This window comes from Aulonocara sp. 'chitande type north' Nkhata Bay, linkage group LG16, assembly GCF_057382095.1.
Source record: "Aulonocara sp. 'chitande type north' Nkhata Bay isolate Kocher_YH1m ecotype deep benthic linkage group LG16, A_spYH_male_GT1.1, whole genome shotgun sequence".
Classification (NCBI taxonomy): domain Eukaryota; kingdom Metazoa; phylum Chordata; class Actinopteri; order Cichliformes; family Cichlidae; genus Aulonocara; species Aulonocara sp. 'chitande type north' Nkhata Bay.
The window spans coordinates 9,784,731-9,836,840 of record NC_141359.1 but is presented as its reverse complement, the minus strand read 5'-3'; the positions used below and the strand labels follow the sequence as shown (position 1 = coordinate 9,836,840).

At 40.0% G+C, this 52,110-nt stretch overlaps 1 protein-coding gene across 1 annotated transcript; it reads right to left on the bottom strand.

The window, feature by feature from the left end:
* Nucleotides 1-5,301: 5,301 nt before the first annotated feature.
* On the bottom strand, nt 5,302-37,426 carry wars2 (tryptophanyl tRNA synthetase 2, mitochondrial). Its single transcript, XM_086266480.1, has 6 exons — nt 37,291-37,426; nt 17,933-18,193; nt 15,334-15,414; nt 13,441-13,523; nt 10,607-10,725; nt 5,302-7,347 (listed from the first exon to the last, which is right to left on the bottom strand). The coding sequence occupies exons 1-6, from the start codon at nt 37,393-37,395 to the stop codon at nt 6,899-6,901; spliced, it is 1,098 nt and encodes a 365-aa protein (XP_086122606.1). The 5' UTR covers nt 37,396-37,426; the 3' UTR covers nt 5,302-6,898.
* Nucleotides 37,427-52,110: the final 14,684 nt, after the last annotated feature.

Here is a 52,110-nt window from a genome sequence, read left to right as displayed (position 1 = left end):
TTTATCGACATTAAAGGCAGGGCCTCATGTAAATACACCAATCAGATCATTATCAGTTCAAACTTTATGGGCTTAATAATATATAAAAAATAAAAAATAAAAAAAGACCTCAGCAACACACCTATTTTAGTCTTTGATACCCAGATCCTGCAACTTCACTTTAAGTCCTAATCTGACTGTTGATCATCAGCTTTGGAACTGCAGAGGCCGAGGCGAGGCCTTCGGCCTCACGGAGACCACCACAAAATATTATTCTGATATTTTACACTTTCACAAAGTGCTTGAACCTGATTCCATCATTAAAAGTCGTTGCAGGAAAAGCTCAATTACAGCTCCATTGTGTCAGCCCGACAGCTGAGGAACCGGAACAGAGCTTCAGCAGGACAGGTGGGCTGATCTCAGAGCTGTGCGCTCAGGACACAGCAAACGGAACGAGACGATTAGCAAGTGAAATTCTTGTGCTCTGCTCAGCTCGTTGAGGGGTCGTTTTTAACAGATCTGCAGGTCAGTAAAAGAAAAACAGAGTCGCAAGAAACATACGCGTCCAGGGCTTAGAGACATTTTTTACCGGCAGGTAGAAAAGCTTTTATAGAAGACTAGCCCCACCTTTGCAACCAAATATTAAAAATTAAATATTGATACAAAAATGACGCTCAGCGTTATAATATAATACAGCGGGAAGGTGATCGGTTTCTTGGGATCAAATCCCTGTTTTAAAAAAATCGGCGGCCCTTTGTTGAGACTGTTTTGAGCTGCTGAGCTGCACGTGATCAGTCTGCAGGCCTGACGCTCAGTTCGGGGACGATCAGTTCCTGCGGGGGGAAATAATTTACACATTTTTCATCAGCTGCGGGTCGAAAAGTGTCAGGGGTGGGGAAGAGCCGCGGATGATCGCTGCCTGTGTGATCAGTCAACACAAACGCGTCTGTGGGAACCGGGCAGGCCCCAAGTCAGAGTGCCGTTCTTGAAAAAGGAGCTTTCCAGAGGTTATTGCTGTGCATCTGTCATCTTGAAATAAATACTGCGCGCACACGAGGATGGCTCGCAGGACACTGAAGAAAAACGGTGAGCACATTGCAAAAAAGAAATAGAGGTGGGTAGTTTCATTATCCTGTACAGAGATCAACGCAGCAGGTATACTAATATGTGAACTTGTGGCGGCTTAAAAGGACATTACTTGCGCTACGGTCTTTATGGTAATATGCGCGCAAAACGTTTGCGGACATATTTGAACTAATTACTTGGATAAAAGAGGAATACGGACTTCTGTGTTAGAATATTATAACAAACTGTGGCAGTCTGTGTGATTCTATATCACGGGTTCTTTTTATTTATTCTTTATGTTTTGTAAAAGAAAGAAGAAAAATGTTTGTGCGTAAAATTCTTCCAAAAGTAAACAAGTAAATATTGTGTGCGCACTGGTGTGGGGTGGGGGACGTTGAATCCCCCGTGGGAGGAAACTCGTTAAACACTAAAACCAACTGTTTGCCATTTAGATCCCAATTATAGCCCTGATGGCATCTCATTCACCCAAAAAGTGAAGCAAGCGACGGAGATCTTTTTTTTATCCTTTAGAAACTTGGAACGAGCAATTCATGCGTTTGTTTTATCTCAACTGGATTACTGCAGTTCACTATGTGTGGGTGTCAGTCAGTCCAGCTTGGCCCGGCTCCAACTTGTACAGAATGCTGCAGCTCGCCTTTTGACTCGTGTGAAGAAACACCAGCATATTACTCCGGTGCTTGCTTCCCTTCATTGGCTTCCAGTGCGTTTTAGAATTAAATTCAAAATCTTACTTTTGACTTATAAAGTGCTAATTGGCAGGCACCGGACTATTTGTCTGACCTATTGCAGCTTTATACGCCCTCTAGAGCCCTTCGATCAAGCGATCACCTGCTCCTTACCTTACATAAGTCTAGGATGGAGGAGATCGGGCATTTGCGGTTGTGGCACCGAAATTGTGGAATGATCTACCTCTCCACATCAGAAAGGCCCCAACTGTTACTCTTTTTAAATTGCATCTTAAAACATATTTTTTTATTCTGGCTTTCGAAACTGTATGAGAGTTACCAATTCTTTTATCCTAATTTTCTTTTAATTTTCGTACCTGTTGTTGTTGTTAATGCCATTGTTTAATTGTTATTTTGTACAGCACTTTGGTCAACTCCCTGTTGTTATTAAATGTGCTTTATAAATCAATAAATGAAATGAGTGGGCAGTATTAATAAATCCGTTTCCTTAAAAATTCTTTTCCCTTTTAGATTCCTTTAGTAATCGGAGTTAGGGTATACCTCGTCGACCACAGTGAGGTTTTCGATTAAATCCGGCGTGGCGCGGCGAGATCGACACGTGGAGGGTGGTGGGCGGAAACGGTCAAACGTGCAGTTAATATTCAATAACTAAAAGAAGGGTTTGACCCCGCCTGACCTCGAGGGACGAAGAGAGCAATGGAGCGTGCAATCTGACAGCAACTCTCGGATTCTGTAAGCACCTTCCGCCTGAGCTGTAAAATTCCCCCCGACTCTCTCTCTCTCTCTCTCTCTCACACACACACACACACACACACACACACACACACACACACACACACACACACACACGCGGACTTTTTTTTGCAGATTTTTTTTAATTTAATTTTTCCTTTTTTTGTCCAAAGAGTGATCATCTGCCAAAAATTGACTGCGAATTTTATTGTTTTTTCTTTATGTGAAATGTATTTGCTTATGTTGGTACATAGTCAATATTATTATATTGTTATATGTAAAATAAAGAAATACAAGCACATTTATGACTCTGTGTTACTGTACCTATATTAGAAACAATCCAGTCATTTTTGGATACTTAATAAAATATCTTTATAGAACTATTATGGGATAAATGTCGCAATTTCTGCTGCACTTTTGGCCAGACCACTCTAAAGAAATCCTTTTTTAATGTCAGCGACGCTCCTTTGCCTGGATCACGGAGGATCTAGGCATTTTACCAAAAGCCGATTTCAGTTTCTGCCCTCTAACTGAAATGTCGTTTCTGGCTTAAAATTAATTTATATCATTAATGACATAGGTTTGACAAGTTTTTGTTTTTAATAATGAAAACCGGAAATCAGTTTTTGGCACGATCCGGATGCCCTGCACAACCCCAGAGGGAATTATGTCCCGGAAACCTTCCGTTTTTAAGGCGAATATATGCAAACCATTACACTCTGGATAAGCTACATGACGAAATCACCCAGTAGTTAATTTTGGTGATTGTCTTTAGCAGAGCTAAAGACTTGAAGCTGAAGATGCTCAAGTGCGCGCGTGCGTGCGCGCGTACACACAAGTCAGGCACAAACAGCAGTATACAAGTCGGTCAGCTACAAGTCATGATATACATATATATAAAATAACATATTTTGGCATAGCTGACCAGAACCTTTCCAAATATGGATATTTTCGTACTCGGCCCTAATGCAAAATTTATACGGATTGTGAAGTAGCCTACCCTTCTGCAACAAAGACAGGACTGTGAAATTACTGAATAATTATAAAGTCAAACTGCGCATCATAATAAACCAAAGCGTTACCTTCATCTGGGTGCAGGTCATAATGGTCCAAATGTGACTTGCTGTTCCGACGTGTATCTGTGAGGACATTTAACTCACAGACATTTTAATCCACCACTTCTACCTCTCACTAGTATGTAACGTCATTTTGTCAGGGGCGGAGGGGGAGTGTAACTAATTTAAGACAATTCCAAAAATGACACAATTAGCACTAAGTGTTTAAACCTTTATTTATTTACGAGGTCTGCCTTTTTCGACCCCCAGCACCTCTAGGTCCCACAGCCTTGGCCTTTAGTGTATTTTGATAAAGATATATAGGTCATAATTAAAACTGGACACTAGTTGAAAATTTTTAAAAAGTTAAAAAATTCGGGGGCTCATTTACAGTAATGTTCAATGTAAAAAGTCCATAATCTGAATGTATCTGGTGAAGCGGAATACTTCCCCAGTGTGATGCTAATGCCGATTATATAAATTGGGGGGAGGGGGGGGGGGGGGGGGCAGCTCGGGAGGTAAAGAAGGTCATCTACTAATCACAGGCTTGGTGGATATTTGGCATACAGTCTGCATGTCAAATATTAACCCCAAGTTGCTCTTCGATGCATCCAACGGAGTATGATTGTTAGATATAAAGCACTTATGAATGGCAAAAACATAGCCTGAGTGAACGAGGCTATGTGAATAGTGAATGGAGCTGTGTGTGTTATTATAGTTTCATACCTTCATAGATAAAATACTTTAATCAGCAGCTAAATAAAATTAATAGCATCGGGACAAATTCTCTGTTCTGTTTTTAAATTTAAAAAAGTTTTTAAATAATTTGAAGCCTTTACAGAAGAGGCGGTGTAGCCACGATCAGCAGAAAGTCAAAAAAACACAATTGTAGTCGCTAGCGCGCGCACGCACATGCGTACACGCACATTTGGACTCTCACACTTTATCCTCTCTTCCAACAATTAGCCCAAAGCTCTAATAGCTCTCTATCTGCCTCTCTCAGGTACACGCTTTTAAACTTTGTTGAACAGCGCATGCGTATATCCAAATTTTCATCAAATTAGAATCAAAACGTGTAACATTAAGCCTGCATGCTAAATTAATTGCCCTCGCGTTGGGTAAAAGCGCAAGAGAAACAGTGTCACGTGTTTTATTTGGTAATTAATCACGTGTCAGCACACAACACTGAGCAACATATTTAATTTAAGAGGGGGGGGGGGCAATAATGTCCGAGGTTTAAGGTTTACCAGCTTCCTCTTTTGCTCACTGCGTGGACATCCTGTTAGGTCAACATCAGTAAAAATATCTCGTTTTTTATATTCTTCAGGTCTGTGGCTGTTTCCACGCGACACGTGGATCCCGGTCGATTTACGGTGATTTCTTCAAGAAAGAAAGAAAGAAAGAAAGAAAGGCGCATTTACTACGACTCTGTTGAAGTTTTTACCCCCCACGCATAAAACGGGTGAGCTGCTGTGTCGCCTTCACATTGAAACGCACTACTTATTACAGCGCAACTATATCACTGCCGCCGTGTCTTCTGAAACAAAAACAGGTATTTGTCACAGTGCTGCGGTCCCATAGCAGGTCGCCGGGATTTACAGCCCGCTCCTCTGTGTAAATGCAGCCTATATATTATTTATATTCCATCAGCTCCTTATGCCAACATCGGGGGGGGGGGGGCAAGCAAAAGGGAAGTAAACCATGCAGAGATGTGGTCTGTTCCCAGGTAAACACCGGGATGGAAAAACGACAGCGCAGTCCAGCTTCATAATGTGCGTGTGTGTGTTTGTGCAGGCCCTGGGGATGCCCCTGCAGAAGAACAGAAAGCTGATTACAGAGAGTAGAAAATAAAATAAAATAGTGGGTATAATGTAGGAAGAAGGAATAATAACAGCGGGAGTGAGCAGAATTGATGAAATAACCACTCGTAGACAGAAGAGAAAACAGGAAAGAGGAGAAATAAAAGCAGAGGGAGCACGGGAAAGAAAACAGAAGAAAGAAAAGAAGAGAGAGACGTGGGGCGAAAATGTTTAAAGTCACTGCTCCTACTGAAATATTCAAGGTACATCTCACACCCCTGCTGAAGTATTACGGGACTATAACGGTTCCTCCTATTGGACAGCCTCGTTAACAGTAAACTGGATAAATGCGTTTAACGGACCGCGTGTAAAACCTGAGTGACTAACTCAGTGTTTGTTTGTGTAAGCAGACACTTTATGGGAAAGTGCAGAAAAGAAATAAATGAATGAATAAAGGGACTTCAAACAAGTGTGTGTGCGTGGGGAATGTGTAATTACGTGCACGTTACATGTGGCTGCTAATCAAAAAGGAATGTTACAATAGATTCATTCATTTTGTTCAATCACATTGCATCTTGAAACACACATGCACAAACAACTGTCAATAAGACACCCAGGGCAAAAGAACAAACAACGGCTGAGCTGCAAATGTTTAAATGATACTGACAAATATATTTACATTTCAAAAATCTTTTTCACTCAGCTTTTTTCTCCCAACTAAACACAGAACTTTTCAATGTCAGGAAGCAGGACCTCTTCCACATGTTGAACCTAGAATGGATCCTTTTATTATGTCACTGTTTATTTTTTAAGTATTTAATCCTGCAGCTTTAACCTCCTAAGACCCGAACTCTTCCACGGCATGCATTTTTAATTTCTTTGATATTTGGGCATATTGGGGCCCGATGAATGTAAAAACAAAGAATTACCAGATTTATTTTTTTTACCTTATTTTTGTTTTTATGAAAAATCAGAGCCACATATGAGGATATTCGTTTAAAATTTCGATAGAACAGTAGCAGTATAATGTCCTCGTAAGTGGATATCAGGCCCTTGTAGAGCAAAATTGAGTATTTTGGTCTAAATAACCCAAAATGTGATGTCCACATATGTGGACGCCAGGTCCTAGGAGGTTAATTGTGAAAGCACACTTGGCTCACTTTTGTAAGTGAAGACGGTTTAAATGAGAAGCATTTTTCACAACTTTTAAATCTTTATTTGGACACGCTCGTAACAAGAAGATAAAATGTTCTAAAAAAAATAATAATAAGAATGACAAAAATAAAACGATGGCTTGTGAGGAAACCCATTCAGCCTGAATCAGAAGGCCAATAAACAGGCTGCGAATGATTATGTAAAACATGAGCAAAAGCAAATAAGATGCAACAACTGCATCGAAAGACGAGCTTCCACTTTGATTTCACTGAGGACATACACGGAGCAAAATAAGAAGTCACCCTTGTAAAGTCTGACCAGCATCACTCTGCTGAGTCTTTTTCCACCAGCAGCAGTAATTTACCGAGAGGCTCACAGTATAAATGTGGGGTCATTTTCTTGTCTCTCAGCAGAAGCCCACTCTCTGTCGGACCTCTGCGAGCACAGGTGCAGCAAGTTCCCGCGCCCTGCACGTTCCCTGAGCCAGCACTCGCTCCACGTAAGCCCGGTCCGACCTCAGCCTCTCGATTTCCTCTCTGATGGGCGTCAACCTCTGGATCACAGCCTCGCTTACAAGCTTCTTGTAGGCTCCAGTGTCCAATCCTCTCGCCTGAGACACAGCCTCCTGCACGCTTATCATCGCCACGGCAGCGTGAATGTTTACCAGGTTGGAAACACCAGGACGCGTCTCCGGGTCAAAGGTAACTTCAGAGGTGAAGTCTGTGACGGCTCGTCGGATCTTGAGAGCGATGTCGTCAGGAGTGTCTGTGACGGAAATGGTTGCCATCGTTTGGGGGTCTGACTTGGACATTTTGGCTGAGGCGTCGCGGAGAGATTTGACTTTTCGTGTTGAGCCTGCGGAGAGAAACGAGAGGGATCAGGAAAACCTCTCAGTGTAATAAACACTTTTATTTCTAAATGAGACGCGTAAGAGTGGAGGAATTTGGCAAAATTCAAAATTATTAGGTCAAGAAATTTAGGTTCTGATTAAATCAGAAAGCATTTGCTTTCTATTATGTTTGAGGCAACGCTGAGCATCACCGGTCCCAGAGGAAGACAAGAAGCACCAAAGTGCAAACGTCCACCAAAGCAGCTCAATCTTTGGGCAGTATTTACTTTTAAGGGAATTTATAATCTATCTACTCGTATATAGAATCTTTTTGTCATCTTTTAAACACACTTTTAATGCATTTTCTATATGCTGACAATACACATGACATTTGTAAGAATCATAATTTCGAAGTCATGAGGATTTTTCTCATTGTTTAATCAAGAAATCATTAAGTGGACCCTGGTGGATGAGAGCCAAATTTTAATGGATCGTTAGTATGACCCCTCTCTACACCCCTACAACGTTTCACAAGAATTCATTCAAAACTTTTCAACCAATCATGTTTACAGACACAATAATATGCATGCAAACACTACCAAAAAACATAACCTCCAAGGAATACGGGTAAAGGTTTGCCTGCAAAACAACAAAATATATATATTATATATAGGGAGAAAAAACACAAATACATATTTACTAAAGCCTGACTCTGATTTTTTTTCCTTTGTTTGGAAATACCGGTGAGTACCAAAAAGAATATTTTGACTTCAAAGCGCTTTAATTCCACAGCGGTTCACCAGTAAAGATCCAAACACGTGAGAAATCTATTGCTTTAAAAATAACGCCTTTTGAGATTTGTTTGTACTAAATCTACACCGAGACAAAAGGTGGATGCAGAAGCCTGAGCAGTGTCGACACATTCTCGTCTCAGGCTGTTTAACTTTAACAGCCTCTGCTAATCAAACTGCAGGTCAGCCAAACGATGAAAAACCAAGTCAAAAAAGGTCCGGAGTGCAGATTTCAGTCCAAGCTGACAGCTAAAAGCAATGTAAGCGAGCCCCAGCCTTTTGAGAGAATCTGACTTTGTTTCTTCTTTATTTTTTTAAATGGTCAAAAAGGCGTTTCAGTCAGGCCACTTTAAATATGACTTAAACGTCTAATTATTAAAATATCTGCATTTTGGGGAGATTTCAGGTGCTAGGTGTAATTTTCCATTTATTCCTCTATGTTCAGATGGCTGAAATAGGATTGCCTGACACATTTGTGTGCGCTTGTAAAAATATCCCGGTGTGAAACAGACGCATGCGAGTGTGAAGTGATCAGCAGATGACGGGAGCCGGTATTTCCTTTCATTCTTTCTTTCACTCTTAAAATCATCCCCAGCTCCAGTTCTTTGTTTGGTCCTGTACAAGCAGGCCACATGTGGGCTGTTCATCAACGCCAAGATGTCTTTATCTAAAGCAAATTAAAACACTCTGGTTCATTTCAAAGGAAAGACCACTGACTGCCAACTCTGCTATGCCAAAGACAAGAAACGAGGGTGGGGTCCACTGGTATGAGCTATATACTGCCGACTGATTACACGCAAGAGTGCATACACACTCGGGCACACACATATACTCATACACACATCTCTAAACTCATCTTGATGACATGCACTCCAAATCTACCTCCCTAATTATTATACAAGAGGAAGACAATATTTCTTTAATCAAAGCTCTAATGCACACATGACTGACTCCATCCCGTGCTTCCACCATACCGCTAATCATGAGGAATGAAAGTAGGAGGAGGGTGGGATCTTTCAAAATGTTGGCCTCGTGTATAAAAACATTTGGTTGGTACATTTTGGGAAACGTTTCAAAAGAAAATATTAATAATAACGGCGTCATATTGTATTTCAAATCTTGTCAGTTTTAATCCCCTGAACCTCGCTCTAATTTCTGATTGGCTGCCCTGCAGTTGGTGGTTTTTAGCTTTAGCTAAACAGCACGTCCCACTCCGACTTAGTTTACAAAACATGGAAAAGGCAATATATCTTTGAATGAATTTTAAAACATCAGTGTTTCCCCAACACTGCAGAAGAATGCAGGCATGAAGCAGAAGTTTAACCGGTTACTTTAAAGATGCACCAAAAACACTGGGAAAAAAAGTTTAGCTTAGCTTTGTGCTACTTTGCTCGGCGCCGCTGGGCAGCCGGTGATGAAGATACATTATGACCCAGATATTTACACGAACTACATCAGGGCTAAAATGACTTCAGTGATATAAATCTCTTTGAAGCAAAACACAAAGGGTCCATTCAAACGTTGGGACTTTGTTTAACACGAGCGGCCAGAGACGGCACACATCCTCCGAGGCTGAAAATTCCCTGGATACAGACGGACACGTGGATTTGGATTAGTTCCTGATATTTTTTTTTTTGTTGATAAAACCGAGACACTTTCTCCCAGTTTTCTCATTTCAATGTGATATCTATTTATGCAGATAAACAAAAAACAACCAAAAAAAGAAGTAAGGTCGCAATGAGGAAACCCTGTCTGTTCATGTTAATCCTCCAGGAAGATTAACCAGCCATGACCGTCTTTTAGGGAAGGCTTTAGGCCCAGAAGCATCTTATTACTGACTTTTCTTCAGCTATTTAAGTTAAGTTTCATTTTCCAGTTTTGCTCTGTATGTGATGCAAAATACACTTCCAAAGATTCCTGGCTCTAGATCAGGAACAACAAAAAAATAATTAAATAAAAAGAGAAATTGAACCAATCAATCACAAACTTTCCCGACAGAGGAGACAATAATTCAAGACAAAAAAAGGATGGAAAGGCAGAAAGAAAGCTTTACTTCTAATGCAGGAAAAAAAAAAATCTAGTTTCCAAAAACATTCACTTCACTTATAGCACTCAGCTTGTTTCAGGCAGTTAGAAGACTTTTTATAAAAAAAATATTCAAGCAGAAAACTTCATAAAGATGGAGATTTAATAAAAATCAACTAAAATCTGCAACCCTTCGCAAATAAAAAAAACTTTTTGATAAAATGCAACAAGCACATTTGAAAATATAATGACTTGGTATATACAGCATAAGGCCATCGCACAAGTGAGGCCTCACTTACACAGCTAAAGCCTAAAGAGACTAAAACAGGCGACTTTAATGTCACATGATGACATTCTCTACATAAGAAGATAAAGCTGCTGCTACCAGAGAGCTACGTGATTTTAAGAAGCTGACCGTAGAAAGCCTAAATCATGAGTGTGTACACGCCATCATGCCACGTATTCTTACTGAGCAGGGCGCAGGGTTCATGGAACAGCTCTCCGTAGCGGTTGTTGAAGATGCGAGCAAGATCCTGAGCCAGCTCCAAATGTTGGACCTGATCTTCTCCGACAGGGACGTGAGTGGACCTGAGAGAGATGATTCCACAGCAGCACATTAGAGACGTGATCCGTGCAGCACTGTGCACAGTGACAGCACAGAGTTTAAAATACAGAGCGAGACGCAAGGACAAATTGGAGACACTTGGAGTCACTGCAGGAGACTTTTTCAGCAGTGTTTGGCAACTCTGTAACTGGAGGAGGAAGCAGTTCATTAATTTTCTCTTTAGAGATGAGACTCAGTTTCTCCACAGGAAATGAGCTTTTGGATATATGGCTGCTGAACCAGAAACAGCTGAAGAGATGCCTTCTAAATGTGAATTTGGAAACGCTACGAGACAATAACCCAACCAACTTATCTCACGTGAAAACCCACTGACGCCTCATCAGCGGGCTGCACCTCACAGATCACACACAAAACTCTTTGTCTCAGACAAATTTCCACCAGAAATGTGTGACGCGGATATTTATACGAACACGTCAGAGGCAAAGAAATTAGAGATTGCATTTTTTTCCTCTTTATAATCTCTACTTTGAGGTTTTATTTGGAGATATCTGCACGTTATGTTTCTCTTTCCACCCCCGCGCAGCAGAGGTGAGATATTAAAAAATAACACATTTTCACCAGTAGCCTTCGTTGCCAGACACGCTGTCCCCGTTACTCGTGATAAATTACAGATCGCACTGTGAACACTTTGCACTGGAATTATTTTCTGCTGGAGAAATGGCCTCTGAGAGCAGGTGGCATGTGCTGTAGATTAAAAGGAAAATGGCCTCTGTAATAAAAATAAATAAAAATGAAAAAAATATGCTGTGGAATTGATTTTCTGTGTTGTGAATAATGAGGGGGGGGGGGGGGGGGAGTATAAAACTTAGAGGCAGAGATCTCAAAAATAAAACCAAAAGTATCCAAAAATGTTGCTGTTCTTTTGTACTCCGGGTAAACCTCTCTGCTAAACAGTATTTTGCAGGCTTTGTGCAGGCAGGTGATGCCAAACTAGAGCTTGCAAAAATAAATCAAATAATAAAAATATTTAAATTAGGACACTGCTCGCAATCAGTTTAAGTTAGTAGGCTCACAGTGTTTGGTATTTGTTATGTGGATTACTGGCTCTGCTCCTTTTTCATTGCAGTTACTCTTTTAATTCACGCATTTCGTTCTTTCTTATGTTAGTGGAGGCGATTTTAGCTTCCAGGTTCTTATTGAGCACACATTATGGACTGGAATGGAAAACATGGAAACTTCACTATCTTTGAATAAATGTAAAAACACCAGTGTTGTCCCAACACTGCAGAAGAACGCAAAGATGAAGCAGAAGTTTAACTGGTTACTTTAAAGATAAAAACACTGGGGAAAAGATTAGCTTAGCTTTTGCTACTTTGCTCGGCGCTGCTGGACAACCAGTGATGAAGATACATAATGACCCAGATATTTACACAAACTACATCAGGGTTTGACGCTAAAAACACAAACCTCTCTGAGGCAAAACACAAAGGGTCCGTTTAAAGTTTGGGACTTTGTTTGGGGTTTGTAAACTGCAGTGGTTCTTAAATAGCACTTTTTAATTCTACTTTCTGCATGTCTCACACGCGCATTTATGCAACAACCTTTTACTACATACAAGTGCTTTCTAGCAAACATTCACACACATTCACACTCAGATGAACGCAACGGGAGCAACTCAGCGTTCAGTATCTTGCAGTCTGGAGTAGATTGGAGCAGCCAGGCATCAAACCACCAACGTTCCGATCTGTAGATGACCTGCTCACTCCTTATATCTGGAACAAACTCCCAGAAAGCCTCAGATCAGCTGAAACACTCAGTTTATTTAAATCCAGGTTGAAGACTCACCTATTCTCAGCTGCATTTGAATAAAGCACCAAATCCACACTTTTAAGCTTACATTTCAAAACTTAAATTTAACTACTAATTTTATCTACTGTTCTGATTTTATCTGCTTTGATTTTATATACTGTTTTGTTTGTTTGTTTGTTTGTTAATTAGTTTGTTTGTTTGTTTGCTTGTTTTAATCAATTTTAAATCATGCTTTTATTTGTTTTTGTTTCTAATGTCTCTGTAAAGCACTTTGAATCACCTTGTTGTTGAATTGTGCTATACAAATAAACTTGCCTTGCCTTGCTCTACCTGCTGATCCACAGCCATCCCGATAAATTATCAGCACAATAAGTAACAATATAAAACTTAACAGTCACAAGAAACTACAACATTAAGAGGAAACTGCTGTTAAAGTAATACCTCACTGAGAGACACTGTATATTGTCAGTTATGGCCCGATACTTAAGCAAGACCTCTGTTGCAGCTCCTTTGTTTGTTTGTTTTGTCCTCCAGCTGCTAGGATAAATGCACTTCTGAGCACAGGATGGTCGCACATGTCTGCAAAAGGCTGCAAGCCATGCTTTCAGCAGGGATGTATCCCCCTTCATGGTTTCTCAGCTTCATCTTCATCAAGTAAAATAAGGAACCCTGACAGAAAGCACTGTAACAGTCAGTCTTTACAGGAAGAAGTTGTAAATGATAGGGGGAAAATTAGTTATTTAAATTTTTTAACAGAGTTTGGAATATAAAAATCAGTTATTCACAGAAGGAAGGGCTTTTGGAAGTGTTTTTCGAAAAGCTGTGAATGCTTAGGGTACACAGCCTAAGAAATATGAGTTATCTGACTGACACACACACACACACACACACACAATATAACTTGTACGCTACTTGAATGGAAATCTCACTTGTAGAGAAGAATATCAGCAGCCTGGAGGACAGGATATGTGTAGAGACCAACGCTGCCTTCGTTCTTCACTTTGCTCTTCATCTGGAGGAAAAGACAGAGGGAAGGAAGTTGAAGCAGAAAAAGAACAACGATGAGGCAGAAACACTAAAAGCAACCAGAAATAGAGCCAGACAGGAGAAAGATGGACTCAAGCTGACTTTTTTCCTTTTCCCCATAAAGAGCCATTTTCACTTTCATGACTCATCGACTGAAACAAACGAGGTACGGATGAGTTTGCACGGCATTTTCCACCATTTTTGAAATCAACTCATCTGTTGGGTAAACGAAAGGTGTTTTCTAAAGAGCAACAGAAACAAGAACAGAGAGACGTGAGCTCTGTTGATCCTCGCTCGTCGTGTATTAAAACTGCACCCAGGTGTGAAGAAAAATTATATGAATTAAAAATGCGGCAAATGCTGCAGAGAAACAAAATAAAAACGCACAGACATGATGAAACTTAAGAGAAAACAGAGGAATTAATTTAATTTGTAAGTGTTCCACTGAAGGTAAGAACTGATATGGTGGGATTCATGTTTGAAATATTACTTCAGTTACAAAATAGCTATAACATTACAAACTCCTTTTGCAGCTTTTATAATTATAACTGTGTTTTTTGTTTTTATTTATCATTATTAATTAACTGAAAATACGCCCTTGCAAATAAACCATTTTTTGCTTTAAAAGATATTGTAGATATTGTATAAATATATACAGAAGTTATATCTCCGAGTCATCGCTTTGCCAGAAACTTCCAGTTTGTATTAGTGTATGTGGGTGCCTGTATGTCCTTTACATGCTGGCTGTGCATAGCTCCTGAGTCTCTAAAATCACACTGACCAGGTTACAACTCTGGCTCTCCGTCTGTCACTGATGTGTAAAGAGCTGCAGATGTTTGTCTGTTTGACCGATAGCAGTGCTAGCACACACACCCACACACAGAGAGCAGAGAGGCCATGCAAAATCCAACCGAGAAGCCCTTTTCCTGCATTGTGCGGGGGTGTGGTTGCGTTTAATTGTGTTCAGAAGCGTAGCATGAAACTATCAGAAAATGTTTTATTATTTTCTTCTCACCGACGCTCTTCTGTCATTGTTCACAAGCTCGCCCGACCACCGCGGCACTTGCTCCTTCTCAGCCGTTCAACATTTAAATGTTTGAATGAATTGCTTTAAATTTTGACAGATGCTCGTAGTGACTTGTAAAGCATTACTGCATTTTTAACAGGCCACATTTAAATAAATCAATTCAGTTTGCACAGTAAAAGACAAAAGAGACAAGATTATGAAAACATATACCGGTAAAAATATAATGCATCATAAATATTACTCAGTCCTTAAACAACAATGACATGAATGTCTCATAGTAACAACTTTTCTCTAAAGGTTCCAATAGGCTAACTGGTTGATTGCATTTGCATTGTATTTTATTATTTTTTAATCATTCTGAATGTTTTATGAAATTTTGTTGATTGTGGATACATGCAAGCCATCTTTAACATGTAGCTGACCCATTTGCCATATACTTATATACATATACATACTAAGCAACCACAATGGGGAGGAAGAACTCCCTTTTAACAGGAAGACCATTTAAGAAGGCCCAGGCTCAGAGAAGTACAGATGGGTAGAGAAGGATACATATACAAGTATATTTACCAGCAAGTGATGCGGTTTGGTTTCAGACATAGTTTTCTTTACTCATGTCCACATGCTGGTGCTACATGAGTGAAATCTGCACCACAGTAATTCTTTTAATTATAATTGTTATTTTAAAATGAGCACTGATACAAACAACAAAAATAAAGACTTGTGCGTGATCATTTTATACACAAGTGTCTGCTGGAGAAGATCTCACCTTCCACTGTGGTAGGTGGCGGAGCCGAGGCATACTGGTGAGACAGCCGAGGATCCAGGAGAGCTCAGCATGCTCGGACACCTGCAGTGACGAGTGGGGACACATCCAAATGTCAGCATACACCTTTCAATCTATCACCAGGCTGCAATATTAATAATATTACCACTACAGATTAATATGGCTGAATCACAAATATCTACGAACTTGTTGGCTCACCAGTCGGTACCTTATAAGCTGAAGTCATGAAGAGATTTCTTTACACGAAGTCTAACAGAAACCAACACTGTTTTTTACATGTGTACAAGAGCCAACCTCCTGCTGCTGTATACATGCAAACTCCCAAGCACGTTGAACTCACTGCACCGCTTAGTCCGGTTAATTAAAGAAGAGAGCCTAACCTCAGGGAGGCACCAAAGAGATAAACAGAAGAAGTAAATTACGCAGGCAGATTAAACAAACACAGACGGATGGATAAAAAGTCATCCACGGGACAGCTGGGGTGGAGGAAAAGGAGGGTAACTCCCTGGCGCCTCTAAGTGGAAGAGAAGAATACTGCCTTTTTACACCTCTGCCTGTCACACAGGTGCACCCACTCTCACCTGTAGGCTTATACTCATTGTATCAGTTTTTTTAATGTGTTTAATAAGTGGGATACTAACAAATAAATACTGGCAGACTAAAAGCTGACCCAGCCTAAACTTCATACACCGATGCTGGATTTCTATACCTTTATCGATCATTTATTTTAATAATCCTGGCAGCAAATTAGCTACTGGGAAAAGAACTTTGTATATATGGAAAGTAGCGCCCTCTCAGAAGCTCATAACTGAAATCTTTTAATTCAAAATCTATCAAAGCTGCCGTAGGGCCAGAGGCAGGGTACACCCTGCACAGCTCGCCAGGCTAACACATACACACAGACAACCGTTCACTCTCAGTGGAGGTGGGTTGGTTATTCAATTAGAGGATTAAGGAAATGGTTTTTACATGTGGACAAATAAACCACAATGTTAATGCAGTGTAGCTGATGCATCTGGTAGCAGTAAATTAACCCGATGTGAAAAAAAAAAAGCTTCGGTGTCTAACAGCCAGTGTTTGGGGATGCAGGAAATATCCTTGTGCTTCAGCAAATTAAAGTTTATGGACACTGACTATATTGCCATCCTCTCTGCCTCTTGCAGCTTGAAAAGCATTCTGGGGAGCATGATGTCAACAGCAGACAGCAGGGACATAAAGCAGGATTTCAGGCTAGCATGTAGGGGGCCGGTATGCATTACACACTGCAGACAGACAAGAGATGGGACAGATGTCGATGACAACAAAGAGAGGGCAAGGATATGGTTTGAACAGTGCAATAAAACGCTGATATTTAAAAGGCTTAGTAAAAACACAGCCTCCATTCATGCTGTATCGTAAGAAAGCCCCGCAACGAGAGATATGCTAATGTTACGGATCATATCAGCATTAGACTGACAGTAACAGCCATGGCAGCAGCTCCTAAGGCTGCAAAGAAGGGATTTTAGAGAACAGCTAACAGTTGTCTCAACACAGTAAATCCACTTTTCTGGTCAATACTTATAAAACTCAGTGGTATTAAAAAATGAAGTCAATGAATCAGCAGATCCGCAAATCCTCCGAGTTTAGCTCGTCACCAACTCTTTGCATTTTTTCAATTAAGCCCAGTATTTTCTTTGGGCGGCCATCGTATTTTTACATGTGGAGCGGGCGTGTTCAACACGGGGGTCGCCTTGCTGCCAAGTTATGTGGCATGAAGCTAAACAAGAATAAAAATAGGACTCTGTGTTTGTGTGTGTGTGTGAGGAGTGGGTGGCAAAGAAACACAGATGGACTGAACTATCCACACATACACACACACCCACCCACCCAACTTAACTTGTGAGTAAGAAAAGAAAAATACACATGTGGTGTCAGGGGAGAAGCAAACAGCTGTTCTGATTTCTCTCTCCATCGTCAGTGTGAGCTCAAGCCTAAATTCGGGGATGATGTGCTGAAGTGCTGCAAATGTTAAGACTTGTCGTTATCCTTCTCAGTTTCTTTCACGTGGGCTAAAGAAGGACTTAACGGTGGTTTGTGTCAGTTTGTGTTTTTACAGGCTCTGTGAATTGGTTGAGCACACATTGGAGATAAGAATCAGGAGCAAGGAAATAAACATTTTGGGGTCTGTCAGCATGTAGGAAGGTAAATATGAGAGTCGACATCACGAAAATAAACCGTTTTTCTTCTTTGAAAAACCAGCAATGAGAGAAGAAGCTGCCCAGCTTTAAAAAACAACAACAAAAAAGACAAAAAAGGGCACTTCTTTTCTTAAACAAACACTGATGTGCTCTCTACTTGATAACCACATGAAATGTGAAAAATAATCTGCAGACATGAGTGTGAAATCTAAATTATATATACATGCAAAGCGCATGTTGGGTTGCATTACTTATCACATATAAATAGTACTTTCTCCACCTGTGAGTATTCATTTATAGACAGAAGTGTATATGCATCCAACACACTATGTAGGGAACTACACAGCAAATATAACACATCATATATATTTATAAACGGCATCAATCAAACATGCCCAACTCACCTGAGACTGCTGGAAGAGTATCGCTTTCTCTGGGTTGATACCGCAGGCCAACAAGCTGGCTGCCATGTCCAGTATGTTACTCTTGAGCTGCGTTGGATCCTGGGGCTGGGTGATGGAGTGCAGATCCACAATGCTGTAGAGGACTGAGGGGTACTGGTCCTGCAGGGACACCCAGTTCTCCAGAGCACCCAGGTAATTTCCCAGGTGGGGCACTCCAGTAGGCTGAATCCCTGAGAATACACGGCCACTTCTTGGAGCCTCCTGGGAAAAAGAAGAAGGAATTTGCTCGAGTTGGCTCTATAGCACTTTGGATTTGATAATGAAATAACATCACGGAAATGTAATTACAAATGATGTCATGTATAATCACATGAGCGATCAAAGATGTTCCACTGTCTTCATCACACCTCTGAACACTAGTCTCTCTTATTTTAGTTTCGCCAAATCACAACAACAGTGGCCGCAAGGTGCAAAAAACCTCAACAATCAGACGACCACCTATGAGCAAGTACTTGGTGACAATGGGAAGGAAAAACTCCCTTATCGCAGGAAGTAATCTCCGGCAGAACCAGGCTCAGGGGGAGGCTGAGACCAGTGAGGGGTGAGGGGAAGGAATAGAGCCAGAAATATCAGAAATATCATCCCTTTTTAGCACATTAACTTCTGTTCTTAAAACAGTGCCTATAACACCAATGTCTCCAGATTAGCGCAACAATGGTTGGTTGACTTTAAAAGTCAAAGCTAAGGCCAAGACAAAAAATCCTTGAAAAGGGAGAAAGTTACCACTAGAAAGAAGCCTGTAGAGACCGAAGTGTCAGTTGGCAGGTTGGGGACCATTAGCAGTCATGCTTGTATTACTAAGATGCTAACTCCATGGCTAGCACCTCTGTTCTCTCCCAAACACATCCAGCACAAAGAATGCATCACCTCATTGGCCAACAATATCACTTACAACCATCCAACCAGCTTCAAAGCCTTTCATTACCATAACAGAAAGCTGCACAAAAAGGGGGGGATAAAAAAAAAAAACAGCATAAATACATCACATATAACAACAGCAGCCCACCATAGAGTAAGGGTTTTTTCTATAATTAAAACAAGGACCTTATTTTAGAGACAGCAGCAGGGTCTCAACACTCACCAATTGAAACAGGGAGATCAGTATTTGTGGTTGTACCACTGGACTAAAACTATATTTCTCTTCCTGCAGAGTCTGACTGGGGCCAAACACCTCATTTCTCCTGGCATCAGTCGGCTTCACTGAACCTTGGCTTTCAATTAGCCTTGCTAGGCAAGAGTCTTAACCTCTGCTTGTGCCACCACACGATACAATTAGAGGGCAAGCAGAGTGGCACCTGTTATGACACATGAAACCACGCTGGCATCCAAAACTAGGGCTTTTTGACCAAAGCTGTTACACAGTAGATTAGGGCTTCAACAGAGCAGAAAGACACATGAACACAGACTGGAACTGTTTTTGTTGGTCTGGCAGAAAGACAAAATCTTTGGCGCTTTGGTAATACACATAACAGCCCACAGTGGAGACAAGGATTCAGTTCCCGGCAGAAGTGGCTTGGATGAATGCTCAAGGTAGATAAAAAGAACCACCGCATGCCTGAGGACTAGACCTTTGAGGTCTGCAGGATGACTCCGTGGCCAGAAATACCTGCCAATTGCCTGCTTTAGAAAAAAAGGAAGGTTCATGGGCTGCATTGTTACAGGTGTGTTATTACCTGTGTACCAAAATACAATGGAATGCAAATCTGGAAGTCTAGTTTTAAATAACTACATGGATCCATGAATTTAATCTACAGGACTTTACACAAGGTGATGTGTATGGCTCAAGCACCTCAATCCACCAATAGTAGGTAACTGTAAGCTAGTAACAGTACCACTGCAATATATTAGGAATGTGTGTTTAATGAACAGTCTGTGCATTAAAGTTGCTAGATGATCTCTAATTGTTTAACTGTTAATGCCTGAAGAACCTGCATTGTTTTTGTTGTAGGATCCCCCCACTATACCAACACATAGGGGTCTTATTGGATGGAAAGTGGAGGCTGTACTTCTGTGTTCAGGATAAAAATTGTCCTACAAATATGCTCTGAATATGCTGGCAAGAAGCAAAGGAAGAGATTCAGCAGCAGACAAATCAATCTTACCACAAGATCCATTTAGAAGGTGCTATAGTTTTCAGTACTGGACCGCGGATTGGATTCTCCCCACTTATTACTACCTCCGTATGCTCCAAGTTATGTCTATCCAAAACCTCTGAAAATGAAACTTGTGCTAAACTGTCAGATTTTATGTAATAACCTTGCAGTCGTTTTCAAAGAAAATATGTTAAGCTTTATATGAGATAGCACTGATGGGTTGTAAACAGCAACACCTGGACGTTTGACTGAAGAGCCCATTTTAAAACTCCCCCCAACCCCACAAAGCCCACAGGATCTCCGCGTTATCGCCTCAAAATCTGACTGGCGATCATATGTTCCCCAGCTGCACTTTTCAAGGTTATTATAACTAATCATTAAAACCTGAAGTTTTCAGAGGATATCCTCTTCAGTCACCGCTCAGAAATCAGTTATCTTGACAGCTTGCTGAACTAAATCACATTCAATCTGACTGAGGGACAGGCTCACCACAGCATCTGAGATCAGATAACAGTTGCTCTCTCACCGGCGTAGCCCAGAGGTTCTACATCTTTAAACCCTGAGGGATCGAATAACAACTGCTGGGAGGCCAGCGTTGGTCCACAAAGTCTCCATCTACTGGCCTGAGGGAGCAGCTTTCCACCCAGCGAGAGAGAGGCAGGAAGGAACTGGGTGCTTATGTCATTACCGACAGGGTAATTGCGCTGGAGTGCCATTGATGCTGAGAGCCTCTTAAGAGGTGTCAGGATTGATTTGGGTGCGGACGGGACCCAGAGTCTGGCTCATGTGTGTTCTCACCTCGAGCTGACATGCCAAACGCATGTTCCCTCCCCTTCTGCTCCGGCCCCCAGGGGAGGCCATTAGCCATGCAGACATGGTAATGGTGTCATTTGAGCCAATCGAGTGTCAAATGAGAGTCAACGCCACAGCTAACTAGCCACTGGGCAATCGTGGGCTATCGCGCTTTAAGCCACTTTGCCAGACACCTCTGTGTTACTTTTGGTCTGAGGAAAGTGTCTTTAAACACATGCCACTATAGCTCTTGGAGGAGAAAGTAACCTACGCAAGTAAGTAAATCAACTAGAGCACGATGACAGAGGTGACAGCAAACGCTGTAAAGCAATTAATGTTTGTAATGAATACTGCGCTGCAAAGCCAACAGCAATAAAATATTATCAACAAGCACACTTTTGCCACGCACGATATTAAATTCAATAACTTGTGAAATACTTGTATAGTGCTTGACCTTACATCTTTAAATGACTCCCAGTGGTATGTTAGACAATTTCCAGTAAGATAAATCAGATATATTTCTTACTCTAAACCAGATTTAAACATGTTAATAAAGACCTGAAACCATCATAAAACAGTGCTAAAGTTTGGCCATTTACAAAATGCTAGAAATCACAAGTTATTCTATTTTACAATATCACCTCTGCCACAGAGCTTATGTGTTTCATAGCATTTACCAGCATGTATTTGTCTGTAATCACAGTGGTCAGAGGGCCGGTGGCGCCAGTGTCCGGCAGCCTCGCCTCTGTCAGTGCGCCCCAGGGCAGCTGTGGCTACAACGTAGCTTGCCATCGCCAGTGTGTGAATGTGTGTGTGAATGGGTGAATGACTGAATGTAGTGTGAAGCGCTTTGGGGTCCTTAGGGACTAGAAAAGCGCTATACAAATGCAGGCCATTTGTACAGCGCTCGAAAAGTTTTGAATGAATTACGATAAAACTTTGTAGGGGTGTAGAGCGGGATCGTGTTTACAATCTTACATCCACCAAAGGCCTTCAAGGTCAGTTTAATATTTTACTGGTCTAAACTGGAAAAAGCCTTAAAACTCAGAAACTATGATTCTTACAATATGATGTCACATTTTACCCCTCCAACAAAGTCAATAGATTGATCTGAAGCTCATTCAGTTCAGTTCTATTTATACAGCGCCAAATCACAACAACAGTCACCTCAAGGCGCTTTATAGCGTAAGGTGGACCCTACAATGATACATACCCACCTCATGAGAATATGATTCTTATGATTGTAATAATAATATACATTTTGTTATGTACATTACAGTAACAGGTCTTAATCATTTAAATACACAACAATTTGAATACATGTGCAATGTGCCTTCCCTGAATAATTTTTTAATTAAATGAAACTTGTGATCAAAACCTTTTTTTTTTTACTTATTCACATATTTATTATTAAATAATTCAAGGAACTGCACTAAACACTGAAAATAGATACACGTACTATATCTACAAAGATAAAAATTATAAAAGAAAATATTTATATTCAAAATTGTGCATGTTAAAATATATTTCAACAGGGAAAATAATAAAAGCTGAAATATTCCAAAAACTAAACTAAACTAAAAAAAAAACACTTTCAGCCACCAAAGTGAAGGAACTCTGGCCAGCTGGCCTTACAACACTGCCGTCCCTGGAGTATGGCAGATGGTGTCTGGCTCACATATTGTCAATTCAAGAAAAAACAAAAATCAAAAAGAAAAATAATTGAGACAAAAGCCTGAGTAACAGCAGACGTTAATTCTTAGTTAACAAATGAAACACTTCCTTCTTGTCCAGTTGCTGTTTTATACAAGCAAACCTCTGTTGAGCAGTGTTATCTGTCTTCTTCTGTCTCCTTCTGCCTCATTCTCATAGTTGCTGGATACCTGCTGATGACACGGAGCAGACACGGAAAACGCTGGCCATTCTCGTCTCATATTTTTACACCGACAGGAGCGCGGTGCTTTCAGACCGCACCGTCGCAAAGGTGACGAAAGCTTTCTTCATCCACGTCTGCCATATGCTAAATGCATTACGCACCATGTGTGTGTGACATTAACGCCAACAGCTAGAAGGTTACATACACTAAAAAGGCCATGCTTTCACACTTGCACTACCTTTCCGGGAATGTGTGTTCATTTGTCCGCGTGTGTGGTATTATCCGTAGGGATAGCGATCATGTGCAAACAGACATATGTCCACACGTGTAGTCTATGCCTACATCAACATCAGTGAAGCTGTGAAGGTGTCTGTCCATGTGAATTTGACAGCTCACATCAAGTGGAAAGAACACTATCAGCCAGTCTATCCAAAACAGTAACATGACTTCGATCCCATCCACAAGCTGCGTTATTAAATGGAAAACAACTGTCACAGGCGCCACTTCATTCCAATCATTTGAAGACGAGGAGAAATCAGTGATTGGTTTCCCACAGTTTAATAGAAAGTCTCATTCCAGGAAAATTTCCGTCTTCTCTCCAAAGTATCCCGCAGCACTGGAACAACTGCATATTGGGAAATGACAAATATTGGATTCATCATTTGACTGAGTGCGAGCTACAATGAAATTACACCCTTAACGAGGAATGTGTAAAATGACAGATAGCAGTGGGAGCAGATGCATAAAAGTGGATACACAGACTCTGGGCTTGAATCTACAATCATATATGATTTTCCTCTGCTAGATTAAAGGCCATACATATGGATGCTTCCAACTCACATGTAGGCTGAATTGGACAAAGCGTGATCGAAAAGTTTTCACTGTGGAAAACTGTACCCACGTCTCTCCTTCATGGCTGCCTACTTAGAGAGCACTGCAACGTTGTTTTTTGTTTTGTTTTTTACATTTCCAGCTGATACTATCACACTTTGTTTGCCTTCGAAACGTAGAATAAATGTACACCTCATCTGAAGTCTCGGAGAAAAGCACCCATTCTTTTACACATCATGTCAAGCAGGGTTTTCCTAATTCTCCTTTTTACACATCCCCGGCACTCCTTTATTTAATCTAGACATTAATCATTGCAGACGCACATAAGAGTGCAAACTTCAATTTCTAAACCAATTTCCAGTAGCGAGAAATTCACGCAGACCATTTCCTTTTGTGCTACATGTGAGAATGGCCAACTGCGCAGAATTTATGCTTTTGTTACTTTTGTTCACTAAAGCTGCTACGTAATCTGAAAAAAAAGCAAGCCAAAACAGACCACAGGTTCATCATCATCATCATTATTATTATCACTACAACTGCTGCTATCAAGCATTTGTAGCTTCCAGCTAGTGTGACCCGACAGTCTCGAACTAGCTATGTTATTAATCATAGCCATGGTTTTGGTTGAGCTAAAACTTGCATAACACCTCATTTCTCTTCTCAGATCTCCTCCAGACTGCTTTTCAGAGCTCATACATCATATCAGAGCCTCAGTGTCCTGGAGTGGTCCACTGATATCTCTCTCACCGTGGAGCCGAGGAGGAGGTACGACAGTCACCGCCTTTTAACTACACCAATTTCAGCACGTCTGAAGGGAAAAAAAAGAAAAAACACCTCTGGGAGCATCGCTGCTTTCCCTGCTGTGAATTACCATCAGCTCTTTGTGGGCAAGCAAAGTGCCCCAGATCTAACCATGTCTGTGGAGCACAGAGATGGGGCCAAGAATGGAGGATTTTCGCTGCGCTCCTGCTGAGTGTCTTGCACATTGGATCCAGTGTTCTTATTCTGTCCTGGGCACTGCAGGCACCCCATTAACGCCAACATGCTGAAATACACTTTGACACAGAGCCCCTCCCCTCCTTACCCACATATCTTTCTTCATCTCTGTCTACCACTCACTTGGGGACCTGTTAAAGCAGGCGACCGACAGAGCTGCACTTCAGTCAGGTATCAAACAGGAAATAGGGCTTACTGTACTCCCACCATCCTCACCGCTTTTTTCTTGAAAGCATGTGTGTGTTTAGCCAATGTGAGGATACACTCAAATTTGAAACAAAGTCCATATGACCACAGAGAAAATGTGCACACACCATGAAAGGTGTATTAATGAATTTAACTGAAGAAAAGTAAATGAAGTGCTGGATAAAGCAGGGGACAGAAGAACAGGAAAAAATGTTAAAGGAGGAAGCAATATGATTTTTTTTTTTTTTTTTTTTTTTTTTTTTTTTTAAAATCAGACTGTCCAGGCAAAGGCATTTTTTTCCTTTTTCCCCCCATTGAGTGGGTTGCAGGGGCAGCAGAAGAGAAGGCCCAAAAGGAGCAATTGATTAAATCTGTGGTTGACGTGTGGGACAGGTGAGATTGATGAGGTTCCTCTGAGCTTCACACTGTGCAGAGAGCGGGGCTACAGGAACAGAACACTGCAGTGTGGCAGGCCAGGGCTCAGGGCCCGCTCGCGCCGTGGGGTCCCTTGGCTGATTAATGGGACTGGAGGCCCTTCAAAAACAGCACTCCCCGCAGACAGGGCTCAACAGTGCTCCAAAAATAACCAAGCAGCAGAGGCAGCTCCGGCCTCCAGTCCTAAATGTCTGCAGCTTCTGAAGAAACCAGACTTCAGTATAGCCTGGGGGGAGATCATCAAGAGGAGCGCTGCCTACTTAAGACAGGAAACTTGGATCTGGCTCATTAGAAACTAAACATTTAATGACTTTTCTAGTTTATGGGAAGTGACAAACACTGACAGCCGATAGTGTATCAATGACAGTGTCCTATTAGGTGCTGATGTTATTATACATAACACGTGTGAAAGATGGTTAATCCAAAGAAGCAGAAACTTCACACCATTTAACATTAAGGCCCATAATAAAACATCTTCCTAACACAGATTTAAAAGACTACTTTTGAATACTTTAGAAATTTTTAACAACATTCCACATCTCAGTGTTTCCCACAAACCTCCATTTGATTTCCTGGCAGCAGGGCAGGGAAGGATACATGCACAGGTGGATGCATCTTTTGCGCACCATCACACTTCCTTAAAATAATTAATAAAAGAATTAAACAGTTTTCTTTCGCAAATGTAAGTACAGATATTTTGTGACAAATAAACAACACAGAAATGATCAGCTGCCTCTTTATTGAGATGCCCAACCCACAGTTTTGGTTAGAAATTAGCTAGGATATGTGAATAGTAGGGCTGCTCAATTAATCGAATTTTAATCACGATTACGATCTGGGCTTTCAACGATCATTAAAAATGACTGAGCCGATTATTAGCCCCTCCCTAATTTATCCGCGACACCTTAAAGGCCGGTCCGTGAAAATATTGTCGGGCATAAACCGGTCCGTGGCGCAAAAAAGGTTGGAGACGCTGATTAAGAGGACCCGAGGGAAGCTCGGAAAGCTAAGCAGAAGTTATTTGGAGAGTGACTGCCGTTGGTTGAAAAGAGAGTTTAAAAAAAAAAACTTCAGTGGTGTTGCACACTATTTTATATTATTTTTTTAAAGTCATTGTTAACCCTTTAAAGCCGGTCAGAGCAGCACGCTCCGTTTTGCGTAACTATTGTTAAATCCCTGTAGAATCTGAACCGTGTAAACTAGCGCAATAATTTGTTTTGCATATGAAACCGGAGGAGTTGTACTTACATCTGATGCCATCAGCTTGTCCTCGGTCACGGCTTCCTTCCACATATAGCTTTGCAAAAATTGCATAAAAAGCGCTTGCAGGAACAAAAACATAATATTCCAGAAACACGTTTTGCCGATCCGATCAGCTGTTCGTAACACTTCCCACAGTGAAATGATGCACATGCTGTTTTCTTTGCAAATTTGCATCATAGGATTGTTTTTTGTTTTTCCTGCAGTATATAAAAATTGCTGTATCTCCAAAATAAAACTATGAAGACACTCAAAATAAATTTCCTGTGGTGGGAAACTATTTTTTGCAACTTTATTGTATTTAAAGTTTTGAGGGATAAGCCTCTTAAATTTCTCCAAGTAGAAATATATGTAAACAAAACAAAAGCGATTTTCAATTTTTTTTGTAGTTTATTGCACTTTTTTGCAATTTATGTAATTACTATGCACTTAATGCATACATATTATTAAAATATGGGCTATAACAGTTGTATTGATGTATAGCAACTTGAAATGCTCCCACAAATGGCACTACAGCATGTAAAAATATAATATAAGCTCTGGTGGACTTGGTTCTATGGTAGGTCTTAAAGGGTTAAATAAATATCGTCAAATAATCGTGATCTCAATTTCAGTGAAAATAATCGTGATTATCATTTTTGCCATAATCGAGCAGCCCTAGTGAATAGCTCTCGTTGCCTCATTGAACTTGAACCAATGGCACATAAACCAGTCCTGCAGCTGCTGCAGGTCCTGTTTAGATTCCCCTCCAGTTCACAGCACATCTGCAGAGCAGAATAGGGCTGCCACGATTAGTCGACTAGTCACAATTACGTCGACTATCAAAATCGTCGACGACTAATTTAATAGTCGACACGTCGTTTGAAGCTTTGTAAGATCACAAAAGACGCAGGAATAATAGCAGGATTTAAGAGTGTAATAACGGACTGAAACAGAAGATGGCAGCACTGCATGTACAAGGATGCCAGCTGCCGTTAAACCCCGAAGAAGAAGAAGAAGCTGTGTCCCAGAATTCATAGCGCAGCCCAGCTCAGTTTCCAACAATGGCGGCAGCTAGTAAGTTTTAATATTACGCTTATTATTCTTTCTGGGTCACAAAATAAACGTTTAACATATTTTCAGGTGAGAATGTAGCTGTGTAAACCTCAAATATCTGCTCAGTTTATCAGGACACCACATATTTTCAAAAGTGCTCCGAAGTTTTCGGAGACGTCTGTTACCCACTAGCTCGATAGCTAGCCGGGGGCAAGGTCACTAGAGCCGTGAGAACACCGGACTCCCGGCAAATCGCGTCTTTCGCTACTCAGGTTAAACATGATATATAAGTCACTTAGATAACTTAAAAATGTTATAGTTTGGCTTTTTTAGTATTTTATTTGTTCCTGAGTAAATCGGTTTGGCTGAGATTAAAGTTATAGTTTTTAAACAGCTGAATAAACATCAAGCAGACAGCTGATTATCAGAAGTGTGAGATGCTGGAGAATATACTCCGGTGTCCTGTTATATTTTAGATAGCAAGGAGTTTATTAAACTTCACCGAAACAATCTGCAAATTTCATTAAAATTTAATAAACTATCATCTTGTCTTTATTTTTAGTTAGCACAGACCGTAAACACTTAAAGCTGTAAGCTAATGATAGTTATATAAGAGCAGATGCTGCTGGTGCAATAAGCTGTACGTTTTACGTCCAATGGATTTGATTAGTCGACTAATCGCAAAAATAATCGGTGACTAGTCGACTATCAAAATAATCGTTTGTGGCAGCCCTAGAGCAGAACAACGTCTACTTCACTGAAACTCAAAAAAATGGGAAGCGTTGGGGATAGCTGATTAGCAGTAATTGAAATTAAGATTGAAGGGATGATAATTTGTGATGAAAACTAGTCATTGGGCAACTGTTCCTTCTGTTTATACAATTCAGGATCGTGGAGGGGGCGCAATTTATTAACACCAATTAACCTTAAGTGTATGTCTTTGGACTGTGGGAAGCAGCTGGGAGAATACGCAAACTCAAAATTTACTGGCTAGCCATTAAATCTGAACCCAAGAACTTCTTTCTCTGACATGATGGTGCTAACCACTGCATTGCCAACCTTCCCATCTCTTGGATGTATGTAACATCTACAGCTATATGACCAAGGGGTAACTTGGGTTAGAAACCAAATCTCCACTGCAGATAGTAATTTCAACTAGCCAAGCCTGTGGATGAGGAAATGAGCATAATATATACAAAAATCAAAAATGTATCATTTATAATACATCTTTTCTAAAAAAAAAAATAAAAATAGACGTTAATAATCATTTTATGTGTGATGATGTTGGAAAAAAAAAAGTTTCATTCAGACTGTTCACCCCATAATTAAAGAGAAAGCACACACACACACACACACACACACACACACATATACTAAATAAACTATGATCAGAGTAAGATGAAATTGAACCTGTTGTAAAGACATAAAGCACCGTTTTTCATGCAACACTGTTCACAAATCTTTCAGACTAAACAGTGGGCGCATGAACTTCATGGACCAATCAAATACTAAAAATGCAGAGCAGCTTTGCATTTGTATTTATCAAATAATGAGGTAGCATGGCAGCATCAGACAAACACACCAATGCAGTTTTTTGGAGGGGGAAGTTCAGCTCACCTTTCACTTTAAATGCTTCTAGACAGAATAAGATCGCTAACCATTCACAGCAAACTATTTAGCATCCTAATTTTAATATAATAAAGGTTATCATTCTCACAAAAGATGAATCAATCCAAAAGCAGGATCACTGACTACAACCCAGCTCAAGTTCAGCTTTGCTAGAGCCAAACCAGTTTGCCTACAAAAACGATCCCATGAGCAGCAGCTGTGCACAGCTGGGAAACTTCGTTTATATTGCAATTTTTTCACTCTTACATAAACACATTTATACCAGAGCTACTTACTTCCATGCTTTGGCTCTGTTCAAGCCATTTGAAATAGCTTCATTAAACCATTTCCTTCCCTTTCAATGTTGACAATGGATATGTTTAATTTCATTTCACTTGCTGGAAACAAATGACTGACAGGAACTCAAAAAGAAAAACAAGTAAGCGTCACAAGACAGCAAAAACCTAGCCAGCGCACACGTCATAAATTTGACAATATGTAATTAAAGTAACACTCAGGGTGAACCTCCACCTCTGAAGAGTGCAGTCATTTCCGTCTCCAAAGGCAGTGTCTCTCGATTTGAGTGCGACTCAAAAGACACAATATCAGATACTCGTTTGGTTTTAATTAAAACTGTCAGAAGCTTGGGAAAAAGTGCTGCAGACAGCACAAGCTGAAGCATGGAAGAACTAGTAAGATTTGTCAGGTACCACTGTGGGCACGTCTGTGGAGCGACTCTGTAATTCGACTTAGCTATATGAAATTATCCAAACGAATACGCTGACATATGGGATTGCTTTAAGAGACGGGTAATGTGCGCGGCATCTGAGTGAGGGCCCCGGCTGCAGAATGATTACGACAGACCTAATTACACAGGAGGGACTGCTGAGAATTAGCGGGCTTTTCTGACAGTTGAAAATAAATAGGGCAGTTAATGAACATCCTCAAAGGAGAGACTGTGTTTCCGCGCTCTCGCAGGCCCCTCCCGTGTGGTGTGGGAACAGCTCTAATGGTTTTAACTGACACTCGAGTAAGTGAACGTGGAGTCAAGGAGAACGGAGAAAAAATTAGAAGTCACTTCCTCTTTCCTGGAGCTGGGGGCTGACATGACTGATATCAACCAATAACAGGAGCACAGGCTGGGGATGCCTGGACAGGGGAGGAACATATTTACAAGTGATGTGAGGCTGGAGGTAACTCCGCTGTAGAGCAGGGGTCCCCAATCCCAGTCCACGAGGGCCGGTGTCCCTGCAGGTTTTAGATGTGTCCTTGATCCATCACAGCTGATTTAAATGGATAAACTACCTCCTCAACATGTCTTGAAGTTCTTCAGACACCTGGTAATGAACTAATCATGTGATTCAGGTGTATTGACCCAGGGTGAGAGTTAAAACCTGCAGGGACACTGGCCCTCGCGGACTGGGATTAGGGACCCCTGCTGTAGAGTTACAGTAGAAATATTTCAGTGCTATCCAAACAAATCTGCAGTTTCTCAAGTGCAAAGATACAAAGATTTATATATAAAGATTTGCTTATTTTTAACTGAGAACTGTTTTTTTTTTGTTGAGGACAAAAAAAAAAAAAGCTATCACAGTACCTCTAAAAGCTAGTGTAAGACAATATATACTGTATTAAAAATTACTTAATGCCTCTTTTTCATTTAATTTAGACACATAAAAACTTAACAGTAAATATATCGAGTTAGACAGAGCTCCACTGATGTATCAGCTATCCGATATTAACGATATTGAATTTTTAAAACAGCCTATAACAGAAAAAATGTAATTAAAAACTAAAGACACAGGACGAAAACTATTTATTGATGTTATGACTGTTGATGTTGCATAGTTCCTCCAACAGAGGGCGCCCTGCAGTGTCCCTGTGTTTGGAGCGCCACAAACACGACAACGAGCTAATCCAAGCAGAGCCCGCTGAAGCATAAACAAGTTATTTTTAAACTGTATTTTCATATCGTTTTTACGAAGGTCTCATAAATATTTATGCATAACAAAAGTTTGGGAAATTTGTTTCTTATGTCTGAAAAGAAAAGAAATAACATCGGCCAATATCTTGGATTTTTAAATCATTAAATACCTGTGATACCTCGTCTCATGTGCTTGTAATGAGTAAGACACCTGGCTAAGGAACTCACAAGATGAAATAAAAATAAATAAAGAAAATATAGATATACTTTACTTATTTCGAAAGTTCTCATAAAAAAAAGAAGTAGTGAAAAAAAACAATGATGGCATAAAAGTGGTTTAGTGTAACAGTGTTTTAAGAGTTGTAACAGTGCAAAGTTGAAATAAGTGATTATAATGAGAAAACAGATGATTCCCTGTTAGATGTGTTACGCTGTACAGACGTAGCTTGAGCCCTTTAGAAAGCTTCTCTGCTGCATGTCCAGCAAGTGGTGGCACAGTGGTTAGCACTGTTGCTGCACAGCAAGAAGGCCCTGAGTTCAATTCAGGCCGGGGTCTTTCTGTGTGGAGTTTGCATGTCCAAAGACATGCAGTTTCTGGGGATAGGTTAATTTTTTTTATTAATCCTTTATTTATCCAGGTAAAAAAATCTCATTGAGATTAAAAATCTCATTTCCAAGAGAGACATGGTATCATGGCAACAAAAGTCACATACCACATAGGTATATAACATTTAAAATTCAGACCTTCCCAAAGTGTGGGGCCGGCCCCCTAGGGGAGGCGCAGAGCCATTGCAGGGGAGGCTCGGTATGAAAAGGGGGGAAAAAACAAAACAAAAAAACAACAACAACAACAACGCTTGGACACTGCTATCACGGGCGCCCACACAAACGCAAAGCAGGAGATGAAGCATCGCTGAATATGTTTCCAAACCAACTTCATTCTAAGCCAAAGACTAGAAAATATGGTGAAGCAAATCTTCCCTACAGAATTGGTTTTCCCCTTCGTAGGGAGCAGCGCTGGGCTCTTCAAATCATGGACAAACAGGATCCCACATTCTTGATTTTTAGTTCACAAACACTTGTTGTAATAACTAAATACTTTGGAGATATTAGCTCTTTATACAGTAAAGTTATAGTGGGATACAAATAACATCAGGCTGATCCTGCCACGATTTATTCCCCCTGTCTAAATCACGGACAAACAGGATCCCACAGCCGTTTATGGTTTTAAACCCATTTTGCACAGGGAGGCATTTTTTGAAAAATGTATTGATAGCAATGTTGAATATTATTACACAGGAAAAAACAACTACATGTAAAATAATCACACCGTGACGCCTCTGCCTTTGTAAACGGAGGGACAGTAACTGCGTGTGTGTAAGCGTGTAAAAACTGAAGATAGTCAGATTAACAGTATTTTGTTTCTGCAATTCCTCTCATGTAAACAATAACGTGGCGCACAGCGTGACGTGAAAAAAGGCACATCCCTTTGACGTTGCGTGACGAACTCTGTATTCCTCGTCCACACGGAAACGCAAAAAAGGAGTTTTAAAAATCTCAGTTTTCGGTTGTAAACACCGTTTACATGTGGACGAAACAGCTGCGTTTTCAAAAATACCCGTGTAGGTGCGGACGCAGCGTAAAAGAGTTTATTTTCTTATTACCTGTAATTTATTGCAGATTACTTGTATTTGCTTAATTGTTTACTAAATGTTTGAGGTGTGAAATAAACCGCAATGGAGCAAAATATGGGTGTGTGTGGTTGGAGGATGTGTTTGTGTGTGTGGGGGGGGGGGGGGCGTGAACATTTTTCTTGTAAAACAAAGGGGGGAAAGTTTGGGAACCACTGGGTTAATTGATTAATCCAAATTGCTCATAGGTGTGAATGCGGCAGTGAATGTGAGCGCAAATGGTTGTCTGTCCCTGTGTGTTAGCCCTGCGACAGACTGGCGACCTGTCCAGGGTGTACCCCGCCTCTCGCCCTATGTCAGCTGGGATAGGCTCCAGCGCCCGCCGCGACCCTGAAAAGGAGAAGCGGATGGATGGATGGATGGATTACAGTTTGTTAAGTGACCTCCCAAAGAGTCCAATTTGCAGCCAATCACAGGGCCAGCCTTCCCGATGAGTTTATTCAGTTCAGTCATCGCACAGCTCCAATGCTGCTCTGCCAGCAGTCCGCAGCCTAGTACTGGCTGTTGCACATACTGAAGGATCTCAACTTCTTTAGAAACTGCAGCCTGCTCTCCCCCTTTTTGTACGCAGCCTCTGTGTTGCGCATCCAATTCATCACCATGCCGTCCCAGACACAGGCTGTGTAGTTTCCTCTTCCCTCTGAAGACTGGTGTGTAGGCTCCGGGCCTCCAAAGCAATGACAACAACTAGAGTTTTGATCTCAAGACTTAAAACAAAAAAAGACGTTCATCTGCATAATTCCTGAAATAATTTTGGAATTGATGCACTAATCAGCACCACAACTGCATTCTAAGACATTTTATACCTTTCAGCTGCAATGTCTCTCACCACCAAAAAAAGCTGGGAAAAACATGCGTTTCTAACCCGTTCATCCAGCCAGGACTGCAAAAAACAAAGCAAAACAAAAACACATTTTAATTTTAGGCCTTGGCAAGTTGATGTTTCCTCGCTGATATTTGCTTTCCCAAACAGGCATCAAGGAGACCAATATTTAAAAGCAAACCACAGCCGACAAACATTTCTCTCCAAATCAAAAGCATCTGACAAACGGTCGCACTTCATCTTTGTGTCAGTCCGTTGAGGCTCACTGACTTTTTACAGTGCAGAAAAACCTCTAAAAGAGCATCTTGTTTGACGCACATCACACCTCGGAGCATTGTGAGCACGCTCGTGTTTGCACTCGGCCGTCCACATTTGGAGAAAATTAAAACAAATGAAAACCAACACTTCATTTCTGATGTTATTGCTGGTAATGAAGCACCGCTGTGATGCTTTCAGAGTCCCCCCCAGCTTTCCACCCCTTCCTCCCCTCTCGTCGCACACCTTCTCCGGCCCCTCCAGAGACTTTGGCTTAACAAAATACAGACGAGATGGCAGTGAACGCAGATTCTGTGTTACAGCTCGTACATCAACCAGCAGTGGAGTTTTGAGCAGATGGGTGAAGTTTGGAGGTGCACAGTCATGCCAGAACAACTCAATATTTAGGATTGTTGTTACTCTGAAACAAACTGGTTGTTTTTACGTGTGCCAAGGGACTCATCGTTTGCCTTAACACATCATTTGCTTCGCAAGGGCAGCTGCACAATGATAAAAAGCCCTAAGCTGACTTATATTAGGCGTGTTTCTCGAATCCACTGAAGTCAAAAAGGTACACTTAAGGAGTGCTACTGAGGATGTGATGTCACATGCCAGACTAGGAAAATAAACTCCACAAAACAAACTCAAGCCAGACGAGCAAATGAAAACTACTAAAATAGTGAACAAATACAACGTGTTACATCACGGAATAAATCTTCAAACTCATGCAGAAACCAAAAACACACTAAATGACTCTTGATAAGAAAAAAGAAAATGAACTGTGACACCACTAGTTTATATAACTGAGACAACCATGTCTTGCTTGCTTAATTCAATCTCAGTTTACTTCCTCCATTTCCCAGAATCCCTTTCCAACAGGGACTGGTTTTGTTCTAGTCCAAACTACGGCCCCAGCCTCCAATATTCCTCCAGCCAAAGGAAGAATATTGGATGATTGAATTCTTGCACAGAATAAAAATAAACATAAAGTGTAATGAGGCGTTCCAGGTTCAAAACAGATCAGAACATTTTCCCAAATTGTCAGCAGTTGTCCAGATCCACAACTTAGCTTCATCCCAGCCAGTTATAGCCACACTGCACATCATTTTAATCACTTTAGATTGATTTCCAGAATTCCTGTAATTTTTCCAGAATGGGTCTAATTATGAATTTGGAAATTCTAAAAGTAGTTGAATTATCCATCCATCCATCCATTCGCTTCCGCTTATCCTTTTCGGGGTCGCGGGGGGCGCTGGAGCCTATCCCAGCTGTCATAGGGCGAGAGGCGGGGTACACCCTGGACAGGTCGCCAGTCTGTCGCAGGGCCAACACACAGGGACAGACAACCATTCACACTCACATTCACTCGCACATTCACACCTAGTGGCAATTTGGATTATCCAATTAACCTATCCCCACAAGTTGCATGTCTTTGGACGGTGGGAGGAAGCCGGAGTACCCGGAGAGAACCCACGCAAACACGGGGAGAACATGCAAACTCCACACAGAAAGACCCCGGCCTGATGGTGGAATTGAACTCAGGACCTTCTTGCTGTGCGGCAACAGTGCTAACCACCGTGCCACCGTGCTGCCCGTAGTTGAATTAATCAAACTTAAAAAAACAAAACACAACAACAACAACAATAATAATGCTAAACTTATTACGTTTCATTACATTTCAGCAATTTAAAGAACAGTTTTTTTTTAAATGTATTTATGAGGTTTCAGTGAGAATATTCATTTCCAGGATGTGGAACCTGAGTTTAATATCATCTGTCTTTATTTTCATCCAGAGTGCAACAAAAAGTACAAGTTTTTTTTCTTCTTTTGAACAAGAAGAAATCTAACAGCTGCGACTAAAGAGTGTAATTTAATCATTGCGCCAAAAGGAGTGTCAGTACTTTTCATACTTCATACTGTGTACAGTGACACAGTAGCATGTCATTAGCGTGAAAGCTCTCCGCTGTAAGTAAAGACACAGGTTGGTAAAGTAATCCACCACAAAAACATTGCTAACAACAAACCTAACCATATACTCATATCACCCTGACCCAGCTGAACGTGGATATTTTAAAAAAGCTAACAAAGGAAAGGTGGCTAAAGCTAACCAGAGCTCAGAGCCAGCCGCAAGCCAGCAGCCTCGGTATAAGCAAAAGATCAAAGTGGCTACAGGAAGATTATTGAGATGAGTGAAAAAGAGAAATGGGTTGATGTCCTGTCATCTAGTGAAGTTCTAAACATCCTAGAAGATGATGTAATTACTGACATTAGCTTTGTTACACAAGTCTGCTGCACCTTCTTTTGTTCGGTAATACATCAGGTGGGTGTAACTCATCTACAGGTAATTTTTTGTACCTTCTGTCAGTAGCTGAACACATTGTTTTCAATTGTTTAAATAAGTAAGAAATTTTTATTCCTAAACCAGATTTAAAGCCAAAGAGCTTTACATTAATATAAAACAGAATAAACAAAAATCTGACACTACATTCACTCACAGTTTACATGAAATAACCCAAATTAATTTCAAATTTGAAAACAGCCGCACTGAGGCTGATCTCAGGTCCCTTATGAGATTATTATACAGTTTTGCTGCAACAACAGCACAGGCATCAGCTCCTTATGAAATAAGCTTTGACCACAGGATGATCAGCAGTCTCTGAGAACTCCACTCTTAGAAAGATAAATTGGCCAAGCCCTGAAAAGAACCCTGTCTAAAGAAAATTCTTAATATAGGCAAACATCAAATCATAAAGTAAACACAATAAAGAATCTGGCGTTTTATTGCCAGATTTTGATACTTCTCTTTTAGTTTTTAGAAATCAGTCACATGGTTACAGGAAAAAATAATAAAAACAATGAGTCAGAGTGATGTTTAGGTTCTAATTAGCTTATGGTAGTTTACCTAATGAGAAAGTGTTTTTAATGGGAGTAAAAGAAGAAATAACAAGCACCTGACTAACGTCACAGAAATATCTGTGATGACGGAAATATGGTGATAATGTGACCCAACATAGGTTGTGTCGCCTGTTCGATACATTATGTCAGTTAGATTTGTGAATACATCCTTGTCTGCAAAACAGCACTTCATGGTGCACATGCATGAGACGGACTGGATCGAAATAGGACATATGCGAGGCTGACTAATCTGCAAATTCTCGCCCCTGCCATAATACACCTCTATTGAGTTTTTCCACCTTCCTTGTAAAGAAGAACTACACGTCAAGGTGTTGCTGCAGCACACGGAGCATGTTTAGTGTGAGTTTATTAGAAACGGACACAACACTTAGAAGCCATCTAAACTGCTTCAAAGGGTAATGCACCTGTTAATGTGCATTGGTCGTTTATTAGCTGACCTTCTTTGAGTTCTCAACACGAAATAAACACCGAAAGCATCGCTTTCAACGAAACTCTTATCAGAACAGCGTTTATTGCGTATGAATTTTTCACCCACGAAGCTCGTGAATAACTACAAAAGCTTTCTTGCAAAGCATACCTTGTTTTCCGGACGAAGTCCTGCGCAAAGCAACCTTACAGGCGAGTTTAACTTCTGAATGAATCTGGGGAAATGTTTCAAGTTATTCCGCATGGGGAGCGCCATCTTTGATTATAGCTTCCAACTACGGCGGCTGTGAAAGGACAAAAAGGACAGCGGCAATTCAGAGTCAGAGCGTTTTGAAATGTGGTGGCAGGACGGGCGGCCTACGGAGGGAGGTGGAGCCCATATGAGAGCCTAATATTTAATCAGAAGTAAACAGAGATCAGAACTGGTTTGGCAAACACTCAACACAGCCTAAGGTTTATATGCAATCCTTTGCCCTCACTGTATTATACAAAAAGTGGCACCAGCAAGAAATTAAACTTCATTTTGCACCAAGCAACGTTTTAGGATGTGTTACTTTAATTTGTATGTTGCCAAATCACAACAGTTGCCTTAAGACACTTTCTATGGTAAGGTAAGGACCCTAAAAATTAGAAAGAAACCCCAACAATCCCACACCCCCCTGTGAGCAAGCAATTGTCAACAGTGGGAAGGAAAAATGTCATTTCACCAAAAAGCAACCTCCAACAGAACCAGGTTCAGAGAGGGCAGCAATCTGCTGCAAGCATTTGTGGTAAAAGCCATAATTGTACTACTTCAGTAATAGTAAGCTTGCAGAGGTTTTATCATCAAAATATATTTATAATACCTTATTAAGTAAAAACAGCAAAAACAAAAATAATACATAGGGGCATAGAAGAAGAAACCAGCATAACATAGAAATGCTCAAATAAAGTATACTAAATTAAAACTACACTTTACCAATTACTTGAGCAAATGTACCCAACTGAGTTTAGTCACTGGTTATACTGCATCCATAGTCTGATCCTGTGATATTGGGCATTTTAAGGAAAATAAGACTCTTGTCCAGTGATACCAGTGGGGAAAGTGCATGTGCATATTTCCATTACTGAGTACTGCTTGGCCACACAACACACAACAGTGGCCAAGTTAGTAGAATCCAAAATTTTCACTATTAAATAAATGGTAACATGTTATAATATGGCCGATATCTAAGGTTGTAATTCCCCTAATTATTATTTTTTATTACTATGTACTGTTTCATTGAACCTAAAAAGGTCGGTAAAATGAAACCATTATAACAATGAAATAACTGCAATGTAACACTAATTTTTCTGTAAGCAATTTTAGGTATAGCATTAGTCATTTTAAGTAGCAGCGTATGTAAATTTAACTAGTGCACAAGTAATTTGCGTAGTGCCCAACTTCTGGGTATTTCACAGGAGACGAGACAGAAATGATACTGTTAGTCATTTCAAGTACTGCTCAAGTCATTTTAATTATGCAAAATTTCGTGGTAATTTTGTGGAAACATAAACAATATTTCCCATCTTGCATTTTATGTATAGAGTACTTCTCGGAGTGTGGGCCATGTTATGAAGTCTTTACATTATTTTTTTTTTACATTTAAAATTACACAATTAAAAGTGCACTACCTAAAATCATTTACACACTACTTAAAGATACTTGCAGTATAATTATTTCTTTGTTGGTTAACCCCTTATTCTAGTGTAGTTACCTTTAACTATGAGCAGGTAAATAAAGTTAAATTGTAACTTCAAATAAACTTCGATTTAATTGCAGGGGAGCTCTGCCCCAAGATGTAGGCTGTTTTCTAAAGTGTTACCTAAAAAAGAATAGTGAAATATGTAAGTGCAGTTCATTATGATGTTATTTCTTGCTGCCTTTTTTATGCTTTTCATTTAAATTCCAGCAGTTTTTAATTTTAAAGCATCATCTTTCCACCATCTGTTTTAAATTTATATTGGGTTTTTTTTTCTCAAAAACACTTTCATTTCTTAACACTACTTCTCATTACTAAATGTTTGTCTGACAGCCAACAAAGCAACGAAAGAGAATTTCATGTAATAAGCTGTTGGTTTGATGGGAGTAAGTCTGCATCCAGTTACTCAACATATCAGGAATCTCTTACTTATTAAAAAAAAACCTACAGTTTTGTTTCAGTCTGCCCACTTTTTTGTCTTTCCTTCCCTTAGAAAAAAAACAAATTTTGTTGTTACTATCAACCCGTTTCATTTCAGAAATAAGACTGTATCACTGAGAGGTATAACCATATCATCAGAGTTTATGCTTTTTCACTTGAGGCCAGGTTTTTGAATGAAAAAGCTAATTCGCTCTTAGCTCCAATAAAACAGAGATCTAATGGAAATTTTAAAAAAAAACACCAAACTGTACAATATATGAGAAAAGTTCATCACTGAGTCTTCCAACTGAAAACAACACAAGACCTTCCTGCCCGTGTGCACCAGCTGCCTGTGCAGAGCTACAGTATATGCATGTCTGTGCCTGTGCAGCTTATGGAAGAGAAAGATATGCAATTACACCCTTTCCCACCACCACATATACAGTAGACTATAGAAATGTGACAGACATGTGTGCTTTCCTCATTGTCTGACATCTCTATGTTAATTGGGTGCTGTTGTGTCTGCCTGCTTCTTTAACAACTGCAGGGAGCAGCTGCAGAACTCCTCTATAGCTTCCCTCATTACAAAGTGGTGATACACATACTGTAAGTGATTATTCTGCACGCTGGCTAAGGTTACATTATGTTTGCAGGGCACACTGGCTGCTCACAGTCGCTGAGACCTCTTATATCTCAAACATCTGCTCTTGATTTTTTTCCCATCCACCTTTTGCATCTGGTTGCATTTGCAGTACAAAATACAGACTATCATTCCATATTCATTATTATTTCCCGAGGCGCTGAGGCCGAGCTCTTTGGTGCATCAGATTTACGGACATGGGTCTTTGTTTTCTCTCATACCTAGGCGATGGAAGATCTTTACAGCAAACAGTGAGATGGGTTTGCATGCCTGCTGGTGTGTGTGTGTGTGTGTGTGTGTGTGTGTGTGTGTGTGTGTGTGTGTGTGTGTGTGTGTGTGTGTGTGTATTTGTGCAGAAAACTTCAGCTCCTGTTTCATGGCCACCCAGTAGAGGTCTATCCTCTCTTCCTTCTCTCTGCCTCCTCCACTTTTTTCTCTTTAAAAGGGAGTTCCTCTGTTTTTTGGGGTTTTTTTGCTTCTTTGACTCTCATAAATAAATTATCTGGGTAAAACCACATGTAACTCTAATCAGCATGGCAGAGATAAACTGACACACATTTAATGCCTGCAGAAGTCAATAATAATAAATCCTAGCAGCATAGTCTTTGAAGGCCAGATTAGCCTAATCTGGGGCCCTTGGGGGTAAGAAAAAAAATGGATCCACATTTGCTGTGTTTTAATTTTATCGTTTAGCATGTAAGTAGAAAATTGAAATAGCATAAGTCATAAAACTGGATAAAGCAACAGTGCGTGCAGACTGGACACTAAAGCTGGACTGACAGTGCATTAAGACCCTCCTCAGGTCCACTGCTGACTCAGGTAGCCAATCTGTGGTCTGCTTTGCACTTTGGACTAAATCATCAACTAATAAACTGTTGCTTTCTGTAGCACAAAGACATTGTACGTGTAATACGACGAAAACTAAATTGCATTTAATTATATGAATTACATTTCATTCAACAGTTTAAATCAGGGATGTCAAACTAGTTTTACAGCACATGCAGCCCACCGTGATCTTAACTTGGCCAGACCAGCAAATCTCTCATTTCTGTCAGTGTGAAGCAGCTTAACTACACATTTACAGTGAGAATCAGTTTTTCTACATAATAATGTTTTTATACAGCAGTAAGTGACAAGAAAAATCTGTCAGCACGACACTTGGCATCATTACCCAGACTGTCCTGTAATTATAAAACAGAAAGTTTTTGTTAACTCATCGAAAATATCTTTCTCCTTGCTACTGCAAATAAAGAAATTGCACTTGTAGACAGATAAACAATTAAATGACCCTGTTACTTTACTTAATTACTTTGTTGTGGTATGAATGGATAAAGGGGAGGTCTTTATCAGTGGGGAAAAGCTGTAAAACACATGAAATTAGTCCAAAATTTATGCCATCTACCACATTTCGCAAAGCCCCCTAGTGGGACAGATTGGAGTCTTTGCCAGACCAAAATGGCCCCCAGGCCTTATGTTTGATACCCCTGATTTAAATTAAAACAAATGGAGTTATGGAAGTAATTTTAATTTTAAAAAATTAACATCATACAAGTGAGACAAAAATATTTATGAATGTAAAATGACAATTTAAAGCCACTCTAGGTTTTTATTCAGTTGTTTACATTTTTTTTCTAGCAAATAGTTTTTGCCTGAAACGAAATGCAATGATCGGAGTGAGCTGCACTTTCAACCTATAGATAATCTCTCATTTTCTAATTTTGTTTATATTGTCTTTTTAATTATTTGTATTCATATTTAAAAAATAAAAACTGTGTGAATAGAGGCTAGAGACACATTGTGTTCCTGCAGCTAGAGTTACTGCTTCAGCCTGGTATCAGACAACCTGAATCTGTAGCATTTGTTTGACAATAACACATTTTTTGAGGCTTGAGCATTAATCACACAACCCATAAATATTAATCACTTCATACTGTGTTTAGTGTGTATGTGGCAGAGGTGGGACCAAGTCATTGTTTTGCAAGTCTCAAGTAAGTCTCAAGTCTTTATCCTCAAGTCTCAAGTCAAGTCTCAAGTAATGTCAGGCAAGTCAGAGTCGAGTCTCAAGTCACTGGTGTAAAAGTCCGAGTCAAGTCACAAGTCTGAAACTTTGAATTTTTTTATGTCCTTTCGAGTCTTTAAAAAAAAAAAACAACGAAAAAATAATGTTGCAGTTATATGCTAAATGTAAATATTAGACCATGTAATTTTAAATCTGTGTTTTTCTCAACACATACAAAATAGTGAACTTAGAAAATATACACAAATTGTGAAATTGCACCTCTTTAAAATGCAGCTCAATTAAACCTAGCTCCAATAATAATTTTCACGACAGTTCTGAGATAAGCTGCATGTTATTCTTGGATGCGGTTGTAGGACCAGCTTTAAAATCGCATGACAAAAATATCATACACATTAAAAAAAACTGTATCACCAACGTAGCCTGGACAACATTTGCTAGTTAGATGAAGTCAGCTATCTCATTGTAGCATATTTATATGCATATTTATAATTATACGGTTCTTGGAGTGAGTGCATACACTCATGAAGTTTAGTAACTTCCGGTCACTGCAACAAGCCCAGGTACAGTTTACCGACGGATGGGTACAGGACCTTGAAATGCACCGTGTAGAACGAAAGACCATCGTACATATCATAAGTTTACCAGTCTCACAAATAGTCGTCATAAATACACATTCGTTAACCGTTTATTAATAGGACCTTTGAGCTCAACGGTAATTAATTAGTAGTGGAAATAATTTCTGGTAGCATCACAGAAATGTAGCAGTGACAATAATACTGTATGCTGTAATCGTACTGGGCAATTAGTGATACAAAAAACCTGTTTTATCCTGTGAATAAAAGTATGTTTTTGTCAATGTACCATAATAACAGAAGCGAAACGCAATATTGTGTCAGGACAATTCACTATTTATGCACAATAAATAAAGGAGCATAGCGCGACAATTTCTGTTCAGCGCCAGACTTGCTTGTAACCTATATCACCAATTATGTTATGAAAATGACGCATTAACTACAACAGCAGACTAACCTGTGAGCTGGAGTGTTCTGGGACGTTATATTTGGTCTTTGAATGGCTGCAATCCAGTCGCGTCTTTGTTACTTTGGAAACATGGCTCGAACAATTTCTCTTCAACGACATAATCCGATAACAACCGATCTCTTTACCCGTCGGCTTCCCGTGGCTGTCATGCGACCGGCTATTGCAGTTAATAATACAACGGCTTCTTGACATTTTTGTGTTTCTTTTTATCGCTGTGTGACTGATTTTAATTGAAAGCCTGCGTGCGCTAGTACCGCTTGCCACGAGTTCCCAGAATCCTTTGCGGTTCTACCCGTGAATGACGTCACATTTTCAATCTCTATATAATATGCATGTTAAATTTTATATTTGGGGTAAAATATCAAGTCTTTTCAAGTAAACCGGTTCAAGTCCAATTCAAGTCCCAAGTCATTGGTGTAAAAGTCCAAGTCAAGTCACAAGTCTTAGAACATTTTTTCAAGTCAAGTCTAAAGTCATAAAATTAATGACTCGAGTCTGACTCGAGTCCAAGTCATGTGACTCGAGTCCACACCTCTGGTATGTGGTACTTACATCAAAGCAGAGGGGGAGGGGGGGGGGGGGACGTAAATCTGCAGTCTGATCTTCAGAAGGGAAGCTGTCCAGGTGACGAGTGAAGACTTTGTGCTTTCATCACAAATCATCCCAATTCATTTTTCATTCTTGCCTGGTTCTCTGCACCTCCTACTGTTGCTGGTCTTCTGCCACCTTAACTTCACATCTTAAATCTTTTTTTTTTTTTGTTAATGTTGTGCACACATCCTCTTCACTTTTTTTTATCTCACTATCCCTTCTCCTCTTGCTCCCTATCTCCCCTCACCTTCTTGAATTCTCCATCTTTTATACTCGTCTCTCGTTAAAGAAAGGCCACGCTTGTAAGGAGACTCTTTGGGATACATACGGCATCTATTCATTACTGAACATGTAAACACTCATAAATGGTACAATGTCTATCACACACACACACACTCCCTCTCAGCAGCAGCCACCCTTAGCTGAGGAGAGATGTCGGTAGGAAAGTCCAGCTGGTGGCGACACTCCACCTGTAATAATACAGCAGGGCAAGGCGTGATTGGAGGGTGGTGGGCTGCTGAGTGAGCAGCACAAGATGTGTGTGTGTGTGTGTGTGTGTGTGTGTGTGTGTGTGTGTTCCTTGGGCTCGTGAACCTGATGCTGAAAGACAGGATCTCCCCTCTGACATTATAGGTATTTAGAGTCCACAGGATGTCCACCACCCAAGTGGGTGGAAGAATGGATGGATGGATAGACAACTAGAGAAATGGAAGACAAAATGACAAACAGAAGTTGAGCAGGCTGACACTTTAGGGACAGATGACTATTGGGCAGAAATACAAACTTAGAAAAAGAAGAAGAAAAGAGCAGGCAAAGAATCAGCTACAGCACTGGCTGAACACTGGAATGATAGAATTTGGCTGGAGGGATTATAATAATAATAATAACTAAGCACAATAATAAGAAGCACAGAGAATGTGTCAGTGATTGAAATGTCGGCCTGACCGCACACAGCCTGCAGCGTCCTTCCCTCACCGGCTCCGAGTGGGAAGCCTCGGCAAGCATAATAAACATTCAGGACAAAGTATTTTGTGTAAAGCAATGTTTGCTTCCCTAAGGAGGATCTGGATTTCATTACCATTCTGTGTGACTGTGCATATGAGAAAGAGGGAGCATTTGTCAGCTCTTTGCATTTTCTTTCTCTTTCTCTATACAGTGACCCACCCTCCCCCTGGAAAAAAATGTGGACAGTAAACTATCAGCACTTTTCCATGTGGTTGATAAGATTATTTAACACAATCTTGTCACTCAAAAAAAAGTATTTATAGTAACCCTTCATAATCACTATAAAAAAGTAGTTTTGACTGTCAGACCTGATTTAATTCAGCTTGTTCGAAGGAAAAAAAACCTGTTCTGAACATTCTTGAATAACAGCACACAGTGGAGAAAGAGTCCAGGTGTCCGAAATGCTCACGTGATGTCAGTGCAAAGGAGATGCAAGGGAAGAAGCAAAGATAAGGAACTTTTCAAAACTTAAAAACTGGCAAATCCCACAGACGAAGAAAACACACACGATAAACTAGAAAGCAGAATAAAATGTTCTGATCACTCACATGCACCGAGACTGAGACTGAGATAAAAGTCTGTCTATTTACTATCTTATTTATTATCTTAAAAGCTGTACAGAGAAACCACTAAGTCACATATGAGGGAATTGTGGATCACCATCAAAATAAATGACAAAATATATGTGTTGAATAATTTTACTGTCATCCTTGTTAATTGTACAATTAGGTGTGTGTGTGTGTGTGTGTGTGTGTGTGTCAGTAGTAGGGGTGTCGAGGTCCCACAGGGAGGCAGTCTGTTTCAGCACCTTTTCTCGCTGCCTATTGTAGTGCTGACAGGACAGGAGCAGGGGGGCAGACAGGGTGAAACACAGAACTGAATGAGATCAAAGGGCGCCTCAGTAAAGTCCGCAAGTAAGACAGAGGGGAAGGCTGGCAATGATCTGAATATTATCAGAGGTATTTTTAGAGTTTTTTGTTTGTTTGTCAAAATCTAAATACCCTAAACAAGTCTTTCACTTGAGTGAATCACACCTGAAACTAATCTTGACCATTTTCATGTGTGAGTTTTAATTTGCTCTTATACCTAAGCTGATGGTAAACGTTTGCTGACATAGAGTTAGTGTTAATTACTTATTGAATTGTAAATTTTAGAGTAGGTGTTGGAGTATACATAAACTGCAATATATTGAAAGCAACACTCTGTAAACAGACAACTCTGTAAGACAGTGATGAAAAGTAAATACATTTAAAGTTCTGTGCTGTAAAGCTCAAACCTTGTGATTGCAAAGGGGCATCCAGTCAGAAGAGGCAGGGGCTGAAAACATCTAGTTTCAGACAGCAGCTCAAGCTCAGTTTGCGATAAAATATACTTAATTGTGTATCATGCAAGGTGACTCCAGTCATATCCATGGATAAAATTGTGTTGAAAAAATTGAGCATAAGGTGTCCATTAAAAAATAAAGAAAAAAAAGTTGAAGTACCTATACTTTATTTTAGTTTCTTGCTACTTCTGATTTGAGGCAAATACTACAAGTGTACTTATTATTATTATTATTATTATTATCATCATCATCATCATCATCATCATCATCATTATTATTATTATTATTATTATTATTATTATTATTTGGACATCTTTACTCCTTATTTTGCAGGAAAAATAAAATAAAATATTTGCCACATCAGGTGTTTATTTTTTGAAATTTTCAACCATGAAAAAGCAGAATTTGGTATTTATCAATCAACTGATAAATAAATAGTTGACACTGCTGAATAAAACAAATCTCCCACGAGTGCTTTTATAAATGCTTCTCAGAATTATAGCCACATTTCCCATATGGGATTTGTTTCCTCTCATATGGAAGATCTTCCTTCCATTAAAAGTGATCATAGCCAAGTCGCACAAAATAAAAGTCACAACAAAGAGCATCTGCTCGGTCTGAACAGTGACCATTTCAGGAGGCAGAACACAAATGCATTCATACTTCATGTCATTTTAGCCCTTCTTGATGTTATTATTTATTTATTGTTTTTGAGTTTCGAAGAGTCTGACTGGGCTGAGATCGTAGGAAAATATAAAAAAATGATGTAGAGTGCAGAGCAGGAACGAGTGCACGAGTGTGAGTTGGCACACAGTGTCTACTTCCATGTGTGTTTATTACCCGTTTCCAAAATAACAAAGGGATCAGGGGATGAGTGGATGCCAGTGTAGCATAAAATCAGAGCCAGATCCTACAATCCATCAGTGCTGGACTTGATCACAGAATGACTGACACCGGTACGATGAGATCTTCTCTTGATTCCACCGCAGCAGAGACCCAGTCATTAGTCAGTCTGACAGCGCTCATTTATTCCGTATGAAGTGAAAAATAATGATGGTTTCTTTGGATATGACCCCCCTCCCCATTTTTTCAAAACAGCCCACCAAGAAAATGCAACTCAGGCAGACAAAGTCAATTTAAATGACAGTTCCTTGTTTTCCCAGCAGTGTAATTCCTCAAGACTGATCCCAAAATCAGATGCCTCGGCTTTTTGTCATCTTTTCCTTCCTTCACAACATGGAGTTAAATTGCATCATTTGTCAGTGGGATGCCCCTCTGTGTGCAACCCCCCCCCCATGTCAGCCATTTAAAATACATCTCTTTGTTTGTGCAATATAACCACGTTTAAATGACGTTATTTAGGAAAGGTGTGAAACTAACAGACACAAGCATCAGCAGTTGGCTAAAAGGTTAAAGTCATACTTGGCAAAAGAAAAAAAATCCAGATATCTAAACGTGACGTTGTTAGGCAGTCATGTAGTTGTGCGCATGCATAGCCTGCTTCCCCTTGAACTGACTGATGAACAGTTGGAGTGCTGAATAAACTGTCTGCACTAATAGTAATAGCACACATGTGTACAAATATGTGTGTTTGTCTTTGTGCCTGCGTCTGTCTGGGTGTTTTCTCAGCAGCCACTAAAAACAGCCGCAACATTATGGCACCTAATTTACTCTCATTTAAACGCAGGAAAGAGCGAAGGAAAGGTCAATGGTATTTGCTCTACATACAGATGTCAAACACTCTGTACGTTGGATCAGAGAGCTGCTTCACATGAACTAATAGGTGGAAGAAATTTACAGCTCACACACTGCAGTTTGTAAAACTGGCCTTTGGGGGGAGATTGTTTATATGTGTGACACTTTACATTTTAATTCAGAGTCAGTGCAGGTTAGCAAGAGCTGAAGGTAAGTCGAAGAATTTTAGGGGGGGTGGGTAGAAATAGAGCTGCAGCACAGGACTGTCAAGTTAGCAAATATTTAGGAAAAGGAAAAAAGGTCTTAATATTGCTTTGTTTACTCAGAACACGTCGTCTGATTGTTGGGGTTTTCTCTATTGTTGTAGGGTCTTTATGATACAAAGTACCTTTAGGCATCTGGTGTCATGATTTGGCTCTGAAATGAATGATGCTCCACTTTAGCAATATTCACTATCTTTTTAAGTGTGGTCATGATCAAACCATACAAATGCACACTTCTATAAATGTCTAATCCAGATGTGTGAGATACACTAAAGTCTTTATTGGTTCAGCACTGGTGAGGCCTAACTAGCTTATCTCAGTCCAAAGGCTGGTTCAAGGTGACTCTAATAAAGTATTAAAAAGCAGTATTATTTTTATCAAATCCAAAAGCACTTCCAGTCGCTACCGTATCTCCCACAGGGTCACCACGTTTTTGAGTTATCTATTAAGTTATCTATTCTATTAAGGAATCTTTCATGTATAATGTGAAGACTGCACCGTGGCGTCTGAGTGAATCAAATCAAATCAAAACATATTTCCACCATAATACTTTAATCTGAGTTGCTGTAGAGGGCGGTTTGGTTTAACCAACTTACTTGTATAACACGGTCGGGAGAAGTGTGCCAACATGCAGTGACACACGTTAATCTGTGGCCAGTTGTTAGTGCATCTGACTACTATCTGGCAATTTGGCTAAACAAACCTGCAGGGAAACAAAATTACTGGCAGGCTGAGGAAGAATGCCTTGTTTTGCCCTGTAGGTGGGCTTTCGCTCTAGCAGGAAAGTACACTAAAACCAGATGAGGATCCAATATACAAGAGTATACAGATTAGTATTGTTCTGGAAATATATATGTGTATATATATGAATATCTGCATGAGGAAAAAAGAAAATGTGTAAGTGTAGTAACGTGAACTAAAAAGGCTATTTTTTAAAATTTGTACGATATCAAATATTCAATTAAAACATAGAAAACTGAGTGCACACTGGTATACATGATATGCACACATGTGTATTTGCATACACAAATGTAATAACCATAAATGTATTTCAGTATTTTGATGCCATAAGCAAAGGGGGCTTCAGTGTATTTACTTTTGTTACAGCTGCTTTCTTTTTATGATGAGAGGTTGCAATTAGAGATGGACCGATCCGATATTACGTATCGGTATCGGTCCGATACTGACCTAAATTACTGGATCGGATATCGGAGAAAAATAAAAAATGTAATCCGATCCATTAAATATCACGAAAGCACCTCACAAAACTTGCAACACGCTGTAACTCACCTCAGAACGTATGCATCACGTGATAGAGCAGCTATGGCATGCAGGACCTGTCGGTGGTCTGGATAGCATGTGGAGCTTCGCTAGCAACCTGGCATTTCATCTCCGACAAAGTTATCCCCGGCGACTGCCTCTCGCTCTCCGGCTGCTACTTCAATCGTGAAACTGCTTAAATCAGCTGATCGGCTTTTCTGTCGCGAGTCCGTCTCTCTTCTTTGTTTTTGGCCCACTTTGCGCCAGAAAGAGGAAACCAGCGGCTGAACAACAGCAGCACGTTTAAGCTTGATAAGCTGTTGTTAGAATTTATTTAATATTAATTTCTACACCAGGATCTTTTTCTACGTAGCTGACGGCTGGTAACTGTGCAGGGGCGGATCTAGCAAAGTTTAGCCAGGGGGGCCGATAGGGCATTAACTGGGAAAAGGGGGCACAAAGACACACTTTTCTTTCTTATTCTCATTTAAAATGTCGAGCTTTTAATAAATAATTATCTGACACCCAAAGTTTTAATTTGATGTAAAATGAATAGAAGTCAATTACTGTACATAGTGACTATTAAGTCTAATATATATACCCTAGTAAGCTATAGTACTTTTTACTTTGGGAAGGTACCATCTGTGCAGTCTGCAATTTTGTTGAAGAGAGATGTTGAATCTATTTAATATTTCTTGAAAAATAATTGATTTCTGTGCATTTTTTTTCACACTGCATCAAATTAAGGTTGATTACGTCGATTAAGCATCATGAGGTGGAGCGTGAGGGGTGGTTCCCTATTTTTTATTTATTTATTTTTGTTGTTGCTGGGAGTTGGAACCCTATTAGTTAGGTTGCTTAATATTTACGCTAAGTACTCTTTAAAATACCAGAATAGGGAGGATGGTGTAGGTTTAAGTTTATTAGATTGATCAGTATTGCTGAACTATGAAATATTTTTTTTGTATACAGGTATAACAGAATAGCTTTAGTGTAGTTGTTGTTTTAAACTTGAGTATGAACTTGCAGACTTGCAAAATGCAGCAAGATATTTTAAAAAACAGTTTTGTTGATTAAAAAACACTATATCGGATTCATATCGGTATCGGCAGATATCCAAATTTATGATATCGGTATCGGTATCGGACATAAAAAAGTGGTATCGTGCCATCTCTAGTTGCAATATGGTTATTAAAACCTCAAGTGTGACAATATAATGACCAGTGATTTATATGATTAACCCTACCAATAAAACAATACAAAACAAGCCCAATATTGTTTTACAATTTTCCCTGGAGCCACTTGAACTAATAAATCCATCCTGGTGACAAGTGTTGTCTGTGTGGCCACAGAGAAGCCACGGGTCTCGTGAAACCAATAAAGGAGAAATGCAGTTGGAAAGGGATTCTTTTGAAGAATAATCTTCCACTATTATTTTTTCCCAAGGGTTTTATTTATTTATTTGTTAACCAGGTGTGGCAGATTGTGCCGCTGTTTAACTTTTTAAGACTTTTAATGTTAAACATCTGGACAGGAAATGCATGAGTTTCCCTAACAGTCACTTAGCAATCACACAAAAAAGTAAAAGCACCACTGATTGGATTTTTTCATTACAAGTGCGGAGAAAATAAACATAATTGTAATTTTTAAGTTGAATACTTTCATGTAGTGGTGGTGCTCAGTTTGTAGCTCAGCTCTCTATTTAACCCCAAATCCGCCATCCCTGCACTATATACGTCTGCTCACATGTGTGTGTGCATATGTGAGGAAGAGACGGGCGCAGTGATAGCACATATGTACATGCGTGCTTTAATGCATGTATATGGGTCTGCTCACATGTGTAATAGATGTGTAATATCTGTTCCCAAGCCTCATCACCGCTGTCAGCAAGTCAGATCTTCAGCATGTGTGACGGAGGATTGTTTTACATACAGCTGGAAGCACCCGTTGTCTCCCCGTAGCCGCTCATTTTCATTTGCATTTCAGCCCGACCGCTGTGCAAAACAGAAACTTTGCAGCAATGCGGCAGTCGGTGCGCTCATCTGGGAGTGTGTTTGCCTCTGATTGTGCACTGGACTGTGTTTGAGTGCTGATATCCAATGAGATATTCCAGGGCTCCTATAGAATTCCCATGGGAAAGACGGGCTTTTTTTCTGAACAAATTTTAGGGAATCCAAACGTGAAACCACATTTGAGTAATGTTTCTAATGTCAGTATGGAAGCATGTCGTATAAATAGTGTCATGACGATGTGTGAATATTTGCCCCATATAGTTCAGGAAATAAGCTCTAAATGTGTCATTTTGCAAACTGAAGCCAGACCGGTGCTCTACAACTAAAGAAGCTGCAGTGCAGAGATCTTTGAAATGTCTAATAAATTTACTTGTCTTGGTGAGAACTACTGTTACTACTAGTTACATCACTTCAGTTGCTCTGTGGGAGACTTTACATTTTATAGTTAAACGGCTGGGAAAGTATTACTTCCATATTTGAGGCTGTATATCAAACATCAAGCATGAAAGGTGCCTCCAAGCAAGTTCCTGTATTGGAAACTCATTCATGTAATATGTTTAATGTGCATCTCCTATACGCCATTAAAATTATTGGAAGTGTAATGCAAAACGGTTCAAGTTTCCTATGGGGTTGACATGTAGATTTTATTAATATGGACTCAGGACTCAAAAACCTGTGCTGAAAATAATGAGTGTTTATGTAATGGTAAGATTTGTAAGGATAGTGAAATGAGAAAAATATAAATGTGTATCCGCATTTTCCAACTGCTGTATATCAGCCTTAAGCCTCTGATTGTGTGTGTGGTGTGTAGGTGCAGAATGTAGTAAAGCACGTATGATTTGTATTATTCCCAGGGATCCAGCCAAAATTAATTTAGGGTCAGGTTTTACTAGTATGAAATAAGGAACAAGCTTGAAGAGCCTAAATACTATTAACATTATTTGGATAGCATACTTAAAAGCTGGGTTTACAAAGTGAC

Bases quoted from the DNA above. Each gene is read 5' to 3' on its own strand.
- wars2 (XM_086266480.1), bottom strand. From the start codon at position 37,395: ATGGCGCTCCCCATGCGGAATAACTTGAAACATTTCCCCAGATTCATT. The intron at 13,524-15,333 runs GTGAGATCTTCT...CTTTTCCTCCAG, and splicing joins GCCACCTACCACAGTGGAAG to ATGAAGAGCAAAGTGAAGAA. The intron at 7,348-10,606 runs GTAAGAATACGT...TTCTCTCCGCAG, and splicing joins TGAACCCTGCGCCCTGCTCA to GCTCAACACGAAAAGTCAAA.